Source organism: Camelina sativa, chromosome 5, assembly GCF_030686135.1.
Source record: "Camelina sativa cultivar CO46 ecotype springtype chromosome 5, ASM3068613v1".
Taxonomy (NCBI): domain Eukaryota; kingdom Viridiplantae; phylum Streptophyta; class Magnoliopsida; order Brassicales; family Brassicaceae; genus Camelina; species Camelina sativa.
In genome coordinates this window covers 3,263,987-3,324,934 of record NC_141884.1, presented here as the reverse complement: position 1 = coordinate 3,324,934, position 60,948 = coordinate 3,263,987, and the positions used below count along the sequence as shown (strand labels likewise).

Sequence of the window (60,948 nt, the reverse complement as noted above, 5' to 3'; positions counted from 1 at the left end):
CAAAACACAGGAAAAACTTTTTTTTTATATGTAGGGTCAGTAAACAAGTTTTTAAAGCCTCTAGACGTAACAAACCGACAATCGAATATGTGTGGATTCATGGGCCAGGAATAGATATAAGGCCCACTTAGGAAGGTGGGCCCATGGACTGAGAGTGAACATGGGCTCACTAAACAAGGTGGCAGTTGAGGCGTTACAGAGACAGAGACTACATCATGGTGTGTCAAAGAAACTTCCACGAATACATTGGAAAATTTAAGATTAGTTACTATCAAAAGATTTTATGACGTTAGAAAAAGGTTTTTACTTTCATAGCTGTCGGAGCAAGGAATTTTTGAGATAGCAAAAAGGCGTGAACATGTTCTCTCCACACAGGAGGAGGGCAGAGCCGAGGTTCTCTATGGTGAAGAAGGTTGGACACAAGGTTATCTCCCCAAGGAAGGAAGGTGGAGGAGGTTAGACGCAAGGTTATCTCCCCAATGGAGGAAGGCGGAACCAAGATTCTCTCTAGTATGGAGGAGGTTAGACTCAAGGTTCTCTCCATAAGGGATGAGGGAGGAGCCGAAGTTTTCTCCATGGTGGTCATACATTATTGTGATGATACATTATTGAATAGTATATTATGTAATATATTTTTTATCCAAAATGTTTTTTGAGCCAACAATTTTAGTAATTAAAAACTATGCAGAAGTGAAAGTAAAGTTGGCTTAATGTGTTTATATAGACATTTTCTAGGTGGTGACAAAGAATATATTTGTAACATAGAGTATATTTTTAGGTGTAAAAAAATACAATTTTAATAGTAACATACATAAAAGATTTGTAAATAGACACAAACCAGTGTATTATAACAAAGATAAAATTTACTTTAATTTATAAAACTTTAAACCCGCACATCGGGCGTGTCCTTATCTAGTATAATATGAATCAATGTTTGATCAATTTTCATAAAGTGAATAAACCAAATATCACGAAATTTTATATATATTTGCTAACTTCTTTTCTTACTAGTCAGTTTTTTATACTTTTGATATTTCTTCATTAACTGATTTAAATTTAATGATATATGATATAATTGCTAAAATGATTATTTTGTATGGACTTCAATTACAAAATTATACATCTATTTGATCCATTTTCATAAAGAGAATAAACAAAATACCTGGAGTTTTAGATATATTTGCTAACTTCTTTTCTTACTAGTCAGTTTTTAATATTTTTAATATTTCTTCATTAACTGATTTAAATTTAATGATATATTTGCTAAAATGATTATTTTGTACAAAATTATATATCTATATAATATAAATCAATGTTTGATCCATTTTCATAAAGAGAATAAACCAAATAGCTGGAAGTTTAGATATATTTGCTAACTTCTTTCCTTACTAGTCAGTTTTTAATATTTTTGATATTTCTTCATTAATTGAGTTGAATTTAATGATATATTTGCTAAAATTATTATTTTGTATGGACTTCAATTACAAAATTATATATCTATATAATATAAATCAATGTTTGATCAATTTTCATAAAGAGAATAAACCATCCTCATGATCAATGTAAATCTCACTAATTGACCACTATAATATAAGAACATCTAATTTTATGTAATACTAAAATTTGACATATCACCACCAAAATGAGCAGCAAATTTGTATTACCAGTTTAGACTAATCACCAAAACATATACTGCACTCCCTCCGTTCCCAATTGTACTTGAATTTCTTGGATGTGCACCAATTTTTCTAGTATTACATCTAGAACTGCGAGAGTTAAATGTTAGATTTTAATTTTGTTAAATATGATTAACTTAAGTAAACTATGTGAAAACAGTCCCACATTTATACATATTAGACCAACAAATGATACATATTCGATTTAAATATTCTGATTTTGCCCATTTATGTTCATATCTACTTGATTAGTTTTAGATTAGTTCCACCGTGGTAAGCAATAAGGGCTCATGTAGCGCTGGTCCGATTTGCCATCTTTTGAATTTTTTGTCTGATGAAACGGCATCTAGTGGAAAAGGTATTGAAATTGTCTATTTACCATCTATTTCCCTTTAGCCAATAGATTTTTGAATGTGCATTTTTTTTTCTTGACAACATAGGAACGATTGGGGCACATTTGGTGTACAGTTCATTAATCCAATCCAAGATACCAAATCATCCAACCATCTCTTTGTCATTTTTTCTAGTTAAGGCTCATCTCCTTAATTTCTTAGAGGGATCTAACCCAATCTTTAATAGGCTCCTGGACATGTTTATTTAAGAGTATACTTTGGTACATAAGTGATGATCAATTCAAGGTGAGAACCAGTTAGTTGGTTATATATCTCTCTCAAGTTATCTAGCTAATGCAATATGATCCTCAACTGACTATATTATAACGTGGTTCGGTTCGGTTTTCTACAAAATTAAATATTCTCACAATATACCGTAACAATTTCAGCAGACCGGAGTTTAAAAACGAATTCAGTTACATACGTAATCATTTAATAAAAAAAAAAAACAATAAATTCCATTAAATCATAAAAACCATACAAAATGCTTAGTCCGTTAATCCCCTTTTAGAAATTATACAGTACGAATCAAACACAAATTAAACTCTTTATAAACCCTCTAAGGAAACCAAAAACAAATAGAGCCATATGAATGAATGGGAAGTGGATTATGATCGAAGGAAAACATTTGCACAAAGTGAGAATTCGAGTACACACACTTGATCCTATTAAACTGCCCTTAATTAGGATGGGTGAAGAAGATGCTCAATTGATCGGAATGTAAGTCATAAAATTAAATTTTTAGTTGATGTTGACCTTTAGATCTCTCAATAATTTGACAAAGTGAAACTGATACATTGTTTCAAGTCATCTAGCTAGCTAGTTTTGCTTTTAGCGTCGGGTAAATAATGAATGTCTATAATCAAACAATGGTTTTAGATGAGAAGTTACTTTAACTTTGTTATATAATCCAGCTTCGTGATATTGATCCACCAAGAACTGTTGTCGCAATCTATCAGCAATCTTTACTACAGTTATAATGGAGGTCAGGTAGCTATTCTTTGCTACAGTGATAATGGCGAGGAAACGCTGTTTTACGGGAGACCCAGGTAAACTCTTTGATATTCCTTCAGGTTTCAGGATAAAATTTTAATCTGGCACTTTTTTACGCAATCTCTGCAAAGAGTAGTAATGAATTAGATCAGTTTCTACGGAAACCACTTGCTGTGCTGATTAGCGGATATGATGGTTTTTATTTATGGAAACAAGTGAAAGTACTTTTTTAAACAATTCATTAATTAGGCTTCTCTCGCCGTGTTGTTTGTTTGTACATATCCCTCATTTTAGCTTATGTTCTGTGCTTAGGTTTCGTTTCATCCATAGACCCTAATTCTTTTTTTTTCTTTTTTCTTGCAGCATTGATCATGTTTTAAACAGTTACGTTGCTGAACACGGATATGATTTTCTTGGCGTGGGAGCTCCATATCCTCCTCCCTTAGCCCAGGCTCTGCTTCCTCCTCCACAAGCTTCTGGCGCTCAGGCTTTTCGACCTCCTCCTCCACAACCCGCTCAACCTCTTCCTTCTCCACTAGATGCATTTTACGCGGCTCACTACAAAATATTAGATGTATTGTATCATATAAATTGCATCACACAAGTAAATGATTTATTTTTAAATTGTTTATTTACAAGTGAAGCAAATATATATGACATAACATCAATTAATTATAAGTGATGTTATAATTATCTAATTTAACATCATTTAGTTAAAACTGATTTAAAATAGTTAATAAAAATATTATGTATAAAGATATGATTTAAAAATATGAAGTTTAAGATATATAGTTTAAATAAGTTTTATTAAAAATATAATGTATGAAATTATAACTAAAAAATAATGTATATAAAAAGTATTAAAATAAGATTTATGAAAATATAATATAATATATAAAAATATGATGTTAATTTTATAAATATGATTTAGGAAAATTTTAAAATGTTTAAAATATGCTTTAAATATATGAGTTTAAAAATATGATTCATAATATGATTTATAAAAAATATAATTAATAAAAATATGACTGAAAAATATAGCATAAAAAAAAATATGTTGTCACTATATTTACATTTTACATCTAATAAATCTGTTATCAAACACAAGATTTTTAGAAACAAATAAAAAACTGTCATAGCATAAAAAAAAACCTGTCATAACATATGATATTCACATAGGTCATTTTAGCAATTTTTTAAAAATTTTATAAATCTGTTATCAAACGACAATTTTTTAGTTAAATTAAAAAATATGTCGTAACTTAAAACAAATCTGTTATCACTAGAGGTCAACCTAGTAATTATTTTTCTGTAGAAAAATCTGTTATGTTACGACAGACTTTTAATCAAGAAAATAGATCTGAAATAACTGTGGAAAATAAATATGCCAGACATTTTACAAATCTGTCATATATTGTGAAAATCTGTGATGTCTTTATAAATAAGTCTGTCGTGAAAAATAAATCTGCCATCAATTATAAATCTGTCATAACTGTAGTTAAAAAAATCTGTCGTCCAAAATAAGTCTGTCATAAAAAACCTGTCATACAAAAATAAATCGGTTGTGCAAAAATAAATCTGTCATACACAAATAAATCTGTTACAACTAGTCCAGCAGACTTTTGAAAATATTTAGATTTTCTTTAAAAAAATTCTGGAAGGGTAAATTTAACTTTATTTTTTTTCCTAATAAAGCAAAAAGGGTATTTTAGGCAAAAAAAATAATTTATCTAATCCTCACATTTTATGAGTTAGTTTAGTAATTAACCTCTTAATTTGGGTCAATCTAGTTGTTCTCCCTATTTTATATTCTATATTTTTTGTTTTGGTATTTTTTCTGGTATTGTTTTACTACTTATTTCATCAGAGGAGTAAAGAAGTCAACGACAGAAGAAGAAAAACGGCAACACATAATAAGACAAGGAGTAAAGAAATCGATATAGTTAAAGGTGTAATTAATTCGAAGTATAGTCATAGAGAGGTTTGTGAAAATGATGACTTTCGTGTTGTATAGATGGAACCATTATTCTTGATTTTTCTCTAGCTATTGTTTGAAATGGTGTCATCTTTTTGTCCATATCTAACAAATTGAGAGTTGTAAGATCAGAAACCATTCCATTTATATATTGTCGTCAAGATGATGTAAGAAAGCGTGGTTAATTAATTACACTTTTTAACAAAAAGAAAAAAAAAGTATAGTGGGTAACAATTATAAAGATGATTCCATTAGGAAAATGCATTGGAAAGGTTTTTTTTTAATTGGGTTTAAGACTATAGGACAATACGATTAAGAGCTCTGTTTCACCATATCTTCGTCAACGAGAAAAAAATGTGATTAATTGGATATACTATGCCATCAATTAATTTATCTTTTAATTTAACGCTTCAGATCTGTATAAATTCAGTTTTGATTAATTTTTTTTAAAAATGATAAGATAATTAATTTTAGTTAAATTTAAATTTATATCATTTTATTTTTAGACAATACCAATTTTTTTTTTATCAAAATCCACTATATATCAGTATATCATAACTTACGCAAAACATGACATGTTGTAAAACTATTTACTTATATTACAGAATATAATACTAACAAATTTATGCAATCATTTTTCCCCTAAAAAAAAAAAGGAAGAAAAGAAAAAGGAAACATATATATTTTTACTGAGAAGAGCTAATACTATTACAGTACTTTTGGTGTTTTACGATTTACTTACCTTTTATTATTGATAAGAATAATTCTTGGTGAGAAAATAACCAGAAGATATTTAATGTTTAATTTAGTTTTATATGTTTTAATACTATATTTATTGTTAGTGATAGTATTTAAAGCTCAAATTTGTTACTTAGATATTGTTTCCTGTCTTAATGGATTGTTGATATAATTTTTGATTCAATGATCCGAATATTGATTACATTTAGGATTTATAAGTAGAATGAATAATTGTTAATATTGTTTTAGAGAATTTTAGGATTTTTGTTTTAAAATATGATTATTATGGTTTTTTCAAAAACTTTAAAGGAAAACAGAATATCGTTGTAAAGATATTTTAGAAATTTTTGGTATTAGTTATTGGTTTTTTTACAATTTTTTAAAGATACTATTGTAAATAATTTTTTAATAAGTAAAACTAAAATGGTATAGCACAAAAATGTTAATATATATAATATATATATATATATATATATATTTTATTGAGAAAGAGCTAATACTTTATACTTTCGGTGTTTTAACAAATTTAATTACTTAGGTGAAACCTAATTTTACTTTTTACTTTGTTTCCATATAAACTATCGGATACATCCCTATCAACAATGAAACCCTAGCGGCTCTAAGAGCCCTATATTTATAGAGCCCAATATTTATATTAGCGTGTAGCTCTAAATTTCTTCAGCAGCAGAAATCGCTAACGTTCCTTGGTCATGGCCCCTCCGGCTCGGACGGACGATGTGCATACACTCAAGCGAGATATCAAGCAGATGGCAACGGCGGTGCAAGCTCTCGCCATCCAGAAAGAGGAGGATTACATCAATGTCCAGCCAGAAGAAGTGTGCAATAATGAATATAACCCGTTTGCAGAAGAGCCGTGGGAGCAAGGGTTCAAGTTTGAACTTCCGGAGTATCATGGCGGACAATCGGCGGAAGAGTTTCTCGATTGGATCTTTGCGGTCGAGGAGACTCTTGAGTTCAAAAACGTACCTTTGGAGCGACGTGTTCCCATGGTTGTGATGCGGTTCCGTGGAACAGCCGCAGCTTGGTGGTCGCAACTAAAGGCAGCGCGCGCACTGTCGGGTAAACCTAAAAACATGTCATGGGACAAGCTGAAGAAGAAGATGCGTAAGATGTTCTTACCATTCAACTACGATGAAATGATGTTCCAACGCTTGCACATGTTGCGACAAGGAGAGGATTCAGTAGAAAAATATTCCACCCAATTCTTTTCCCTTTTGGTGCGTGTTGATCTGCAAGATTCGGACCAGCAAATAGTGGCTCGTTTCGTTGGTGGCTTGCGGAAAAATATCCGAGACCATCTTTACTTGCTGAACCCTCTCACTATTGCTGAAGCTCGTCAACAGGCTCTCGCCGTGGAAGCTCGTCAAAAGGCCGGGTACGACAAATATGAGTTTGTATGGTGTTTAATTCCTGGCTGCGTGCCATTAGCTTTTTGTCTTTTGCTTTTTGCTATTCAATAATGTTCGAAAAGCATGAAGAAAAACAAGAAGAGACGGTAAGACGACGATCGAGAAGACTCCCATGCAGCCCTATCCTATATTAATTTGTTTTTTTGTCATTATCCGGCAGCTATAATTTTGAAATTTTATAAATCGGTTGGGACTAGTACGGAAGAAGTCATGAGATATTAAACTAATATTATATGTGCATTGGAGTATTTTGGTCTCCCCTTACGTACGTGGAACCCCATCTTATTATATATCATTAAGGTTTTTCAGGGAAAACATGTTTTATATAGTCCAACGGACGTGCTTACACAATTAATATATGAATAAGAATGAACGACAAACCCTGCATGCCTTAATTTACCCAAAACAAATCCTTGTCTAGGATCTTTCCTGATGATTTTTTTGCTGCCCTGATTATATATATATATATCCGGTCATACCTCTTCGAGAGAAGAAACTATGATCTCAATGTTGTAGGCTTATAGCTAGCTAGTAGTACTGGCTGCATGCACTATTTGTTCTGCAAATGGTTCTTTCTCTCTTCACACCACCGGAAAAAAACATGTGTGTAATAATTGTTGTAAAAACCTTTTTATCTTTTTTTTGTGTGTCCAAACATTGTTTTTGTTTGGTCGTTACTCCTTTAGTGTCCAAACCTTTTTATAAATCACCAATTTCTTCGGTAATTATGGTATTATTGCAGTTTCTGTAATGAGGCCAAAACTAATTAATTCATCGCCATCAACATAGTCGGTCATTAGCCCCAATTAATCAGCTACGTACAGAGATTGGTAAAGAAGGTGTCGCCAACAAATCTCAAAAACTTTTGGTTCAACTTCTATAATGGTTATTGAGAAAATTAGATTCGTTTATTTTATAAGACTCATAATTATAAGATGTGATATAGTTTGCTTTTGTGAAAATAGTGATATGAATTTCCTAACATTCTTAATGCCTTTTATTTTTCTTAATGATAGGGACCGATGCAGACTCTCTATTGGAAGGAGGGTATTTCTATCTTGTTTATGGGGAAAAAATGATAGCCTCTCGTAATATACAGAGATTTTTTTATCAACATTTATGAACATCGAGTAAAAAAGGTGTAGAAGGTGTCGCCGACAAATCTCAAAAACTTTTGGTTCAACTTCTATAATGGTTATTGAGAAAATTAGATTCGTTTATGTTATGAGACTCATAAATCATAATTATAAGATGTGATATAGTTTGTTTTTGTGAATATAGTGATATGAATTTCCTTACATTCTTAATGCCTTTTTTTTGTTCTTAATGAAATGGGACCGAGGCAGACTCGTACGTCTCTATTGGAAGGAGGCTATTTCTATTTTGTTTATGGGGAAAAAATGATAGCCTCTCGTAATATACGATATTTTTTCAACTTTTATGAACATCGAGTAAAGTCGTATTTGGACTTATATTATGTGTCACGAAAATATGAAAGACTCTCTACCTACGTACACGTGACTAATTGACTTATTTGAAGATCTATATGGTCAAGTTCGAATTTTTTTTTCTTTCAGGCATGTTTTATAGACCTTTTAATTAGGACAGACCACCGCACATACCGCACGCAGTGCTACACTGCTACCCCTCGTCCCACTTGTCAACATGGACGGACCCCTTTTGCTTTTCATTTCTATCAATTATTTTTTCAATTAAAAGTTTTTTGTATTTAGTTTTTTTTTTTGAGTTCTCTACTCATACAAATACAATACATTACTTTTCGATATCATCATTAACATTATGTTAAATAGTAATATGTATATGCTAATAAATTTCTATCGAAGTTTAATAAGTGTTATTTCACACATTTCAAGCAAATTAAGAAATTATTGAATTTTACATATTTATCCTAATAAGTGGTTAATAATTTAAATTCAATGAAATAAAATGTAGATTTAAGGATAAATTAAAAAATTTAGCATAAAAATACATTGAAAATGGAGAATAACGCTCTTTATAAAAAAAAAAAAAATAACTTATTTTTGTGAAACAGAGAGAGAGTAACAATTTTGGGCAGAGCCAACATTTCGTGCCATTGGTTCAGAATTTGGGAGAGTGGAGGCGGTGGATATCGACGGTGGGAGGGTGAAAGTGACTGTCAATGGTTTCAAGCCCTTATGCTTGGTCACGGTAATTGAGTTCTACAATGGACAGGAGACTATAGTCAATCTCCGATATGAGCGTCTTCATGGCTGCTGCAAGAAGTGCTCTAGCTTGTGCCATGATGAGGATAATTGTCCACTATGGGCTACCAATAAGATCACCCCGGCTTTGCATGTTCCGGTGGAAGATGATACAGCTCGACCGATGCAAAGTTACAAAGGAGCAGTTATGAATGACAGGAATAACAGAAAAGGCAAGGAAGTGGATACTCGGAGATCATCTCAGTCTGGTCAGCGTCCACCCAAAGGTAAACAGGATGCAGGGTCAAAGAACCGGACCTCAAGGGAAATGGGCGAGTCTTCCAAACCGCGCCGGTCCAACAATTCTGGGGGGTTTAAGGATTACCGCCAGAAGGTTAGAACCTCCACGACTGTGGCTCCTTCTGTGGATGTGGCTCCAGTTGGAGAGCTGGAACCGGGGCAGATTCCGGATCAGGTCGTGCATGTGGCTGTCCAGACTGCAACCTTTGGGGTTCCACCTCCGAAGCGGGTTCGGAGGCCTCTTTTTCAGGAACGCGATCTGCGAGAAGAGGTGATTTTGGTTGATGCGGACTCCTCAGTCCCGGGTGCTGGGTCGGCTTCACAATCCACTGGTTCTGGTGCTATGCAGGATAGCTCAACTCAAGTGATACAGGCAACACTCCAGTACTTGTGGATGAGTCAGGAAAGTTACCGGTTTCGACAACAGCAAAGGAACCTCTGGAGGAGAATTTTGATCAGCAGATGGAGGAGGTCGAAAAAGAGGTGGGGGAGACAACGGTTGATGATCCTCAGCAGCAGACTGATGGTGATATGGAGGTTTCGGTGGAGGACCCTACCTTGGATCCAACGGATATTGGATCTCTCGGAGGAGAAACAGCAAACTCAGGTGCTGGCCCCGTGGAAGCGATACTTGGTTCAGATGCACCCGCTGTCATGGTTCCGCGGGCGGAAAAGGCTAACAAGGGGAAACCTCCTTTGGCTCTCAAAGGAGCTGCTTCCAGGAAATTGAATGTGTACTTACGCACAACACCAAGGAAACGCCCTGTCCCTAAAGAGGCGGGAGAAGGATCAAACATGAGGAACCCAAATCAGGAGAAGGATCCAACTGGTGGAGTCAAGCCACCCAAACCAACAGCGGATAAATGAAGATTTTAAGTTGGAATTGTCAGGTATTGGGGAATAAAGCAACTTTTGGGTATCTCAGGGATTTGTGGGGAAAGCATAGACCTGATTTTTTATTTTTATCTGAAACTAGACAGCCTATATCTGTTCTGGAACCTTTTGTTGGTCATTTTGGTTTTTCAAATTTAAAAACAGTTTTTCAAATTTCTGTTTTCAAATTTAAAAACAGAAAATATGATGGGGTCAAGTTCGATTTTTTTTCTTTTTCTTTCAGGCCTTTTAATTAGGACAGACCACCGCACATACCGCACGCAGTGCTACACTGCTACCCCTCGTCCCACTTGTGAACATGGATCCCTTTTGCTTTCATTTCTATCAATTATTTTTTTCAGTTAAAAGTTTTTTTGTATTTAGTTTTTTCTTTTGAGTTTTCTACACATACAATACATTACTTTTCGATATCATCATTAACATTATGTTAAATAGTAATATGTATATGCTAATAAATTTTTATCAAAGTTTAATAAGTGTTATTTAACACATTTCAAGCAAATTAAGAAAATATTGAATTTTACATATTTATCCTAATAAGTGGCTAATAATTTAAATTCAATAAAATAAAATGTAGATTTAAGGATAAATTAAAAAATTTAGCATAAAAATACATTGAAAATGGAGAATAACGCTCTTTATATATAAAAAAAATTTAAATAACTTATTTTTGTGAAACAGAGAGGGAGTAACAATTTTGTTGGAATCGTAAAATGGAAACATATGTGTACTAATTGTTGTAAAACCTTTTTGTTAATTATGATTTACTTCCGGACAAGAAAACAAAAGTGTGTGTCAAAATTAAACCTTTTAGTTATGATTTTGATGTGATGTGGTGGAATAAAACGTGTCATTATCAGAGATTGAAACACACACAATTAAGTAAAACAAGAAACAAGTATGTAAATTGAATCATTTAGTTCATGCATGTTTGCTTGAACACTTCGCAATGATAGAATATGAAGGTTCAGAAATGAAGTTTGAAGGCTCTGTCTTTAGCTAGGACATCAAAAGTTCTGGGGGACACTCTGAGAACAGCTGGGAATATTGTCTACTTGCGTCAGAGAAATTTCAACCAAGCTTTTACCCTTGTCATCCGAATCCCAGACCGGCCATTCAAAACTTGTCTGTAGAGACTCTTTATCATGTCTGCATCAGAAACCCTCGGACATGCAGCTGCAGATTTCGATAACTGTTTCTGCACTGGAAAAGCTGATCAGTGTCATATAGAATCTTGGTACCCTGACTTTAGAGCAGGTCGCTCTCCATATCTTTGGTTGACCCTAAAGCTGGCCTGGCATACAACCTCGTTTGGCCAACCTGACCATTTCACAAGCACCCGCAAACGCTCCCATCGTAATGAATTACTTTACAACAGCGTAGATCTCCTCATGCTGAAAACCATTCCCATGTTTGAGAAACAAAATAAGTAGTGAGAGACTCAACCTTCTCTGATTCATCCTAAAGATCCGAGTACAATACTCAAAATCACCTGTATCAGATCAGAAACAGGCCTTATGGATTATTTTTCGAAGGAAGAGCAATGTCTATTGACTTAAAAGGGGAAGAAAGAAAGGTAGATGCATGTCACAGAGAAACAAAATGACGAACAAAGTAAGGAGGCTTAAGAGGTAAAGGGAAACAACAGATTTTAAAAAGAATGAAATTATAGTTACAGACACAAGGATGAACCATACACACAAGGACACATTGATGCTTCAGAGTTAAGTCTTCAGTTAACACGTTTTTGTAGGGAAGCCCAAAGCTTTTAATAGAAATTCATCAAAAGCATTGTAGCTGAAGTGAGGATTAAACCGCAAATAGAAGTTGAAGATAACAAATCATCAAGAGATAAAAGTGAGTCTCACAACAAATCTAAAATGCGTGAACACATGAAAAAGCTCAAAACCTCAGGAGACAGGGCATTTGTCGTTCCATGACGCTGTCGCAAAAAAGATGGGATCAATGTCAGATTAAGAAAGCAAAAGAATATCTAAGCCAAGGTGAGAGGACAAGAACATACTTTGGGTTCTTCATTTGTAGTTCCATCGATGAGCACCATTGGGCCGAAGATGATCTTGAATCCGAGCAGCAGATTTTCCATTTGCATAGGTTAGAAAATAGTTTGGATTGCCACGAGTTGCCTTTTTATAGTTTCCATAGTAAACATCTCGAGGAAGATGTTTAAAATTCTTCTTGAACATTGATACCTACATGTTACAAAAAACACTTTGGGATATGTTATAGATACTCATAGGAGCATACATCTCAAGATATATAGGAAGCTCTATATGATAATGTTGTGTACCTCAGTGAAAGGTTCTTTGATATCATCTCGCTCAACGCTGCTCTCCTGAAACAAGAACATTTGCGAGTTATCCAAACCCGAAGGAAAAACCACAATTCCAATGTCTTGAAAGACTTTTTTCTAACTCACGTAATTTGCAAAGAGAACTTCATCCACCTCTGCAGGAACATCTCGGAGCAAATTTCTCAAGGAATATTCACGGGTTCCAGAAGGATGTACAAGCTCATCAGTGTCAAGATGCAGTATCCACTCCATACCAGCAGCATCCTAAGCAAAAGGAGAGAGAATGTGAAAAAAGTTGGCTATTCTATCATTTTTTTCTAGTGACTGACTGACTGAATAAGTCAAACGTAACAAGTACCCTTGCCATAGTGATGCCCATTTCCATATTCAAGTTTTGTTTCACGAACAATTCGTAATTACACGGTTTGTAGAAAAACTTCGCCAACCAAGTCTCATTCCATATCCGGCTGTAAAACCAAAATGAGATGGAACTTCAAAAATAACACCTCTACAACAACCATTTCACTTTTAATATATCAAGATAGCACACCAATCAATTATACCACTATTTCTAGGCTTTGTCTAGAAAAACAGATCAGTTGGTTCCTTTATGTCCTTCATATCTTTACCTAGATAGCTCTAAATCCATAACTTAAGGACAAAACAAAACACAAGAATACTACCTCTTAGCTTGCTCTTCTTCTAGTTCTCTTGTCCTGTATATAAAATTTACACCCTGCAAACAAATAATGTCACTGTGAATTACAACATAAAAGACAAAATCAGGATTCACGAACAGAGATCAATTGTAACAAAAAAAAGAAAGCTCACAGGGATGGTCTCCAAAACTCGAGATGCATTTGGGGAAGCAGCAGTGCCTTCAACGAAGAGATAAAAAGTTGAAACTCCAATGACCCTGTGATAATATATCCATGGCAGTGTCTGCTCTAATCCAGCTGAAGTACTCGTCGTTATAAATATCCATGGCAGTGTCTGCTCTAAGACCAAAACGAACCTTTTTCTGGTGTGTGTATGTTACAGCAGCAAGAGGTATCTCAGCATACTGTGTATCAGCAGGGACTATTTGATAAGTGATTGCAGCCAAGATCTACAAAAAGCACACGCCAAATAATCAATTGAGATGCAGTAAAGCAGACAATCTTAAATGGGATGCATTGGTAGATTAAATAAAACAGATTCTGCCTATTGGAACAAAACAGCAAACTCCTAAGTGCATAAGATTTTCAAATTGTGAAAAGTTCATAGAAAATACATATCTTTAAGCTGCTTCTGATCAAGAACTAACGAGAGAAAATCACCAAAGGTTCTTAATTACCTCATCTGAGACTCCACCAAGCGTGGACTTCAAAACCAATGAACAATACTTTCTGCAATATAAGTGCGATTAAGAAAATGGGTTTTATTCTCAACAGAAGTCCAACTTGAAACAACTAAAGAAAGGTTATGAACTAATGATAAAGAGAAGATTTATACCCTTTAGAGACACATCTCTCAAGAAACGCAGATTGTTTCGCAGTGTTTGAAGCGTATCTCATGTCAGGTAGCTCTTTGCTATATAACCTCAACACTTGCTGAAAGAGTTTAAGTTACTAAAATTAATGTCTTTTTTCTCATAAGAAATTAACTGTAAGAGCAGCCTAGACAGGATTAAAAGAAAACCAAGAAACATGTTAGAATGATTACCAACACTCTTGGAAAACAATGTAGCAACATCAAAATATGCGCCTCTGTAATGACTTATATCAGCTCTTATTAGCAATGGCAATGACCACAGAGGGTACTTTAAAAACAAATATGACTAAAGCTAGATGCTCCTTATATCTGCTCTCTAGGATACTACTAGATTCATAGTAGATGGATAGATAAGTTTAAAAAAAAAAAAAAAAAAAAAAACTCACACTTGAACATTTGAGTTTTTTTAAACCAAACATGTTACGCCTCAGAACGCATCTCACAGGAACAAAACATGTTACGGGTTGTTGTACATCGTAAGAAGCTCTCTTACGAGCTGCCATGGATCGGAGGATTCGTTGGGCTCGTTTCGTTCCCCACGATCTGGATTTGAGTTCCAAATTAAACTCGTTCTCTCGTCTGAGAAAAATATTATAGCTTTTTATTTTTATTTTTATTTTTATCCCACTCTCTCGATCTCAGGGAAAAACAAAAGTGAACCAAAAAAAACAATTAAAATTAAGTCGGTTATTAGCCGGTTTAGTCTAAACGCGGAACGTAATTAATTTTTTTTTTTTTTTTTTTTACGAAATTAGAAATTCAGTTTACTTGCGTAATCAAGAAATTACATGTAAGTAACAAAAAAAAAAAAAAAAAAAAAAAAAAAAAAAAAAAAAAAAAAAATTCAGTTAATTGCGTAATCAGCTAATTAAGAAATTAAAACTAAACCGGTTATTAGACCGGTTTAGTCTAAACGCGGAAACTTAATTCGTTTTTTTTCCCCTTATAAACAAAAAAAAAAAAGAAAAAAGAAACATTCATCGTCTTCAACCTCTGAACATCCCTTTTTTTTTCGTTTCCCTCTGAACATTCATCGTCTTCGCTGACCTAATTGTGTGTTTCTCTCAGTCTCAGCTTTATCACAAGACTCACGCAAGCCTCAAATAAATAAACTCGCAAGTTTGTTTTCCTCAGGTACATCGGTTCATCTTCAACCTCGAAATTTTTTTTGGTTTCCCGTTTAGCTTCGCATGACCTAGGTTTTTCAGATTTCGCCTGTTCGGTTTTTTTTTTCACTAGATTTGATTAGTTCTCAGGGCTCCTGGTGAATTTTTTTTAGCGAAATCCCCAAATTGATTTTGGCGGGAAAATCGATTACTTACCTAATTGTTCATCCTAGTTTGTTTTTGTATGATGATCGTTGTTCTAGTGACTTCGCCTGTTCGGTTTTTTTTTTCCACTAGATTTGATTAGATTAGTTCTCAGGTGAATTTTTTTTAGCGAAACTTTATCCCCAAATTGATTTTGGCGCCAAAATCGCCTCAAATAAGCTCTGATGATGATGATGATGATGTTTTTTGAACAGGATGACTTCTTCTCCTCCTCCTCCTAATCCTCTTGTCCCTGAGGAGGAGAAAAAACTAATCTCGCAGCATGTTAGTTTTGGCTTGAACTTTAACAAATTTGCTCACATCAACTTCAACTCTACTCATCACTTTCAAACACTTTCTAAAAAACGCAACCCAGCCATAAAACTCAATACTCCTGTGGTGATTACTTCTATTGTTGCAGCAGTGGTTCTTGCTCTAGGTTTGCAATTCCTAAAAAAAAACTAAAAAAACATGTGCCGTCTTCTCTTTTTTCTCTTTTTTCTCTTTTTTTCTTTGACAAAAACTTGGAGATTGCGGGATATAAACACGGGCGCAGAGCTGCTTTTGCAAGAAGGTCACAGTCGCAGTGTCTATGGAATTGCATTTCAACAAGTTGGAACATTAGCAGCTTCTTATGGGCTTGATTCAGTGAACTTCTCTCCTAATGGTTATCACTTGGCATCTGGTGGTGAGGATAGTCAGTTCCCTACTTGGGATCTAAGAATGGGAAAGTCATTGAACATTATCCCTGCTCATGCTAACCTTGTGTCTCAAGTGAAGTATGAACCACGAGAAGGCTACTTCCTGGCCACTGCCTCATACGACATGAAAGTCAATGTAAATACTTCTCTAGTTCTGCTCTTAACTTTGGTTCTAGCTACTGCTTCTTCTGCTGATCGATTTTTTAGGGTTGTTGATTTTAAATTTATTTTTTCTTGGTTAAACAAAAAAAAAAACATAGGGTTCTTCTGTAATCATGTCGGATGCGTATTGTACGGATTGTAAGAAGGAGACGGAGTTGGTGTTCGATCACTCCATTGATGAGACCTCTGAGTGGCGTACCTTCGCTAATGAGTCTTCCAACAGCGATCCCAACCGTGTCGGTGGTCCAACCAACCCTCTTCTCGCCGATAGTGCTCTCACCACTGTCATCGCCAAGCCCAATGGTTCCTCCCGTGATTTCTTGTCTTCTTCTCTCGGGAGGTGGCAGAACCGTAACTCCAACTCCGATCGTGGTTTGATTCAAGCCTTTAAAACTATCGCCACCATGTCTGAAAGGTAGTCCCATTTTCTGATTTTCGTTTATCACCCCCCCTTCTGAGATATTGGATTTGGACTTTACAAAGCATTGAAAACGTTTAGATCACATGGTTTCTTAATGAGAGTACATGGTTTATGCAATGTTGTCTCCGCTTGGTGATTGGTCTTTGTATGTGCTTGCTTTGATTTATATCACGCAGCTTTCGTTATTTGGGGATCCACCTCTTGCATTATTGTTACACGTTTGAGAACCCACATTGTCAGTTACAGAACAAAAGGAGGTTCCTTTTTTAATGTTTCATTGATTCTGTTGTCTTTTTGGTTGTTGTTGTTGTTGGACATTACAGACTACTCGCACGGGAGGGAATCAATGCAGAGCAACTAGCTCGTGATCTTAAATCTTTTGAGCTCAAGGTGAATATTTCTCTTATTCTACATTTCATCTTTAGTTGTGATTCTGCTTCTAATGTGCTTGAATGAATACTTTGTGTTTCTTTTGCCTTGAGATAAGAATAAGTAGTTTTGTTTTTTTGCAAACGAATTCATCATCTCTTGCTGTCGTCTGCTTATTGGTATCGAAGACATTAGACTCCTTCCTTTGTATGCTTGCTTGCTTACACATCTCTCAGTTTGCCTTCAGCTTTTCAAATGTGATTAATTTGTTGGCTGCATTGAATTTGTGGTTTCATAGCTCTCTACTTGCTGATATTGCAGAGAAGGTTCTGCTCTAACCTCGGGATGTCCAACCATGCGGTTAAAGCTGCTCAGTTGGAAGCGTTATCGAAGAAGCTCAAGGCTAAAACCCTAAGGAACGAAGCTCCTTCTCAGTCTATTGCTGCCACTAGGTAATCCCCTTCACCTTCAGTTTTATATTTTCAATCAGTTGTGGAGTGCTAATTTGGGTGGGAGAATGAAACAATTGAAATGTTCCTTCATTACTCAACCTTTCAAATGGGAGTAGCTAGTGTCCACAAGCAAGTGTTGATTCTATTGTCTTTGATGTTGTTGGACATTGCAGACTACTCGCACGGGAGGGAATCAATGCAGAGCAACTAGCTCGTGATCTTAAATCTTTTGAGCTCAAGGTGAATATTTGTCTTATTCTATCTTTCATCTTAAGTTGTGATTCTGCTTCTAATGTGCTTGAATGAATACTTTGTGTTTCTTTTGCCTTGAGATAAGAAGAAGTAGTTTTCTTTTCACATGGTCCTCAAACAAATTTCTTTTTTTAAGTTGTTTTTTAGCAAACGAATTCATTATCTCTTGATGCTGTCCGCTTATTGGTATAGAAAGATTGATTACTTATTACAGAGGCGCATATTTTGTTGTTTCCTACTTAAAAGTTGTCAATTGTATATTTGTACTATGCAATCAATAATCTTTAAAAAGACAATGGATATGGATGATTGGCTTAGTGACAGGATATATTAGAGGGTTTGGATGCTAAATATTGCATGTGAATTTGACTTGGCAGGATGATTGGAGAAAAGAAAAACGTGACTTCCTTCAGAGCCTCAGCAGAATATCAATGCTACCTAAAACGAATTTCACTGATACAAGCAGAGAGGCTCATGCTGGTCAACTAGTGCCGGTGGCTTCAAGTCCTCGAGTGTCCTCAATACCAGGCAAAGAACTTGTGGCTCTGGCTAACATACCCATTCATGAGAAAAAGGCATACATCTATGGAGAGGTTGTGAAGAAACTTAACACTTCAAAAGAACGAGGCTTGCCATTTAGAGTAAGGATTTCCTATACCTTGACTTAAAACTTAGTACTAGTTCACTTTCCTTGAATTACTGTCGATACGTCTAGCTGAAAACTATTAATTTCCCCTAACTACTTTAAGAAGTCAAGCTAGAATTGTTATAACTTTTTGTTCGGTATGCACTCTACCTCTTATGCAGCAGCCATTTTAACTGGCTACCCTCATATTGACTGTTTGGGTGTGCTTTCTACTGATCCTAGTTTTGACTTTTTGTACAGCCTGCTATGTGTTTTAAGGACGCTTATGATACTCCTGGTGCTGAGGTAACTCGCGGAAAATCAGTCAACATGCAGAAGAAACTTTTACTCTACACCATCATTTCTGGCTCCCGTAGGCAAATTGAGCGCATACTGAGGGATCTGTCTACACTATTCAACACAATTGAAGATTTCTTATGGTTCAAATTATCATGCATAAGGGACGTCACTGGTGGATCTTCATCTGTGGTCCTGAATGATGGCCTTGCACCGTACAGTTTAGATGATCTTCAGGCCTATCTCAATAAATTTGAGCCTTCATACTACACGAAGAATGGTAAAGACCCCTTGGTATATCCATATGTTTTGCTTCTCAGCATTCAGTTGCTACCAGCTATCATGCACTTATCCAAAGAAGCAGGAGATGGAGGGTATAATATCGATGCTCTTCATATAGCTATTTGTCTAGTGGACCATTCCGTTTTACCAGAAGGCTCTGGGACTGGCCACAAACTAAGTGTGATGGATCCTAATGCTGAGGCATCTAGCATGATAAGGCAATATGGGTCAATGTTTTTGCATCATGGAGATTTCCAAATGGCGGTAGAGTATTATGCACAAGCTGCTGCTACTGTAGGTGGGGGACAATTAGCTTGGTCTGGAAGAAGTAATACGGATCAACAGAGGCAGAGAAACTTTATGCTGAAGCAGCTGCTGACTGAGATTCTGCTTCGAGAAGGTGGCCTTTACTTTATGCTTGGGGAAAGAGGTTCTGGTGAAGAAGGTCAGCTTGGAAGGTTTTTTACTGATTCTAGATTGCGACAGCAGTTCTTGGTTGAAGCTGCGCATCAATGTCAGGAAGCTGGATTATATGACAAAGTAAGTAACTTCTCATCTAACATTGTTTGGAGCCTAAGTCTTTTATAGAATTTTCACCATGGTTTTCATTTTCCCAGTCCATAGAAATACAGAAGAGAGTCGGTGCATTTTCGGCTGCCTTGGAATCTCACTCCATCGATGAGACCTCTGAGTGGCGTACCTTTGCTAATGAGTCTTCCAACAGCGATCCCAACCGTGTCGGTGGTCCAACCAACCCTCTTCTCGCCGATAGTGCTCTCACCACTGTCATCGCCAAGCCCAATGGTTCCTCCCGTGATTTCTTTTCTTCTTCTCTCGGGAGGTGGCAGAACCGTAACTCCAACTCCGATCGTGTTTTGATTCAAACCGTTAAAACTATCGCCACCATGTCTGAAAGGTAGTCCCATTTCTGATTTTTTCGTTTATTCCCCCCCTTTTGAGATCCCCTTCTGAGATATTGGATTTGGACTTTACAAAGCATTGAAAACGTTTAGATCACATGGTTTCTAATGAGAGTACATGGTTTATGCAAAGTTGTTTCCCGCTGGAGATTGGTTTTTGGATTTATATCACGCAGCTTTCGTTATTTGGGGATCCACCTCTTGCATTATTGTTACACGTTTGAGAAACCACATTGTCAGTTACAGAACAAAAGGAGGTTCCTTTTTTAATGGTTCATTGATTCTGTTGTCTTTTTTGGTTGTTGTTGTTGTTGGACATTACAGACTACTCGCACGGGAGGGAATCAATGCAGAGCAACTAGCTCGTGATCTTAAATCTTTTGAGCTCAAGGTGAATATTTGTCTTATTCTATCTTTCATTTTTAGTTGTGATTCTTCTTCTAATGTGCTTGAAGGATTACTTTGTGTTTTTTTTTGCCTTGAGATAAGAATAAGTAGTTTTGTTTTTTTGCAAACGAATTCATCATCTCTTGCTTTCTTGCTTACACATCTGTCAGCTCGCCGTCTGTTTTCAAATGTGATTAATTTCTTCTGCCACTATATGATGTTTTTTTCTAATTTTTTTTTTTTTTTTTTTTTTTGCCGTTTTTAAATACTCTTCAAAGACAACATTTGAGGATGTGTTTCCTGCTGAGGCGACGAGCGTTGAAGAATACCTGCAACAGGTACTTTTGTTTCTCGGATGTTTACTACATATATTATAATATAGATTGATTGTCTTGGTTGGCGATGCATGGCCATTATGATGTGTGTTGTTTATTGTTTTGTTTTAGGTTCATGAAATGGCTATGGTATCAGCTATACAGGAAGCCCAAAAGGATAATGTTCGAAGCTTTAATGACTACTGATAAGCCATACATAGTGTACACAAGGAAGAAGACACGTGCGACTGAAGCGTAGGAGAGGAAGGAGCACGTGACTAAGATTGTATATAAGACTTTACTCTGTTCGTTATTCAGTTTTATGCATTGTTTGGTGATTGTTAGCGACGTATGTGTTGCTCTGGAATCGAGTTATTGATCCGGTGATGTCCCGGAGGCTCATTCCGTTATAAACATTGTATCCTTCAGATAAGAAATAAAGATTACGTATTCATTCTTATCAACTACATGATGAAAGTGCTGGAGGTTTGTATTCTTGCTATCCATATTTCCACTTTAACTTTATTCGTTACTTCTTTTTCCTCCTAGTATTTGGTTTCTTCTCGTTATGCTTTTGCATAGAAAGATTGATAACTCATTACAGAGGCGTTTTGTTGATTCCTACTTAAAAGTTGTCAATTGTACTATGCAATCAATAATCTTTAAAGAGACTTTTCATGGATATGGATGATTTGCTTAGTGACAGGATATATTAGAGGTTTTGGATGCTATATATTGCATGTGAATTAACTTGGCAGGAGGATTGGAGAAAAGAAAAACGTGACTTCCTTCAGAGCCTCAGCAGAATATTAATGCTACCTAAAACGAATTTCGCTGATACAAGCAGAGAGGCTCATGCTGGTCAACTAGTGCCGGTGGCTTCAAGTCCTCGAGTGTCCTCAACTCCAGGCAAAGAACTTGTGGCTCTGGCTAACATACCCATTCATGAGAAAAAGGCATACATCTATGGAGAGGTTGTGAAGAAACTTAACACTTCAAGAGAACGAGGCTTGCCATTTAGAGTAAGGATTTCCTATACCTTGACTTAAAACTTAGTACTGATATTGTGGTTTCATAGCTCTCTATTTGCTGATATTGCAGAGAAGGTTCTGCTCTAACCTCGGGATGTCCAACCATGCGGTTAAAGCTGCTCAGGAAGCTGTGCAAAAATCTGAGGAGTTTGACATAAGGTACGTTTCAGTTATCTCTCCCCAGATACTCGTGACCAAGATGGACATAGCAGAACTGAAAGATCGTTATTTGGGATCTTGCAGGAGGAGTCCTATATCAATAGCGGCAGTGGTCATTTATATCATAACCCAGCTTTCTGATGACAAGAAGACTCTCAAAGGTTTGTAAACTTTGTAAATTTGTAAATTTACATTTTCTCATCTCTCTTGCAAATTTGTAAACACCTTCAAGAAAGTCAAAATTGAACATTTTGGATGGTTTCGAAGCTCGGAGATGATTGTGGAGGTATCGCTGAGGCTGCTTGAGATTCACCATCAAGATCATACTCCAACAGTCTCCTTTGAGATGATTTCTTAGTAATGCTTGAGTTTGAAGAGTTGTGAGCTGAAGTTACCACTGAGCTGAAAACACCTGCTTCTTTTAGCTCTTGGATTATAACATGTAAAAAGATTGGAAAAGATTTTTGTTGGATCAAAAGAACTCAAGAGGATCATGTAATGTTTTAGATTTGGTATTGTAAAACTAACTGACCATTGGTGTATAAATGCGAGTCAAAATCCCCTTCCTAATAAGTTTTAGGATCATATTCTCGTCAGTCCATACAACTCTTTCTCTGTACCATTGGAGCATTTCCTCTGAAGTTGATGTTGAAGCAATGATGAATGCCTGCAGATAGAAAAAAAAAAAGGAGAAATACAAAGATGTGATGAATAAGAACTATACAAGTAACTAAAAGAATAATAAATCCCAAGCTTACAGATCTGTCAAACTCTAGCATGAAACATCTCTTGACATCTTCTTTTGTTAGTCTTGTCCATTTGGATGAGCTTCCAAGATTCACCGCTTTGCATTGTTCAACATCGTTTCTTTTGCAAATTGTGGGAAGAGGATCCTTAGTTATATCCACTTTGGAGGAAGAACCATCGTTCGATTGCTTTGCAGAGCTGAGAGTCAAGTCTAGTTTTGCTATCTCAGAGTCATTATTCTGGTTTGCCCTAATCCTTTTGGATTGCAGAGAAGACAGTGAAGCTTCCCAAGATCTCTTCAACCCCGGTGTGGAACATTTGGTCTCACTATCAGCTGTGGTAGCTTGATCTGGAGAACTCACGTTGTTGTATTCCTTTCCAGTGCTGGAGTCTATTGGACTTCTGATACTGGAGAGACCTATATGGCACATTATAACAGAAAATTTTAACAAAACTCAAATGCTTCACAATATGGTATTACACAAAAGGAACCTGCGTGAGTTACTTCATCTATTTGTAGCCACATTTTCTTAGGCTATTTGATGAAAACAATTGAAACAAAATAAGGGTATTAATCATAGAAAGTAGTTTAAAAGCTTACAGTCAAGATATACGCTTTCACCAACGCTCTCTCCAAGTTTAACCGAATCTCCACCCACAGGACCTGTCTGCAATATAATTATTTCTTGCTGACTGTGGAGATCCCTCGCACTAATATTTCCATGAAGAGGGAATCTCAATGTTTGCAGGATTAAGTAAAAAAGATTCATTTTTACAAATGAGAAAGCATGAGAGTTGAACCGCCGGGAAAACACAAGGCTTTTCGAATAGTAGACTTAATGTGCAAACTCTTTGCTTTTCCTTTGTGGTCTACCTCTGCTAATTTTATATATCCTTGCATAATTCGTAAAGATTTACAAGAAACCGAATATCAGAAGATGGTATAGTTTGCATCCAACAAACTATAAGATAAACTCCAAGAATAATAAACATAGTTTACCCTAAGGTTTTGACGAGGTTCCTAGCAATCTTTGGTAAAAGTGTAAAACCAGTTGCAGAAAGAAGACAAAAAAGTGTACAATTCTATAAAACACTTAACGCTGGTATGAAAGATCTAGACATTTACTATTAAGCATAAAACCTTAGGTAAAGCATTGTACAATAAGAGATATTACAATTTCTCAAACTGTTTCCAATAGGAAATGCAGAAGTTTAAGTGTCAAAAGAGTGAAGACCAAAACGAACCTTTTTCTGGTGTGTGTATGTTACAGCAGCAAGAGGTATCTCAGCATACTGTGTATCAGCAGGGACTATTTGATAAGTGATTGCAGCCAAGATCTACAAAAAGCACCAATTGCATATATATTTAGACCAAAATACGAAAATATTTTAAATAAACATATATCTGAAAGTTTTAGATATATTTGCTAACTTCTTTCCTTACTAGTCAGTTTTTAATATTTTTAATATTTCTTCATTAAATGATTTGAATTTAATGATATATTTGCTAAAGTGATTATTTTGTATGGACTTCAATTACAAAATTATATATCTATCTAATTATATAAAGTTGGGTTTTGAAAGTTAGTCATTAACAAGATTTTGACATGTGTTATCAATCTTAGATTTTGACATGTGTAAAACGTTAATATTTAATAGGAGGAATTTGATTACAAAAAAAATATATATATTTTGTTTTAAAGAATATTAATAATGTGAAAAGATAATTATCAAAAATTACAGAATTTATAAAACAATACAAAGTTTTAAAAAATAATTATAAGGATATCATATATATATATATATATATATATATTTCATAAAATTCGAAATTATAATATTATTTACTTATTTTTAATTTTAAGTTATTAATTCTACAAAAAAATGGATTAAGGAAATCATACAGTTAATTATTAATTCTAAATTTTGTAAATATTTACTTCTATATAAAAATAGATAGTCTCATATTTAAATAATTTATTCAAAAACACTGTTTTCAACTTTGTTTAATTGGGAATTTCTTTTTTAATGGGAAGGTAAATTTTTCGTATTTTTTTAAACCAAAATTTTCTCCTGCTTTCTTTTTTTCAGTTGGGGTTATGTAAGACTAAAATGTCGACCCGAAAAAATTAATATATGCGTCTTCTTTTCCAAATTTTATTGTAGTATTTTTAGATTGTTTTATTTAATTAATATTTTCATCTTTGAATTATTTGGGATTCATATATTACGTGCTTATTATTTTCTCTTGTTTCTTTAATTATGTCAAATTAATTTTCTTCTAATTTCTCAACCATGATTGGTTGGTCATAAACCTTTTTTTTTTTTTTTTGCAAACATAACTGTTACCATTAGTCATTCAATCCCAAAGAGAGATAGCGAGTAGAAGCATCAACCTAATGGATGGATAAAATATGCTAATCAAACACAAGCTTACAACAAACATAGATAGATAGATGGTAAAAACATAAATCGTTGTTGATAGATCCATAGGAGCTCAAAGACTTTGACAACCTAGTTTGCGAAAATGTTTAAAAGAATTGATTTGGTCATTTTTTTTTTCACAAAAATTGATTTGGTCATATATGTCACCAGAATGCACTTATTTTTTCGGTCAAAGCTCCTGAGAGAATTTCATGATGGGTAACCTTCCTGGAAGTGATTGTCGGAACTGTGCGAGTGGGGACAAAACACAGGAAAAACTTTTTTTTTATATGTAGGGTCAGTAAACAAGTTTTTAAAGCCTCTAGACGTAACAAACCGACAATCGAATATGTGTGGATTCATGGGCCAGGAATAGATATAAGGCCCACTTAGGAAGGTGGGCCCATGGACTGAGAGTGAACATGGGCTCACTAAACAAGGTGGCAGTTGAGGCGTTACAGAGACAGAGACTACATCATGGTGTGTCAAAGAAACTTCCACGAATACATTGGAAAATTTAAGATTAGTTACTATCAAAAGATTTTATGACGTTAGAAAAAGGTTTTTACTTTCATAGCTGTCGGAGCAAGGAATTTTTGAGATAGCAAAAAGGCGTGAACATGTTCTCTCCACACAGGAGGAGGGCAGAGCCGAGGTTCTCTATGGTGAAGAAGGTTGGACACAAGGTTATCTCCCCAAGGAAGGAAGGTGGAGGAGGTTAGACGCAAGGTTATCTCCCCAATGGAGGAAGGCGGAACCAAGATTCTCTCTAGTATGGAGGAGGTTAGACTCAAGGTTCTCTCCATAAGGGATGAGGGAGGAGCCGAAGTTTTCTCCATGGTGGTCATACATTATTGTGATGATACATTATTGAATAGTATATTATGTAATATATTTTTTATCCAAAATGTTTTTTGAGCCAACAATTTTAGTAATTAAAAACTATGCAGAAGTGAAAGTAAAGTTGGCTTAATGTGTTTATATAGACATTTTCTAGGTGGTGACAAAGAATATATTTGTAACATAGAGTATATTTTTAGGTGTAAAAAAATACAATTTTAATAGTAACATACATAAAAGATTTGTAAATAGACACAAACCAGTGTATTATAACAAAGATAAAATTTACTTTAATTTATAAAACTTTAAACCCGCACATCGGGCGTGTCCTTATCTAGTATAATATGAATCAATGTTTGATCAATTTTCATAAAGTGAATAAACCAAATATCACGAAATTTTATATATATTTGCTAACTTCTTTTCTTACTAGTCAGTTTTTTATACTTTTGATATTTCTTCATTAACTGATTTAAATTTAATGATATATGATATAATTGCTAAAATGATTATTTTGTATGGACTTCAATTACAAAATTATACATCTATTTGATCCATTTTCATAAAGAGAATAAACAAAATACCTGGAGTTTTAGATATATTTGCTAACTTCTTTTCTTACTAGTCAGTTTTTAATATTTTTAATATTTCTTCATTAACTGATTTAAATTTAATGATATATTTGCTAAAATGATTATTTTGTACAAAATTATATATCTATATAATATAAATCAATGTTTGATCCATTTTCATAAAGAGAATAAACCAAATAGCTGGAAGTTTAGATATATTTGCTAACTTCTTTCCTTACTAGTCAGTTTTTAATATTTTTGATATTTCTTCATTAATTGAGTTGAATTTAATGATATATTTGCTAAAATTATTATTTTGTATGGACTTCAATTACAAAATTATATATCTATATAATATAAATCAATGTTTGATCAATTTTCATAAAGAGAATAAACCATCCTCATGATCAATGTAAATCTCACTAATTGACCACTATAATATAAGAACATCTAATTTTATGTAATACTAAAATTTGACATATCACCACCAAAATGAGCAGCAAATTTGTATTACCAGTTTAGACTAATCACCAAAACATATACTGCACTCCCTCCGTTCCCAATTGTACTTGAATTTCTTGGATGTGCACCAATTTTTCTAGTATTACATCTAGAACTGCGAGAGTTAAATGTTAGATTTTAATTTTGTTAAATATGATTAACTTAAGTAAACTATGTGAAAACAGTCCCACATTTATACATATTAGACCAACAAATGATACATATTCGATTTAAATATTCTGATTTTGCCCATTTATGTTCATATCTACTTGATTAGTTTTAGATTAGTTCCACCGTGGTAAGCAATAAGGGCTCATGTAGCGCTGGTCCGATTTGCCATCTTTTGAATTTTTTGTCTGATGAAACGGCATCTAGTGGAAAAGGTATTGAAATTGTCTATTTACCATCTATTTCCCTTTAGCCAATAGATTTTTGAATGTGCATTTTTTTTTCTTGACAACATAGGAACGATTGGGGCACATTTGGTGTACAGTTCATTAATCCAATCCAAGATACCAAATCATCCAACCATCTCTTTGTCATTTTTTCTAGTTAAGGCTCATCTCCTTAATTTCTTAGAGGGATCTAACCCAATCTTTAATAGGCTCCTGGACATGTTTATTTAAGAGTATACTTTGGTACATAAGTGATGATCAATTCAAGGTGAGAACCAGTTAGTTGGTTATATATCTCTCTCAAGTTATCTAGCTAATGCAATATGATCCTCAACTGACTATATTATAACGTGGTTCGGTTCGGTTTTCTACAAAATTAAATATTCTCACAATATACCGTAACAATTTCAGCAGACCGGAGTTTAAAAACGAATTCAGTTACATACGTAATCATTTAATAAAAAAAAAAAACAATAAATTCCATTAAATCATAAAAACCATACAAAATGCTTAGTCCGTTAATCCCCTTTTAGAAATTATACAGTACGAATCAAACACAAATTAAACTCTTTATAAACCCTCTAAGGAAACCAAAAACAAATAGAGCCATATGAATGAATGGGAAGTGGATTATGATCGAAGGAAAACATTTGCACAAAGTGAGAATTCGAGTACACACACTTGATCCTATTAAACTGCCCTTAATTAGGATGGGTGAAGAAGATGCTCAATTGATCGGAATGTAAGTCATAAAATTAAATTTTTAGTTGATGTTGACCTTTAGATCTCTCAATAATTTGACAAAGTGAAACTGATACATTGTTTCAAGTCATCTAGCTAGCTAGTTTTGCTTTTAGCGTCGGGTAAATAATGAATGTCTATAATCAAACAATGGTTTTAGATGAGAAGTTACTTTAACTTTGTTATATAATCCAGCTTCGTGATATTGATCCACCAAGAACTGTTGTCGCAATCTATCAGCAATCTTTACTACAGTTATAATGGAGGTCAGGTAGCTATTCTTTGCTACAGTGATAATGGCGAGGAAACGCTGTTTTACGGGAGACCCAGGTAAACTCTTTGATATTCCTTCAGGTTTCAGGATAAAATTTTAATCTGGCACTTTTTTACGCAATCTCTGCAAAGAGTAGTAATGAATTAGATCAGTTTCTACGGAAACCACTTGCTGTGCTGATTAGCGGATATGATGGTTTTTATTTATGGAAACAAGTGAAAGTACTTTTTTAAACAATTCATTAATTAGGCTTCTCTCGCCGTGTTGTTTGTTTGTACATATCCCTCATTTTAGCTTATGTTCTGTGCTTAGGTTTCGTTTCATCCATAGACCCTAATTCTTTTTTTTTCTTTTTTCTTGCAGCATTGATCATGTTTTAAACAGTTACGTTGCTGAACACGGATATGATTTTCTTGGCGTGGGAGCTCCATATCCTCCTCCCTTAGCCCAGGCTCTGCTTCCTCCTCCACAAGCTTCTGGCGCTCAGGCTTTTCGACCTCCTCCTCCACAACCCGCTCAACCTCTTCCTTCTCCACTAGATGCATTTTACGCGGCTCACTACAAAATATTAGATGTATTGTATCATATAAATTGCATCACACAAGTAAATGATTTATTTTTAAATTGTTTATTTACAAGTGAAGCAAATATATATGACATAACATCAATTAATTATAAGTGATGTTATAATTATCTAATTTAACATCATTTAGTTAAAACTGATTTAAAATAGTTAATAAAAATATTATGTATAAAGATATGATTTAAAAATATGAAGTTTAAGATATATAGTTTAAATAAGTTTTATTAAAAATATAATGTATGAAATTATAACTAAAAAATAATGTATATAAAAAGTATTAAAATAAGATTTATGAAAATATAATATAATATATAAAAATATGATGTTAATTTTATAAATATGATTTAGGAAAATTTTAAAATGTTTAAAATATGCTTTAAATATATGAGTTTAAAAATATGATTCATAATATGATTTATAAAAAATATAATTAATAAAAATATGACTGAAAAATATAGCATAAAAAAAAATATGTTGTCACTATATTTACATTTTACATCTAATAAATCTGTTATCAAACACAAGATTTTTAGAAACAAATAAAAAACTGTCATAGCATAAAAAAAAACCTGTCATAACATATGATATTCACATAGGACATTTTAGCAATTTTTTAAAAATTTTATAAATCTGTTATCAAACGACAATTTTTTAGTTAAATTAAAAAATATGTCGTAACTTAAAACAAATCTGTTATCACTAGAGGTCAACCTAGTAATTATTTTTCTGTAGAAAAATCTGTTATGTTACGACAGACTTTTAATCAAGAAAATAGATCTGAAATAACTGTGGAAAATAAATATGCCAGACATTTTACAAATCTGTCATATATTGTGAAAATCTGTGATGTCTTTATAAATAAGTCTGTCGTGAAAAATAAATCTGCCATCAATTATAAATCTGTCATAACTGTAGTTAAAAAAATCTGTCGTCCAAAATAAGTCTGTCATAAAAAACCTGTCATACAAAAATAAATCGGTTGTGCAAAAATAAATCTGTCATACACAAATAAATCTGTTACAACTAGTCCAGCAGACTTTTGAAAATATTTAGATTTTCTTTAAAAAAATTCTGGAAGGGTAAATTTAACTTTATTTTTTTTCCTAATAAAGCAAAAAGGGTATTTTAGGCAAAAAAAATAATTTATCTAATCCTCACATTTTATGAGTTAGTTTAGTAATTAACCTCTTAATTTGGGTCAATCTAGTTGTTCTCCCTATTTTATATTCTATATTTTTTGTTTTGGTATTTTTTCTGGTATTGTTTTACTACTTATTTCATCAGAGGAGTAAAGAAGTCAACGACAGAAGAAGAAAAACGGCAACACATAATAAGACAAGGAGTAAAGAAATCGATATAGTTAAAGGTGTAATTAATTCGAAGTATAGTCATAGAGAGGTTTGTGAAAATGATGACTTTCGTGTTGTATAGATGGAACCATTATTCTTGATTTTTCTCTAGCTATTGTTTGAAATGGTGTCATCTTTTTGTCCATATCTAACAAATTGAGAGTTGTAAGATCAGAAACCATTCCATTTATATATTGTCGTCAAGATGATGTAAGAAAGCGTGGTTAATTAATTACACTTTTTAACAAAAAGAAAAAAAAAGTATAGTGGGTAACAATTATAAAGATGATTCCATTAGGAAAATGCATTGGAAAGGTTTTTTTTTAATTGGGTTTAAGACTATAGGACAATACGATTAAGAGCTCTGTTTCACCATATCTTCGTCAACGAGAAAAAAATGTGATTAATTGGATATACTATGCCATCAATTAATTTATCTTTTAATTTAACGCTTCAGATCTGTATAAATTCAGTTTTGATTAATTTTTTTTAAAAATGATAAGATAATTAATTTTAGTTAAATTTAAATTTATATCATTTTATTTTTAGACAATACCAATTTTTTTTTTATCAAAATCCACTATATATCAGTATATCATAACTTACGCAAAACATGACATGTTGTAAAACTATTTACTTATATTACAGAATATAATACTAACAAATTTATGCAATCATTTTTCCCCTAAAAAAAAAAAGGAAGAAAAGAAAAAGGAAACATATATATTTTTACTGAGAAGAGCTAATACTATTACAGTACTTTTGGTGTTTTACGATTTACTTACCTTTTATTATTGATAAGAATAATTCTTGGTGAGAAAATAACCAGAAGATATTTAATGTTTAATTTAGTTTTATATGTTTTAATACTATATTTATTGTTAGTGATAGTATTTAAAGCTCAAATTTGTTACTTAGATATTGTTTCCTGTCTTAATGGATTGTTGATATAATTTTTGATTCAATGATCCGAATATTGATTACATTTAGGATTTATAAGTAGAATGAATAATTGTTAATATTGTTTTAGAGAATTTTAGGATTTTTGTTTTAAAATATGATTATTATGGTTTTTTCAAAAACTTTAAAGGAAAACAGAATATCGTTGTAAAGATATTTTAGAAATTTTTGGTATTAGTTATTGGTTTTTTTACAATTTTTTAAAGATACTATTGTAAATAATTTTTTAATAAGTAAAACTAAAATGGTATAGCACAAAAATGTTAATATATATAATATATATATATATATATATTTTATTGAGAAAGAGCTAATACTTTATACTTTCGGTGTTTTAACAAATTTAATTACTTAGGTGAAACCTAATTTTACTTTTTACTTTGTTTCCATATAAACTATCGGATACATCCCTATCAACAATGAAACCCTAGCGGCTCTAAGAGCCCTATATTTATAGAGCCCAATATTTATATTAGCGTGTAGCTCTAAATTTCTTCAGCAGCAGAAATCGCTAACGTTCCTTGGTCATGGCCCCTCCGGCTCGGACGGACGATGTGCATACACTCAAGCGAGATATCAAGCAGATGGCAACGGCGGTGCAAGCTCTCGCCATCCAGAAAGAGGAGGATTACATCAATGTCCAGCCAGAAGAAGTGTGCAATAATGAATATAACCCGTTTGCAGAAGAGCCGTGGGAGCAAGGGTTCAAGTTTGAACTTCCGGAGTATCATGGCGGACAATCGGCGGAAGAGTTTCTCGATTGGATCTTTGCGGTCGAGGAGACTCTTGAGTTCAAAAACGTACCTTTGGAGCGACGTGTTCCCATGGTTGTGATGCGGTTCCGTGGAACAGCCGCAGCTTGGTGGTCGCAACTAAAGGCAGCGCGCGCACTGTCGGGTAAACCTAAAAACATGTCATGGGACAAGCTGAAGAAGAAGATGCGTAAGATGTTCTTACCATTCAACTACGATGAAATGATGTTCCAACGCTTGCACATGTTGCGACAAGGAGAGGATTCAGTAGAAAAATATTCCACCCAATTCTTTTCCCTTTTGGTGCGTGTTGATCTGCAAGATTCGGACCAGCAAATAGTGGCTCGTTTCGTTGGTGGCTTGCGGAAAAATATCCGAGACCATCTTTACTTGCTGAACCCTCTCACTATTGCTGAAGCTCGTCAACAGGCTCTCGCCGTGGAAGCTCGTCAAAAGGCCGGGTACGACAAATATGAGTTTGTATGGTGTTTAATTCCTGGCTGCGTGCCATTAGCTTTTTGTCTTTTGCTTTTTGCTATTCAATAATGTTCGAAAAGCATGAAGAAAAACAAGAAGAGACGGTAAGACGACGATCGAGAAGACTCCCATGCAGCCCTATCCTATATTAATTTGTTTTTTTGTCATTATCCGGCAGCTATAATTTTGAAATTTTATAAATCGGTTGGGACTAGTACGGAAGAAGTCATGAGATATTAAACTAATATTATATGTGCATTGGAGTATTTTGGTCTCCCCTTACGTACGTGGAACCCCATCTTATTATATATCATTAAGGTTTTTCAGGGAAAACATGTTTTATATAGTCCAACGGACGTGCTTACACAATTAATATATGAATAAGAATGAACGACAAACCCTGCATGCCTTAATTTACCCAAAACAAATCCTTGTCTAGGATCTTTCCTGATGATTTTTTTGCTGCCCTGATTATATATATATATATCCGGTCATACCTCTTCGAGAGAAGAAACTATGATCTCAATGTTGTAGGCTTATAGCTAGCTAGTAGTACTGGCTGCATGCACTATTTGTTCTGCAAATGGTTCTTTCTCTCTTCACACCACCGGAAAAAAACATGTGTGTAATAATTGTTGTAAAAACCTTTTTATCTTTTTTTTGTGTGTCCAAACATTGTTTTTGTTTGGTCGTTACTCCTTTAGTGTCCAAACCTTTTTATAAATCACCAATTTCTTCGGTAATTATGGTATTATTGCAGTTTCTGTAATGAGGCCAAAACTAATTAATTCATCGCCATCAACATAGTCGGTCATTAGCCCCAATTAATCAGCTACGTACAGAGATTGGTAAAGAAGGTGTCGCCAACAAATCTCAAAAACTTTTGGTTCAACTTCTATAATGGTTATTGAGAAAATTAGATTCGTTTATTTTATAAGACTCATAATTATAAGATGTGATATAGTTTGCTTTTGTGAAAATAGTGATATGAATTTCCTAACATTCTTAATGCCTTTTATTTTTCTTAATGATAGGGACCGATGCAGACTCTCTATTGGAAGGAGGGTATTTCTATCTTGTTTATGGGGAAAAAATGATAGCCTCTCGTAATATACAGAGATTTTTTTATCAACATTTATGAACATCGAGTAAAAAAGGTGTAGAAGGTGTCGCCGACAAATCTCAAAAACTTTTGGTTCAACTTCTATAATGGTTATTGAGAAAATTAGATTCGTTTATGTTATGAGACTCATAAATCATAATTATAAGATGTGATATAGTTTGTTTTTGTGAATATAGTGATATGAATTTCCTTACATTCTTAATGCCTTTTTTTTGTTCTTAATGAAATGGGACCGAGGCAGACTCGTACGTCTCTATTGGAAGGAGGCTATTTCTATTTTGTTTATGGGGAAAAAATGATAGCCTCTCGTAATATACGATATTTTTTCAACTTTTATGAACATCGAGTAAAGTCGTATTTGGACTTATATTATGTGTCACGAAAATATGAAAGACTCTCTACCTACGTACACGTGACTAATTGACTTATTTGAAGATCTATATGGTCAAGTTCGAATTTTTTTTTCTTTCAGGCATGTTTTATAGACCTTTTAATTAGGACAGACCACCGCACATACCGCACGCAGTGCTACACTGCTACCCCTCGTCCCACTTGTCAACATGGACGGACCCCTTTTGCTTTTCATTTCTATCAATTATTTTTTCAATTAAAAGTTTTTTGTATTTAGTTTTTTTTTTTGAGTTCTCTACTCATACAAATACAATACATTACTTTTCGATATCATCATTAACATTATGTTAAATAGTAATATGTATATGCTAATAAATTTCTATCGAAGTTTAATAAGTGTTATTTCACACATTTCAAGCAAATTAAGAAATTATTGAATTTTACATATTTATCCTAATAAGTGGTTAATAATTTAAATTCAATGAAATAAAATGTAGATTTAAGGATAAATTAAAAAATTTAGCATAAAAATACATTGAAAATGGAGAATAACGCTCTTTATAAAAAAAAAAAAAAATAACTTATTTTTGTGAAACAGAGAGAGAGTAACAATTTTGGGCAGAGCCAACATTTCGTGCCATTGGTTCAGAATTTGGGAGAGTGGAGGCGGTGGATATCGACGGTGGGAGGGTGAAAGTGACTGTCAATGGTTTCAAGCCCTTATGCTTGGTCACGGTAATTGAGTTCTACAATGGACAGGAGACTATAGTCAATCTCCGATATGAGCGTCTTCATGGCTGCTGCAAGAAGTGCTCTAGCTTGTGCCATGATGAGGATAATTGTCCACTATGGGCTACCAATAAGATCACCCCGGCTTTGCATGTTCCGGTGGAAGATGATACAGCTCGACCGATGCAAAGTTACAAAGGAGCAGTTATGAATGACAGGAATAACAGAAAAGGCAAGGAAGTGGATACTCGGAGATCATCTCAGTCTGGTCAGCGTCCACCCAAAGGTAAACAGGATGCAGGGTCAAAGAACCGGACCTCAAGGGAAACGGGCGAGTCTTCCAAACCGCGCCGGTCCAACAATTCTGGGGGGTTTAAGGATTACCGCCAGAAGGTTAGAACCTCCACGACTGTGGCTCCTTCTGTGGATGTGGCTCCAGTTGGAGAGCTGGAACCGGGGCAGATTCCGGATCAGGTCGTGCATGTGGCTGTCCAGACTGCAACCTTTGGGGTTCCACCTCCGAAGCGGGTTCGGAGGCCTCTTTTTCAGGAACGCGATCTGCGAGAAGAGGTGATTTTGGTTGATGCGGACTCCTCAGTCCCGAGTGCTGGGTCGGCTTCACAATCCACTGGTTTTGGTGCTATGCAGGATAGCTCAACTCAAGTGATACAGGCAACACTCCAGTACTTGTGGATGAGTCAGGAAAGTTACCGGTTTCGACAACAGCAAAGGAACCTCTGGAGGAGAATTTTGATCAGCAGATGGAGGAGGTCGAAAAAGAGGTGGGGGAGACAACGGTTGATGATCCTCAGCAGCAGACTGATGGTGATATGGAGGTTTCGGTGGAGGACCCTACCTTGGATCCAACGGATATTGGATCTCTCGGAGGAGAAACAGCAAACTCAGGTGCTGGCCCCGTGGAAGCGATACTTGGTTCAGATGCACCCGCTGTCATGGTTCCGCGGGCGGAAAAGGCTAACAAGGGGAAACCTCCTTTGGCTCTCAAAGGAGCTGCTTCCAGGAAATTGAATGTGTACTTACGCACAACACCAAGGAAACGCCCTGTCCCTAAAGAGGCGGGAGAAGGATCAAACATGAGGAACCCAAATCAGGAGAAGGATCCAACTGGTGGAGTCAAGCCACCCAAACCAACAGCGGATAAATGAAGATTTTAAGTTGGAATTGTCAGGTATTGGGGAATAAAGCAACTTTTGGGTATCTCAGGGATTTGTGGGGAAAGCATAGACCTGATTTTTTATTTTTATCTGAAACTAGACAGCCTATATCTGTTCTGGAACATTTTGTTGGTCATTTTGGTTTTTCAAATTTAAAAACAGTTTTTCAAATTTCTGTTTTCAAATTTAAAAACAGAAAATATGATGGGGTCAAGTTCGATTTTTTTTCTTTTTCTTTCAGGCCTTTTAATTAGGACAGACCACCGCACATACCGCACGCAGTGCTACACTGCTACCCCTCGTCCCACTTGTGAACATGGATCCCTTTTGCTTTCATTTCTATCAATTATTTTTTTCAGTTAAAAGTTTTTTTGTATTTAGTTTTTTCTTTTGAGTTTTCTACACATACAATACATTACTTTTCGATATCATCATTAACATTATGTTAAATAGTAATATGTATATGCTAATAAATTTTTATCAAAGTTTAATAAGTGTTATTTAACACATTTCAAGCAAATTAAGAAAATATTGAATTTTACATATTTATCCTAATAAGTGGCTAATAATTTAAATTCAATAAAATAAAATGTAGATTTAAGGATAAATTAAAAAATTTAGCATAAAAATACATTGAAAATGGAGAATAACGCTCTTTATATATAAAAAAAATTTAAATAACTTATTTTTGTGAAACAGAGAGGGAGTAACAATTTTGTTGGAATCGTAAAATGGAAACATATGTGTACTAATTGTTGTAAAACCTTTTTGTTAATTATGATTTACTTCCGGACAAGAAAACAAAAGTGTGTGTCAAAATTAAACCTTTTAGTTATGATTTTGATGTGATGTGGTGGAATAAAACGTGTCATTATCAGAGATTGAAACACACACAATTAAGTAAAACAAGAAACAAGTATGTAAATTGAATCATTTAGTTCATGCATGTTTGCTTGAACACTTCGCAATGATAGAATATGAAGGTTCAGAAATGAAGTTTGAAGGCTCTGTCTTTAGCTAGGACATCAAAAGTTCTGGGGGACACTCTGAGAACAGCTGGGAATATTGTCTACTTGCGTCAGAGAAATTTCAACCAAGCTTTTACCCTTGTCATCCGAATCCCAGACCGGCCATTCAAAACTTGTCTGTAGAGACTCTTTATCATGTCTGCATCAGAAACCCTCGGACATGCAGCTGCAGATTTCGATAACTGTTTCTGCACTGGAAAAGCTGATCAGTGTCATATAGAATCTTGGTACCCTGACTTTAGAGCAGGTCGCTCTCCATATCTTTGGTTGACCCTAAAGCTGGCCTGGCATACAACCTCGTTTGGCCAACCTGACCATTTCACAAGCACCCGCAAACGCTCCCATCGTAATGAATTACTTTACAACAGCGTAGATCTCCTCATGCTGAAAACCATTCCCATGTTTGAGAAACAAAATAAGTAGTGAGAGACTCAACCTTCTCTGATTCATCCTAAAGATCCGAGTACAATACTCAAAATCACCTGTATCAGATCAGAAACAGGCCTTATGGATTATTTTTCGAAGGAAGAGCAATGTCTATTGACTTAAAAGGGGAAGAAAGAAAGGTAGATGCATGTCACAGAGAAACAAAATGACGAACAAAGTAAGGAGGCTTAAGAGGTAAAGGGAAACAACAGATTTTAAAAAGAATGAAATTATAGTTACAGACACAAGGATGAACCATACACACAAGGACACATTGATGCTTCAGAGTTAAGTCTTCAGTTAACACGTTTTTGTAGGGAAGCCCAAAGCTTTTAATAGAAATTCATCAAAAGCATTGTAGCTGAAGTGAGGATTAAACCGCAAATAGAAGTTGAAGATAACAAATCATCAAGAGATAAAAGTGAGTCTCACAACAAATCTAAAATGCGTGAACACATGAAAAAGCTCAAAACCTCAGGAGACAGGGCATTTGTCGTTCCATGACGCTGTCGCAAAAAAGATGGGATCAATGTCAGATTAAGAAAGCAAAAGAATATCTAAGCCAAGGTGAGAGGACAAGAACATACTTTGGGTTCTTCATTTGTAGTTCCATCGATGAGCACCATTGGGCCGAAGATGATCTTGAATCCGAGCAGCAGATTTTCCATTTGCATAGGTTAGAAAATAGTTTGGATTGCCACGAGTTGCCTTTTTATAGTTTCCATAGTAAACATCTCGAGGAAGATGTTTAAAATTCTTCTTGAACATTGATACCTACATGTTACAAAAAACACTTTGGGATATGTTATAGATACTCATAGGAGCATACATCTCAAGATATATAGGAAGCTCTATATGATAATGTTGTGTACCTCAGTGAAAGGTTCTTTGATATCATCTCGCTCAACGCTGCTCTCCTGAAACAAGAACATTTGCGAGTTATCCAAACCCGAAGGAAAAACCACAATTCCAATGTCTTGAAAGACTTTTTTCTAACTCACGTAATTTGCAAAGAGAACTTCATCCACCTCTGCAGGAACATCTCGGAGCAAATTTCTCAAGGAATATTCACGGGTTCCAGAAGGATGTACAAGCTCATCAGTGTCAAGATGCAGTATCCACTCCATACCAGCAGCATCCTAAGCAAAAGGAGAGAGAATGTGAAAAAAGTTGGCTATTCTATCATTTTTTTCTAGTGACTGACTGACTGAATAAGTCAAACGTAACAAGTACCCTTGCCATAGTGATGCCCATTTCCATATTCAAGTTTTGTTTCACGAACAATTCGTAATTACACGGTTTGTAGAAAAACTTCGCCAACCAAGTCTCATTCCATATCCGGCTGTAAAACCAAAATGAGATGGAACTTCAAAAATAACACCTCTACAACAACCATTTCACTTTTAATATATCAAGATAGCACACCAATCAATTATACCACTATTTCTAGGCTTTGTCTAGAAAAACAGATCAGTTGGTTCCTTTATGTCCTTCATATCTTTACCTAGATAGCTCTAAATCCATAACTTAAGGACAAAACAAAACACAAGAATACTACCTCTTAGCTTGCTCTTCTTCTAGTTCTCTTGTCCTGTATATAAAATTTACACCCTGCAAACAAATAATGTCACTGTGAATTACAACATAAAAGACAAAATCAGGATTCACGAACAGAGATCAATTGTAACAAAAAAAAGAAAGCTCACAGGGATGGTCTCCAAAACTCGAGATGCATTTGGGGAAGCAGCAGTGCCTTCAACGAAGAGATAAAAAGTTGAAACTCCAATGACCCTGTGATAATATATCCATGGCAGTGTCTGCTCTAATCCAGCTGAAGTACTCGTCGTTATAAATATCCATGGCAGTGTCTGCTCTAAGACCAAAACGAACCTTTTTCTGGTGTGTGTATGTTACAGCAGCAAGAGGTATCTCAGCATACTGTGTATCAGCAGGGACTATTTGATAAGTGATTGCAGCCAAGATCTACAAAAAGCACACGCCAAATAATCAATTGAGATGCAGTAAAGCAGACAATCTTAAATGGGATGCATTGGTAGATTAAATAAAACAGATTCTGCCTATTGGAACAAAACAGCAAACTCCTAAGTGCATAAGATTTTCAAATTGTGAAAAGTTCATAGAAAATACATATCTTTAAGCTGCTTCTGATCAAGAACTAACGAGAGAAAATCACCAAAGGTTCTTAATTACCTCATCTGAGACTCCACCAAGCGTGGACTTCAAAACCAATGAACAATACTTTCTGCAATATAAGTGCGATTAAGAAAATGGGTTTTATTCTCAACAGAAGTCCAACTTGAAACAACTAAAGAAAGGTTATGAACTAATGATAAAGAGAAGATTTATACCCTTTAGAGACACATCTCTCAAGAAACGCAGATTGTTTCGCAGTGTTTGAAGCGTATCTCATGTCAGGTAGCTCTTTGCTATATAACCTCAACACTTGCTGAAAGAGTTTAAGTTACTAAAATTAATGTCTTTTTTCTCATAAGAAATTAACTGTAAGAGCAGCCTAGACAGGATTAAAAGAAAACCAAGAAACATGTTAGAATGATTACCAACACTCTTGGAAAACAATGTAGCAACATCAAAATATGCGCCTCTGTAATGACTTATATCAGCTCTTATTAGCAATGGCAATGACCACAGAGGGTACTTTAAAAACAAATATGACTAAAGCTAGATGCTCCTTATATCTGCTCTCTAGGATACTACTAGATTCATAGTAGATGGATAGATAAGTTTAAAAAAAAAAAAAAAAAAAAAAACTCACACTTGAACATTTGAGTTTTTTTAAACCAAACATGTTACGCCTCAGAACGCATCTCACAGGAACAAAACATGTTACGGGTTGTTGTACATCGTAAGAAGCTCTCTTACGAGCTGCCATGGATCGGAGGATTCGTTGGGCTCGTTTCGTTCCCCACGATCTGGATTTGAGTTCCAAATTAAACTCGTTCTCTCGTCTGAGAAAAATATTATAGCTTTTTATTTTTATTTTTATTTTTATCCCACTCTCTCGATCTCAGGCAAAAACAAAAGTGAACCAAAAAAAACAATTAAAATTAAGTCGGTTATTAGCCGGTTTAGTCTAAACGCGGAACGTAATTAATTTTTTTTTTTTTTTTTTTTACGAAATTAGAAATTCAGTTTACTTGCGTAATCAAGAAATTACATGTAAGTAACAAAAAAAAAAAAAAAAAAAAAAAAAAAAAAAAAAAAAAAAAAAAAATTCAGTTAATTGCGTAATCAGCTAATTAAGAAATTAAAACTAAACCGGTTATTAGACCGGTTTAGTCTAAACGCGGAAACTTAATTCGTTTTTTTTCCCCTTATAAACAAAAAAAAAAAAGAAAAAAGAAACATTCATCGTCTTCAACCTCTGAACATCCCTTTTTTTTTCGTTTCCCTCTGAACATTCATCGTCTTCGCTGACCTAATTGTGTGTTTCTCTCAGTCTCAGCTTTATCACAAGACTCACGCAAGCCTCAAATAAATAAACTCGCAAGTTTGTTTTCCTCAGGTACATCGGTTCATCTTCAACCTCGAAATTTTTTTTGGTTTCCCGTTTAGCTTCGCATGACCTAGGTTTTTCAGATTTCGCCTGTTCGGTTTTTTTTTTCACTAGATTTGATTAGTTCTCAGGGCTCCTGGTGAATTTTTTTTAGCGAAATCCCCAAATTGATTTTGGCGGGAAAATCGATTACTTACCTAATTGTTCATCCTAGTTTGTTTTTGTATGATGATCGTTGTTCTAGTGACTTCGCCTGTTCGGTTTTTTTTTTCCACTAGATTTGATTAGATTAGTTCTCAGGTGAATTTTTTTTAGCGAAACTTTATCCCCAAATTGATTTTGGCGCCAAAATCGCCTCAAATAAGCTCTGATGATGATGATGATGATGTTTTTTGAACAGGATGACTTCTTCTCCTCCTCCTCCTAATCCTCTTGTCCCTGAGGAGGAGAAAAAACTAATCTCGCAGCATGTTAGTTTTGGCTTGAACTTTAACAAATTTGCTCACATCAACTTCAACTCTACTCATCACTTTCAAACACTTTCTAAAAAACGCAACCCAGCCATAAAACTCAATACTCCTGTGGTGATTACTTCTATTGTTGCAGCAGTGGTTCTTGCTCTAGGTTTGCAATTCCTAAAAAAAAACTAAAAAAACATGTGCCGTCTTCTCTTTTTTCTCTTTTTTCTCTTTTTTTCTTTGACAAAAACTTGGAGATTGCGGGATATAAACACGGGCGCAGAGCTGCTTTTGCAAGAAGGTCACAGTCGCAGTGTCTATGGAATTGCATTTCAACAAGTTGGAACATTAGCAGCTTCTTATGGGCTTGATTCAGTGAACTTCTCTCCTAATGGTTATCACTTGGCATCTGGTGGTGAGGATAGTCAGTTCCCTACTTGGGATCTAAGAATGGGAAAGTCATTGAACATTATCCCTGCTCATGCTAACCTTGTGTCTCAAGTGAAGTATGAACCACGAGAAGGCTACTTCCTGGCCACTGCCTCATACGACATGAAAGTCAATGTAAATACTTCTCTAGTTCTGCTCTTAACTTTGGTTCTAGCTACTGCTTCTTCTGCTGATCGATTTTTTAGGGTTGTTGATTTTAAATTTATTTTTTCTTGGTTAAACAAAAAAAAAAACATAGGGTTCTTCTGTAATCATGTCGGATGCGTATTGTACGGATTGTAAGAAGGAGACGGAGTTGGTGTTCGATCACTCCATTGATGAGACCTCTGAGTGGCGTACCTTCGCTAATGAGTCTTCCAACAGCGATCCCAACCGTGTCGGTGGTCCAACCAACCCTCTTCTCGCCGATAGTGCTCTCACCACTGTCATCGCCAAGCCCAATGGTTCCTCCCGTGATTTCTTGTCTTCTTCTCTCGGGAGGTGGCAGAACCGTAACTCCAACTCCGATCGTGGTTTGATTCAAGCCTTTAAAACTATCGCCACCATGTCTGAAAGGTAGTCCCATTTTCTGATTTTCGTTTATCACCCCCCCTTCTGAGATATTGGATTTGGACTTTACAAAGCATTGAAAACGTTTAGATCACATGGTTTCTTAATGAGAGTACATGGTTTATGCAATGTTGTCTCCGCTTGGTGATTGGTCTTTGTATGTGCTTGCTTTGATTTATATCACGCAGCTTTCGTTATTTGGGGATCCACCTCTTGCATTATTGTTACACGTTTGAGAACCCACATTGTCAGTTACAGAACAAAAGGAGGTTCCTTTTTTAATGTTTCATTGATTCTGTTGTCTTTTTGGTTGTTGTTGTTGTTGGACATTACAGACTACTCGCACGGGAGGGAATCAATGCAGAGCAACTAGCTCGTGATCTTAAATCTTTTGAGCTCAAGGTGAATATTTCTCTTATTCTACATTTCATCTTTAGTTGTGATTCTGCTTCTAATGTGCTTGAATGAATACTTTGTGTTTCTTTTGCCTTGAGATAAGAATAAGTAGTTTTGTTTTTTTGCAAACGAATTCATCATCTCTTGCTGTCGTCTGCTTATTGGTATCGAAGACATTAGACTCCTTCCTTTGTATGCTTGCTTGCTTACACATCTCTCAGTTTGCCTTCAGCTTTTCAAATGTGATTAATTTGTTGGCTGCATTGAATTTGTGGTTTCATAGCTCTCTACTTGCTGATATTGCAGAGAAGGTTCTGCTCTAACCTCGGGATGTCCAACCATGCGGTTAAAGCTGCTCAGTTGGAAGCGTTATCGAAGAAGCTCAAGGCTAAAACCCTAAGGAACGAAGCTCCTTCTCAGTCTATTGCTGCCACTAGGTAATCCCCTTCACCTTCAGTTTTATATTTTCAATCAGTTGTGGAGTGCTAATTTGGGTGGGAGAATGAAACAATTGAAATGTTCCTTCATTACTCAACCTTTCAAATGGGAGTAGCTAGTGTCCACAAGCAAGTGTTGATTCTATTGTCTTTGATGTTGTTGGACATTGCAGACTACTCGCACGGGAGGGAATCAATGCAGAGCAACTAGCTCGTGATCTTAAATCTTTTGAGCTCAAGGTGAATATTTGTCTTATTCTATCTTTCATCTTAAGTTGTGATTCTGCTTCTAATGTGCTTGAATGAATACTTTGTGTTTCTTTTGCCTTGAGATAAGAATAAGTAGTTTTCTTTTCACATGGTCCTCAAACAAATTTCTTTTTTTAAGTTGTTTTTTAGCAAACGAATTCATTATCTCTTGATGCTGTCCGCTTATTGGTATAGAAAGATTGATTACTTATTACAGAGGCGCATATTTTGTTGTTTCCTACTTAAAAGTTGTCAATTGTATATTTGTACTATGCAATCAATAATCTTTAAAAAGACAATGGATATGGATGATTGGCTTAGTGACAGGATATATTAGAGGGTTTGGATGCTAAATATTGCATGTGAATTTGACTTGGCAGGAGGATTGGAGAAAAGAAAAACGTGACTTCCTTCAGAGCCTCAGCAGAATATCAATGCTACCTAAAACGAATTTCACTGATACAAGCAGAGAGGCTCATGCTGGTCAACTAGTGCCGGTGGCTTCAAGTCCTCGAGTGTCCTCAATACCAGGCAAAGAACTTGTGGCTCTGGCTAACATACCCATTCATGAGAAAAAGGCATACATCTATGGAGAGGTTGTGAAGAAACTTAACACTTCAAAAGAACGAGGCTTGCCATTTAGAGTAAGGATTTCCTATACCTTGACTTAAAACTTAGTACTAGTTCACTTTCCTTGAATTACTGTCGATACGTCTAGCTGAAAACTATTAATTTCCCCTAACTACTTTAAGAAGTCAAGCTAGAATTGTTATAACTTTTTGTTCGGTATGCACTCTACCTCTTATGCAGCAGCCATTTTAACTGGCTACCCTCATATTGACTGTTTGGGTGTGCTTTCTACTGATCCTAGTTTTGACTTTTTGTACAGCCTGCTATGTGTTTTAAGGACGCTTATGATACTCCTGGTGCTGAGGTAACTCGCGGAAAATCAGTCAACATGCAGAAGAAACTTTTACTCTACACCATCATTTCTGGCTCCCGTAGGCAAATTGAGCGCATACTGAGGGATCTGTCTACACTATTCAACACAATTGAAGATTTCTTATGGTTCAAATTATCATGCATAAGGGACGTCACTGGTGGATCTTCATCTGTGGTCCTGAATGATGGCCTTGCACCGTACAGTTTAGATGATCTTCAGGCCTATCTCAATAAATTTGAGCCTTCATACTACACGAAGAATGGTAAAGACCCCTTGGTATATCCATATGTTTTGCTTCTCAGCATTCAGTTGCTACCAGCTATCATGCACTTATCCAAAGAAGCAGGAGATGGAGGGTATAATATCGATGCTCTTCATATAGCTATTTGTCTAGTGGACCATTCCGTTTTATCAGAAGGCTCTGGGACTGGCCACAAACTAAGTGTGATGGATCCTAATGCTGAGGCATCTAGCATGATAAGGCAATATGGGTCAATGTTTTTGCATCATGGAGATTTCCAAATGGCGGTAGAGTATTATGCACAAGCTGCTGCTACTGTAGGTGGGGGACAATTAGCTTGGTCTGGAAGAAGTAATACGGATCAACAGAGGCAGAGAAACTTTATGCTGAAGCAGCTGCTGACTGAGATTCTGCTTCGAGAAGGTGGCCTTTACTTTATGCTTGGGGAAAGAGGTTCTGGTGAAGAAGGTCAGCTTGGAAGGTTTTTTACTGATTCTAGATTGCGACAGCAGTTCTTGGTTGAAGCTGCGCATCAATGTCAGGAAGCTGGATTATATGACAAAGTAAGTAACTTCTCATCTAACATTGTTTGGAGCCTAAGTCTTTTATAGAATTTTCACCATGGTTTTCATTTTCCCAGTCCATAGAAATACAGAAGAGAGTCGGTGCATTTTCGGCTGCCTTGGAATCTCACTCCATCGATGAGACCTCTGAGTGGCGTACCTTTGCTAATGAGTCTTCCAACAGCGATCCCAACCGTGTCGGTGGTCCAACCAACCCTCTTCTCGCCGATAGTGCTCTCACCACTGTCATCGCCAAGCCCAATGGTTCCTCCCGTGATTTCTTTTCTTCTTCTCTCGGGAGGTGGCAGAACCGTAACTCCAACTCCGATCGTGTTTTGATTCAAACCGTTAAAACTATCGCCACCATGTCTGAAAGGTAGTCCCATTTCTGATTTTTTCGTTTATTCCCCCCCTTTTGAGATCCCCTTCTGAGATATTGGATTTGGACTTTACAAAGCATTGAAAACGTTTAGATCACATGGTTTCTAATGAGAGTACATGGTTTATGCAAAGTTGTTTCCCGCTGGAGATTGGTTTTTGGATTTATATCACGCAGCTTTCGTTATTTGGGGATCCACCTCTTGCATTATTGTTACACGTTTGAGAAACCACATTGTCAGTTACAGAACAAAAGGAGGTTCCTTTTTTAATGGTTCATTGATTCTGTTGTCTTTTTTGGTTGTTGTTGTTGTTGGACATTACAGACTACTCGCACGGGAGGGAATCAATGCAGAGCAACTAGCTCGTGATCTTAAATCTTTTGAGCTCAAGGTGAATATTTGTCTTATTCTATCTTTCATTTTTAGTTGTGATTCTTCTTCTAATGTGCTTGAAGGATTACTTTGTGTTTTTTTTTGCCTTGAGATAAGAATAAGTAGTTTTGTTTTTTTGCAAACGAATTCATCATCTCTTGCTTTCTTGCTTACACATCTGTCAGCTCGCCGTCTGTTTTCAAATGTGATTAATTTCTTCTGCCACTATATGATGTTTTTTTCTAATTTTTTTTTTTTTTTTTTTTTTTGCCGTTTTTAAATACTCTTCAAAGACAACATTTGAGGATGTGTTTCCTGCTGAGGCGACGAGCGTTGAAGAATACCTGCAACAGGTACTTTTGTTTCTCGGATGTTTACTACATATATTATAATATAGATTGATTGTCTTGGTTGGCGATGCATGGCCATTATGATGTGTGTTGTTTATTGTTTTGTTTTAGGTTCATGAAATGGCTATGGTATCAGCTATACAGGAAGCCCAAAAGGATAATGTTCGAAGCTTTAATGACTACTGATAAGCCATACATAGTGTACACAAGGAAGAAGACACGTGCGACTGAAGCGTAGGAGAGGAAGGAGCACGTGACTAAGATTGTATATAAGACTTTACTCTGTTCGTTATTCAGTTTTATGCATTGTTTGGTGATTGTTAGCGACGTATGTGTTGCTCTGGAATCGAGTTATTGATCCGGTGATGTCCCGGAGGCTCATTCCGTTATAAACATTGTATCCTTCAGATAAGAAATAAAGATTACGTATTCATTCTTATCAACTACATGATGAAAGTGCTGGAGGTTTGTATTCTTGCTATCCATATTTCCACTTTAACTTTATTCGTTACTTCTTTTTCCTCCTAGTATTTGGTTTCTTCTCGTTATGCTTTTGCATAGAAAGATTGATAACTCATTACAGAGGCGTTTTGTTGATTCCTACTTAAAAGTTGTCAATTGTACTATGCAATCAATAATCTTTAAAGAGACTTTTCATGGATATGGATGATTTGCTTAGTGACAGGATATATTAGAGGTTTTGGATGCTATATATTGCATGTGAATTAACTTGGCAGGAGGATTGGAGAAAAGAAAAACGTGACTTCCTTCAGAGCCTCAGCAGAATATTAATGCTACCTAAAACGAATTTCGCTGATACAAGCAGAGAGGCTCATGCTGGTCAACTAGTGCCGGTGGCTTCAAGTCCTCGAGTGTCCTCAACTCCAGGCAAAGAACTTGTGGCTCTGGCTAACATACCCATTCATGAGAAAAAGGCATACATCTATGGAGAGGTTGTGAAGAAACTTAACACTTCAAGAGAACGAGGCTTGCCATTTAGAGTAAGGATTTCCTATACCTTGACTTAAAACTTAGTACTGATATTGTGGTTTCATAGCTCTCTATTTGCTGATATTGCAGAGAAGGTTCTGCTCTAACCTCGGGATGTCCAACCATGCGGTTAAAGCTGCTCAGGAAGCTGTGCAAAAATCTGAGGAGTTTGACATAAGGTACGTTTCAGTTATCTCTCCCCAGATACTCGTGACCAAGATGGACATAGCAGAACTGAAAGATCGTTATTTGGGATCTTGCAGGAGGAGTCCTATATCAATAGCGGCAGTGGTCATTTATATCATAACCCAGCTTTCTGATGACAAGAAGACTCTCAAAGGTTTGTAAACTTTGTAAATTTGTAAATTTACATTTTCTCATCTCTCTTGCAAATTTGTAAACACCTTCAAGAAAGTCAAAATTGAACATTTTGGATGGTTTCGAAGCTCGGAGATGATTGTGGAGGTATCGCTGAGGCTGCTTGAGATTCACCATCAAGATCATACTCCAACAGTCTCCTTTGAGATGATTTCTTAGTAATGCTTGAGTTTGAAGAGTTGTGAGCTGAAGTTACCACTGAGCTGAAAACACCTGCTTCTTTTAGCTCTTGGATTATAACATGTAAAAAGATTGGAAAAGATTTTTGTTGGATCAAAAGAACTCAAGAGGATCATGTAATGTTTTAGATTTGGTATTGTAAAACTAACTGACCATTGGTGTATAAATGCGAGTCAAAATCCCCTTCCTAATAAGTTTTAGGATCATATTCTCGTCAGTCCATACAACTCTTTCTCTGTACCATTGGAGCATTTCCTCTGAAGTTGATGTTGAAGCAATGATGAATGCCTGCAGATAGAAAAAAAAAAAGGAGAAATACAAAGATGTGATGAATAAGAACTATACAAGTAACTAAAAGAATAATAAATCCCAAGCTTACAGATCTGTCAAACTCTAGCATGAAACATCTCTTGACATCTTCTTTTGTTAGTCTTGTCCATTTGGATGAGCTTCCAAGATTCACCGCTTTGCATTGTTCAACATCGTTTCTTTTGCAAATTGTGGGAAGAGGATCCTTAGTTATATCCACTTTGGAGGAAGAACCATCGTTCGATTGCTTTGCAGAGCTGAGAGTCAAGTCTAGTTTTGCTATCTCAGAGTCATTATTCTGGTTTGCCCTAATCCTTTTGGATTGCAGAGAAGACAGTGAAGCTTCCCAAGATCTCTTCAACCCCGGTGTGGAACATTTGGTCTCACTATCAGCTGTGGTAGCTTGATCTGGAGAACTCACGTTGTTGTATTCCTTTCCAGTGCTGGAGTCTATTGGACTTCTGATACTGGAGAGACCTATATGGCACATTATAACAGAAAATTTTAACAAAACTCAAATGCTTCACAATATGGTATTACACAAAAGGAACCTGCGTGAGTTACTTCATCTATTTGTAGCCACATTTTCTTAGGCTATTTGATGAAAACAATTGAAACAAAATAAGGGTATTAATCATAGAAAGTAGTTTAAAAGCTTACAGTCAAGATATACGCTTTCACCAACGCTCTCTCCAAGTTTAACCGAATCTCCACCCACAGGACCTGTCTGCAATATAATTATTTCTTGCTGACTGTGGAGATCCCTCGCACTAATATTTCCATGAAGAGGGAATCTCAATGTTTGCAGGATTAAGTAAAAAAGATTCATTTTTACAAATGAGAAAGCATGAGAGTTGAACCGCCGGGAAAACACAAGGCTTTTCGAATAGTAGACTTAATGTGCAAACTCTTTGCTTTTCCTTTGTGGTCTACCTCTGCTAATTTTATATATCCTTGCATAATTCGTAAAGATTTACAAGAAACCGAATATCAGAAGATGGTATAGTTTGCATCCAACAAACTATAAGATAAACTCCAAGAATAATAAACATAGTTTACCCTAAGGTTTTGACGAGGTTCCTAGCAATCTTTGGTAAAAGTGTAAAACCAGTTGCAGAAAGAAGACAAAAAAGTGTACAATTCTATAAAACACTTAACGCTGGTATGAAAGATCTAGACATTTACTATTAAGCATAAAACCTTAGGTAAAGCATTGTACAATAAGAGATATTACAATTTCTCAAACTGTTTCCAATAGGAAATGCAGAAGTTTAAGTGTCAAAAGAGTGAAGACCAAAACGAACCTTTTTCTGGTGTGTGTATGTTACAGCAGCAAGAGGTATCTCAGCATACTGTGTATCAGCAGGGACTATTTGATAAGTGATTGCAGCCAAGATCTACAAAAAGCACCAATTGCATATATATTTAGACCAAAATACGAAAATATTTTAAATAAACATATATCTGAAAGTTTTAGATATATCTGCTAACTTCTTTCCTTACTAGTCAGTTTTTAATATTTTTAATATTTCTTCATTAAATGATTTGAATTTAATGATATATTTGCTAAAGTGATTATTTTGTATGGACTTCAATTACAAAATTATATATCTATCTAATTATATAAAGTTGGGTTTTGAAAGTTAGTCATTAACAAGATTTTGACATGTGTCAAGTTATCAATCTTAGATTTTGACATGTGTAAAACGTTAATATTTAATAGGAGGAATTTGATTACAAAAAAAATATATATATTTTGTTTTAAAGAATATTAATAATGTGAAAAGATAATTATCAAAAATTACAGAATTTATAAAACAATACAAAGTTTTAAAAAATAATTATAAGGATATCATATATATATATATATATATATATATATATTTCATAAAATTCGAAATTATAATATTATTTACTTATTTTTAATTTTAAGTTATTAATTCTACAAAAAAATGGATTAAGGAAATCATACAGTTAATTATTAATTCTAAATTTTGTAAATATTTACTTCTATATAAAAATAGATAGTCTCATATTTAAATAATTTATTCAAAAACACTGTTTTCAACTTTGTTTAATTGGGAATTTCTTTTTTAATGGGAAGGTAAATTTTTCGTATTTTTTTAAACCAAAATTTTCTCCTGCTTTCTTTTTTTCAGTTGGGGTTATGTAAGACTAAAATGTCGACCCGAAAAAATTAATATATGCGTCTTCTTTTCCAAATTTTATTGTAGTATTTTTAGATTGTTTTATTTAATTAATATTTTCATCTTTGAATTATTTGGGATTCATATATTACGTGCTTATTATTTTCTCTTGTTTCTTTAATTATGTCAAATTAATTTTCTTCTAATTTCTCAACCATGATTGGTTGGTCATAAACCTTTTTTTTTTTTTTTTGCAAACATAACTGTTACCATTAGTCATTCAATCCCAAAGAGAGATAGCGAGTAGAAGCATCAACCTAATGGATGGATAAAATATGCTAATCAAACACAAGCTTACAACAAACATAGATAGATAGATGGTAAAAACATAAATCGTTGTTGATAGATCCATAGGAGCTCAAAGACTTTGACAACCTAGTTTGCGAAAATGTTTAAAAGAATTGATTTGGTCATTTTTTTTTTCACAAAAATTGATTTGGTCATATATGTCACCAGAATGCACTTATTTTTTCGGTCAAAGCTCCTGAGAGAATTTCATGATGGGTAACCTTCCTGGAAGTGATTGTCGGAACTGTGCGAGTGAGGACAAAACACAGGAAAAACTTTTTTTTTATATGTAGGGTCAGTAAACAAGTTTTTAAAGCCTCTAGACGTAACAAACCGACAATCGAATATGTGTGGATTCATGGGCCAGGAATAGATATAAGGCCCACTTAGGAAGGTGGGCCCATGGACTGAGAGTGGACATGGGCTCACTAAACAAGGTGGCAGTTGAGGCGTTACAGAGACAGAGACTACATCATGGTGTGTCAAAGAAACTTCCACGAATACATTGGAAAATTTAAGATTAGTTACTATCAAAAGATTTTATGACGTTAGAAAAAGGTTTTTACTTTCATAGTTGTCGGAGCAAGGCATTTTTGAGATAGCAAAAAGGCGTGAACATGTTCTCTCCACACAGGAGGAGGGCAGAGCCGAGGTTCTCTATGGTGAAGAAGGTTGGACACAAGGTTATCTCCCCAAGGAAGGAAGGTGGAGGAGGTTAGACGCAAGGTTATCTCCCTAATGGAGGAAGGCGGAACCAAGATTCTCTCTAGTATGGAGGAGGTTAGACTCAAGGTTCTCTCCATAAGGGATGAGGGAGGAGCCGAAGTTTTCTCCATGGTGGTCATACATTATTGTGATGATACATTATTGAATAGTATATTATGTAATATATTTTTTATCCAAAATGTTTTTTGAGCCAACAATTTTAGTAATTAAAAACTATGCAGAAGTGAAAGTAAAGTTGGCTTAATGTGTTTATATAGACATTTTCTAGGTGGTGACAAAGAATATATTTGTAACATAGAGTATATTTTTAGGTGTAAAAAAATACAATTTTAATAGTAACATACATAAAAGATTTGTAAATAGACACAAACCAGTGTATTATAACAAAGATAAAATTTACTTTAATTTATAAAACTTTAAACCCGCACATCGGGCGTGTCCTTATCTAGTATAATATGAATCAATGTTTGATCAATTTTCATAAAGTGAATAAACCAAATATCACGAAATTTTATATATATTTGCTAACTTCTTTTCTTACTAGTCAGTTTTTTATACTTTTGATATTTCTTCATTAACTGATTTAAATTTAATGATATATGATATAATTGCTAAAATGATTATTTTGTATGGACTTCAATTACAAAATTATACATCTATTTGATCCATTTTCATAAAGAGAATAAACAAAATACCTGGAGTTTTAGATATATTTGCTAACTTCTTTTCTTACTAGTCAGTTTTTAATATTTTTAATATTTCTTCATTAACTGATTTAAATTTAATGATATATTTGCTAAAATGATTATTTTGTACAAAATTATATATCTATATAATATAAATCAATGTTTGATCCATTTTCATAAAGAGAATAAACCAAATAGCTGGAAGTTTAGATATATTTGCTAACTTCTTTCCTTACTAGTCAGTTTTTAATATTTTTGATATTTCTTCATTAATTGAGTTGAATTTAATGATATATTTGCTAAAATTATTATTTTGTATGGACTTCAATTACAAAATTATATATCTATATAATATAAATCAATGTTTGATCAATTTTCATAAAGAGAATAAACCATCCTCATGATCAATGTAAATCTCACTAATTGACCACTATAATATAAGAACATCTAATTTTATGTAATACTAAAATTTGACATATCACCACCAAAATGAGCAGCAAATTTGTATTACCAGTTTAGACTAATCACCAAAACATATACTGCACTCCCTCCGTTCCCAATTGTACTTGAATTTCTTGGATGTGCACCAATTTTTCTAGTATTACATCTAGAACTGCGAGAGTTAAATGTTAGATTTTAATTTTGTTAAATATGATTAACTTAAGTAAACTATGTGAAAACAGTCCCACATTTATACATATTAGACCAACAAATGATACATATTCGATTTAAATATTCTGATTTTGCCCATTTATGTTCATATCTACTTGATTAGTTTTAGATTAGTTCCACCGTGGTAAGCAATAAGGGCTCATGTAGCGCTGGTCCGATTTGCCATCTTTTGAATTTTTTGTCTGATGAAACGGCATCTAGTGGAAAAGGTATTGAAATTGTCTATTTACCATCTATTTCCCTTTAGCCAATAGATTTTTGAATGTGCATTTTTTTTTCTTGACAACATAGGAACGATTGGGGCACATTTGGTGTACAGTTCATTAATCCAATCCAAGATACCAAATCATCCAACCATCTCTTTGTCATTTTTTCTAGTTAAGGCTCATCTCCTTAATTTCTTAGAGGGATCTAACCCAATCTTTAATAGGCTCCTGGACATGTTTATTTAAGAGTATACTTTGGTACATAAGTGATGATCAATTCAAGGTGAGAACCAGTTAGTTGGTTATATATCTCTCTCAAGTTATCTAGCTAATGCAATATGATCCTCAACTGACTATATTATAACGTGGTTCGGTTCGGTTTTCTACAAAATTAAATATTCTCACAATATACCGTAACAATTTCAGCAGACCGGAGTTTAAAAACGAATTCAGTTACATACGTAATCATTTAATAAAAAAAAAAAACAATAAATTCCATTAAATCATAAAAACCATACAAAATGCTTAGTCCGTTAATCCCCTTTTAGAAATTATACAGTACGAATCAAACACAAATTAAACTCTTTATAAACCCTCTAAGGAAACCAAAAACAAATAGAGCCATATGAATGAATGGGAAGTGGATTATGATCGAAGGAAAACATTTGCACAAAGTGAGAATTCGAGTACACACACTTGATCCTATTAAACTGCCCTTAATTAGGATGGGTGAAGAAGATGCTCAATTGATCGGAATGTAAGTCATAAAATTAAATTTTTAGTTGATGTTGACCTTTAGATCTCTCAATAATTTGACAAAGTGAAACTGATACATTGTTTCAAGTCATCTAGCTAGCTAGTTTTGCTTTTAGCGTCGGGTAAATAATGAATGTCTATAATCAAACAATGGTTTTAGATGAGAAGTTACTTTAACTTTGTTATATAATCCAGCTTCGTGATATTGATCCACCAAGAACTGTTGTCGCAATCTATCAGCAATCTTTACTACAGTTATAATGGAGGTCAGGTAGCTATTCTTTGCTACAGTGATAATGGCGAGGAAACGCTGTTTTACGGGAGACCCAGGTAAACTCTTTGATATTCCTTCAGGTTTCAGGATAAAATTTTAATCTGGCACTTTTTTACGCAATCTCTGCAAAGAGTAGTAATGAATTAGATCAGTTTCTACGGAAACCACTTGCTGTGCTGATTAGCGGATATGATGGTTTTTATTTATGGAAACAAGTGAAAGTACTTTTTTAAACAATTCATTAATTAGGCTTCTCTCGCCGTGTTGTTTGTTTGTACATATCCCTCATTTTAGCTTATGTTCTGTGCTTAGGTTTCGTTTCATCCATAGACCCTAATTCTTTTTTTTTCTTTTTTCTTGCAGCATTGATCATGTTTTAAACAGTTACGTTGCTGAACACGGATATGATTTTCTTGGCGTGGGAGCTCCATATCCTCCTCCCTTAGCCCAGGCTCTGCTTCCTCCTCCACAAGCTTCTGGCGCTCAGGCTTTTCGACCTCCTCCTCCACAACCCGCTCAACCTCTTCCTTCTCCACTAGATGCATTTTACGCGGCTCACTACAAAATATTAGATGTATTGTATCATATAAATTGCATCACACAAGTAAATGATTTATTTTTAAATTGTTTATTTACAAGTGAAGCAAATATATATGACATAACATCAATTAATTATAAGTGATGTTATAATTATCTAATTTAACATCATTTAGTTAAAACTGATTTAAAATAGTTAATAAAAATATTATGTATAAAGATATGATTTAAAAATATGAAGTTTAAGATATATAGTTTAAATAAGTTTTATTAAAAATATAATGTATGAAATTATAACTAAAAAATAATGTATATAAAAAGTATTAAAATAAGATTTATGAAAATATAATATAATATATAAAAATATGATGTTAATTTTATAAATATGATTTAGGAAAATTTTAAAATGTTTAAAATATGCTTTAAATATATGAGTTTAAAAATATGATTCATAATATGATTTATAAAAAATATAATTAATAAAAATATGACTGAAAAATATAGCATAAAAAAAAATATGTTGTCACTATATTTACATTTTACATCTAATAAATCTGTTATCAAACACAAGATTTTTAGAAACAAATAAAAAACTGTCATAGCATAAAAAAAAACCTGTCATAACATATGATATTCACATAGGTCATTTTAGCAATTTTTTAAAAATTTTATAAATCTGTTATCAAACGACAATTTTTTAGTTAAATTAAAAAATATGTCGTAACTTAAAACAAATCTGTTATCAGTAGAGGTCAACCTAGTAATTATTTTTCTGTAGAAAAATCTGTTATGTTACGACAGACTTTTAATCAAGAAAATAGATCTGAAATAACTGTGGAAAATAAATATGCCAGACATTTTACAAATCTGTCATATATTGTGAAAATCTGTGATGTCTTTATAAATAAGTCTGTCGTGAAAAATAAATCTGCCATCAATTATAAATCTGTCATAACTGTAGTTAAAAAAATCTGTCGTCCAAAATAAGTCTGTCATAAAAAACCTGTCATACAAAAATAAATCGGTTGTGCAAAAATAAATCTGTCATACACAAATAAATCTGTTACAACTAGTCCAGCAGACTTTTGAAAATATTTAGATTTTCTTTAAAAAAATTCTGGAAGGGTAAATTTAACTTTATTTTTTTTCCTAATAAAGCAAAAAGGGTATTTTAGGCAAAAAAAATAATTTATCTAATCCTCACATTTTATGAGTTAGTTTAGTAATTAACCTCTTAATTTGGGTCAATCTAGTTGTTCTCCCTATTTTATATTCTATATTTTTTGTTTTGGTATTTTTTCTGGTATTGTTTTACTACTTATTTCATCAGAGGAGTAAAGAAGTCAACGACAGAAGAAGAAAAACGGCAACACATAATAAGACAAGGAGTAAAGAAATCGATATAGTTAAAGGTGTAATTAATTCGAAGTATAGTCATAGAGAGGTTTGTGAAAATGATGACTTTCGTGTTGTATAGATGGAACCATTATTCTTGATTTTTCTCTAGCTATTGTTTGAAATGGTGTCATCTTTTTGTCCATATCTAACAAATTGAGAGTTGTAAGATCAGAAACCATTCCATTTATATATTGTCGTCAAGATGATGTAAGAAAGCGTGGTTAATTAATTACACTTTTTAACAAAAAGAAAAAAAAAGTATAGTGGGTAACAATTATAAAGATGATTCCATTAGGAAAATGCATTGGAAAGGTTTTTTTTTAATTGGGTTTAAGACTATAGGACAATACGATTAAGAGCTCTGTTTCACCATATCTTCGTCAACGAGAAAAAAATGTGATTAATTGGATATACTATGCCATCAATTAATTTATCTTTTAATTTAACGCTTCAGATCTGTATAAATTCAGTTTTGATTAATTTTTTTTAAAAATGATAAGATAATTAATTTTAGTTAAATTTAAATTTATATCATTTTATTTTTAGACAATACCAATTTTTTTTTTATCAAAATCCACTATATATCAGTATATCATAACTTACGCAAAACATGACATGTTGTAAAACTATTTACTTATATTACAGAATATAATACTAACAAATTTATGCAATCATTTTTCCCCTAAAAAAAAAAAGGAAGAAAAGAAAAAGGAAACATATATATTTTTACTGAGAAGAGCTAATACTATTACAGTACTTTTGGTGTTTTACGATTTACTTACCTTTTATTATTGATAAGAATAATTCTTGGTGAGAAAATAACCAGAAGATATTTAATGTTTAATTTAGTTTTATATGTTTTAATACTATATTTATTGTTAGTGATAGTATTTAAAGCTCAAATTTGTTACTTAGATATTGTTTCCTGTCTTAATGGATTGTTGATATAATTTTTGATTCAATGATCCGAATATTGATTACATTTAGGATTTATAAGTAGAATGAATAATTGTTAATATTGTTTTAGAGAATTTTAGGATTTTTGTTTTAAAATATGATTATTATGGTTTTTTCAAAAACTTTAAAGGAAAACAGAATATCGTTGTAAAGATATTTTAGAAATTTTTGGTATTAGTTATTGGTTTTTTTACAATTTTTTAAAGATACTATTGTAAATAATTTTTTAATAAGTAAAACTAAAATGGTATAGCACAAAAATGTTAATATATATAATATATATATATATATATATTTTATTGAGAAAGAGCTAATACTTTATACTTTCGGTGTTTTAACAAATTTAATTACTTAGGTGAAACCTAATTTTACTTTTTACTTTGTTTCCATATAAACTATCGGATACATCCCTATCAACAATGAAACCCTAGCGGCTCTAAGAGCCCTATATTTATAGAGCCCAATATTTATATTAGCGTGTAGCTCTAAATTTCTTCAGCAGCAGAAATCGCTAACGTTCCTTGGTCATGGCCCCTCCGGCTCGGACGGACGATGTGCATACACTCAAGCGAGATATCAAGCAGATGGCAACGGCGGTGCAAGCTCTCGCCATCCAGAAAGAGGAGGATTACATCAATGTCCAGCCAGAAGAAGTGTGCAATAATGAATATAACCCGTTTGCAGAAGAGCCGTGGGAGCAAGGGTTCAAGTTTGAACTTCCGGAGTATCATGGCGGACAATCGGCGGAAGAGTTTCTCGATTGGATCTTTGCGGTCGAGGAGACTCTTGAGTTCAAAAACGTACCTTTGGAGCGACGTGTTCCCATGGTTGTGATGCGGTTCCGTGGAACAGCCGCAGCTTGGTGGTCGCAACTAAAGGCAGCGCGCGCACTGTCGGGTAAACCTAAAAACATGTCATGGGACAAGCTGAAGAAGAAGATGCGTAAGATGTTCTTACCATTCAACTACGATGAAATGATGTTCCAACGCTTGCACATGTTGCGACAAGGAGAGGATTCAGTAGAAAAATATTCCACCCAATTCTTTTCCCTTTTGGTGCGTGTTGATCTGCAAGATTCGGACCAGCAAATAGTGGCTCGTTTCGTTGGTGGCTTGCGGAAAAATATCCGAGACCATCTTTACTTGCTGAACCCTCTCACTATTGCTGAAGCTCGTCAACAGGCTCTCGCCGTGGAAGCTCGTCAAAAGGCCGGGTACGACAAATATGAGTTTGTATGGTGTTTAATTCCTGGCTGCGTGCCATTAGCTTTTTGTCTTTTGCTTTTTGCTATTCAATAATGTTCGAAAAGCATGAAGAAAAACAAGAAGAGACGGTAAGACGACGATCGAGAAGACTCCCATGCAGCCCTATCCTATATTAATTTGTTTTTTTGTCATTATCCGGCAGCTATAATTTTGAAATTTTATAAATCGGTTGGGACTAGTACGGAAGAAGTCATGAGATATTAAACTAATATTATATGTGCATTGGAGTATTTTGGTCTCCCCTTACGTACGTGGAACCCCATCTTATTATATATCATTAAGGTTTTTCAGGGAAAACATGTTTTATATAGTCCAACGGACGTGCTTACACAATTAATATATGAATAAGAATGAACGACAAACCCTGCATGCCTTAATTTACCCAAAACAAATCCTTGTCTAGGATCTTTCCTGATGATTTTTTTGCTGCCCTGATTATATATATATATATCCGGTCATACCTCTTCGAGAGAAGAAACTATGATCTCAATGTTGTAGGCTTATAGCTAGCTAGTAGTACTGGCTGCATGCACTATTTGTTCTGCAAATGGTTCTTTCTCTCTTCACACCACCGGAAAAAAACATGTGTGTAATAATTGTTGTAAAAACCTTTTTATCTTTTTTTTGTGTGTCCAAACATTGTTTTTGTTTGGTCGTTACTCCTTTAGTGTCCAAACCTTTTTATAAATCACCAATTTCTTCGGTAATTATGGTATTATTGCAGTTTCTGTAATGAGGCCAAAACTAATTAATTCATCGCCATCAACATAGTCGGTCATTAGCCCCAATTAATCAGCTACGTACAGAGATTGGTAAAGAAGGTGTCGCCAACAAATCTCAAAAACTTTTGGTTCAACTTCTATAATGGTTATTGAGAAAATTAGATTCGTTTATTTTATAAGACTCATAATTATAAGATGTGATATAGTTTGCTTTTGTGAAAATAGTGATATGAATTTCCTAACATTCTTAATGCCTTTTATTTTTCTTAATGATAGGGACCGATGCAGACTCTCTATTGGAAGGAGGGTATTTCTATCTTGTTTATGGGGAAAAAATGATAGCCTCTCGTAATATACAGAGATTTTTTTATCAACATTTATGAACATCGAGTAAAAAAGGTGTAGAAGGTGTCGCCGACAAATCTCAAAAACTTTTGGTTCAACTTCTATAATGGTTATTGAGAAAATTAGATTCGTTTATGTTATGAGACTCATAAATCATAATTATAAGATGTGATATAGTTTGTTTTTGTGAATATAGTGATATGAATTTCCTTACATTCTTAATGCCTTTTTTTTGTTCTTAATGAAATGGGACCGAGGCAGACTCGTACGTCTCTATTGGAAGGAGGCTATTTCTATTTTGTTTATGGGGAAAAAATGATAGCCTCTCGTAATATACGATATTTTTTCAACTTTTATGAACATCGAGTAAAGTCGTATTTGGACTTATATTATGTGTCACGAAAATATGAAAGACTCTCTACCTACGTACACGTGACTAATTGACTTATTTGAAGATCTATATGGTCAAGTTCGAATTTTTTTTTCTTTCAGGCATGTTTTATAGACCTTTTAATTAGGACAGACCACCGCACATACCGCACGCAGTGCTACACTGCTACCCCTCGTCCCACTTGTCAACATGGACGGACCCCTTTTGCTTTTCATTTCTATCAATTATTTTTTCAATTAAAAGTTTTTTGTATTTAGTTTTTTTTTTTGAGTTCTCTACTCATACAAATACAATACATTACTTTTCGATATCATCATTAACATTATGTTAAATAGTAATATGTATATGCTAATAAATTTCTATCGAAGTTTAATAAGTGTTATTTCACACATTTCAAGCAAATTAAGAAATTATTGAATTTTACATATTTATCCTAATAAGTGGTTAATAATTTAAATTCAATGAAATAAAATGTAGATTTAAGGATAAATTAAAAAATTTAGCATAAAAATACATTGAAAATGGAGAATAACGCTCTTTATAAAAAAAAAAAAAAATAACTTATTTTTGTGAAACAGAGAGAGAGTAACAATTTTGGGCAGAGCCAACATTTCGTGCCATTGGTTCAGAATTTGGGAGAGTGGAGGCGGTGGATATCGACGGTGGGAGGGTGAAAGTGACTGTCAATGGTTTCAAGCCCTTATGCTTGGTCACGGTAATTGAGTTCTACAATGGACAGGAGACTATAGTCAATCTCCGATATGAGCGTCTTCATGGCTGCTGCAAGAAGTGCTCTAGCTTGTGCCATGATGAGGATAATTGTCCACTATGGGCTACCAATAAGATCACCCCGGCTTTGCATGTTCCGGTGGAAGATGATACAGCTCGACCGATGCAAAGTTACAAAGGAGCAGTTATGAATGACAGGAATAACAGAAAAGGCAAGGAAGTGGATACTCGGAGATCATCTCAGTCTGGTCAGCGTCCACCCAAAGGTAAACAGGATGCAGGGTCAAAGAACCGGACCTCAAGGGAAACGGGCGAGTCTTCCAAACCGCGCCGGTCCAACAATTCTGGGGGGTTTAAGGATTACCGCCAGAAGGTTAGAACCTCCACGACTGTGGCTCCTTCTGTGGATGTGGCTCCAGTTGGAGAGCTGGAACCGGGGCAGATTCCGGATCAGG

At 34.5% G+C, this 60,948-nt stretch overlaps 4 protein-coding genes across 26 annotated transcripts; 2 read left to right on the top strand and 2 right to left on the bottom strand.

The window, feature by feature from the left end:
• Nucleotides 1–11,459: 11,459 nt before the first annotated feature.
• Nucleotides 11,460–15,059, bottom strand: LOC147943233 (glycosyltransferase-like At2g41451). 12 transcript variants are annotated; one of them, XM_087513056.1, is made up of 11 exons: nucleotides 14,812–15,006; nucleotides 14,597–14,640; nucleotides 14,387–14,484; nucleotides 14,229–14,280; nucleotides 13,724–14,000; nucleotides 13,576–13,628; nucleotides 13,251–13,359; nucleotides 13,019–13,156; nucleotides 12,890–12,934; nucleotides 12,605–12,791; nucleotides 12,214–12,523 (listed from the first exon to the last, which is right to left on the bottom strand). In XM_087513056.1, exons 7-10 carry the CDS (start codon nucleotides 13,275–13,277, stop codon nucleotides 12,615–12,617), a joined length of 387 nt encoding a protein of 128 aa, XP_087369182.1. In that variant the 5' UTR covers nucleotides 13,278–13,359; nucleotides 13,576–13,628; nucleotides 13,724–14,000; nucleotides 14,229–14,280; nucleotides 14,387–14,484; nucleotides 14,597–14,640; nucleotides 14,812–15,006; the 3' UTR covers nucleotides 12,214–12,523; nucleotides 12,605–12,614. The 12 variants fall into 11 exon arrangements, 5 of the variants coding, with proteins under 5 accessions (XP_087369180.1, XP_087369182.1, XP_087369179.1 ...); XR_015598267.1 differs by lacking the exon at nucleotides 14,597–14,640 and adding an exon at nucleotides 11,460–12,073 and having other exon boundaries at nucleotides 12,450–12,523; nucleotides 14,812–15,059; XR_015598262.1 differs by lacking the exon at nucleotides 14,597–14,640 and adding an exon at nucleotides 11,460–12,073 and having other exon boundaries at nucleotides 12,450–12,523; nucleotides 14,812–15,053.
• A 336-nt stretch (nucleotides 15,060–15,395) lies between these two features.
• Nucleotides 15,396–21,375, top strand: LOC147943232 (nuclear pore complex protein NUP93A-like). Its single transcript, XM_087513025.1, has 12 exons — nucleotides 15,396–15,559; nucleotides 15,951–16,572; nucleotides 16,697–17,013; nucleotides 17,343–17,409; nucleotides 17,710–17,840; nucleotides 18,014–18,080; nucleotides 18,470–18,733; nucleotides 18,979–19,836; nucleotides 19,914–20,212; nucleotides 20,541–20,607; nucleotides 20,882–20,941; nucleotides 21,050–21,375. Exons 2-12 carry the CDS (start codon nucleotides 16,207–16,209, stop codon nucleotides 21,122–21,124), a joined length of 2,571 nt encoding a protein of 856 aa, XP_087369151.1. The 5' UTR covers nucleotides 15,396–15,559; nucleotides 15,951–16,206; the 3' UTR covers nucleotides 21,125–21,375.
• A 15,621-nt stretch (nucleotides 21,376–36,996) lies between these two features.
• Nucleotides 36,997–40,600, bottom strand: LOC147943231 (glycosyltransferase-like At2g41451). Of its 12 annotated transcripts, none has more exons than XM_087513050.1 (11): nucleotides 40,349–40,543; nucleotides 40,134–40,177; nucleotides 39,924–40,021; nucleotides 39,766–39,817; nucleotides 39,261–39,537; nucleotides 39,113–39,165; nucleotides 38,788–38,896; nucleotides 38,556–38,693; nucleotides 38,427–38,471; nucleotides 38,142–38,328; nucleotides 37,751–38,060 (listed from the first exon to the last, which is right to left on the bottom strand). In XM_087513050.1, the coding sequence occupies exons 7-10, from the start codon at nucleotides 38,812–38,814 to the stop codon at nucleotides 38,152–38,154; spliced, it is 387 nt and encodes a 128-aa protein (XP_087369176.1). In that variant the 5' UTR covers nucleotides 38,815–38,896; nucleotides 39,113–39,165; nucleotides 39,261–39,537; nucleotides 39,766–39,817; nucleotides 39,924–40,021; nucleotides 40,134–40,177; nucleotides 40,349–40,543; the 3' UTR covers nucleotides 37,751–38,060; nucleotides 38,142–38,151. The 12 variants fall into 11 exon arrangements, 5 of the variants coding, with proteins under 5 accessions (XP_087369177.1, XP_087369176.1, XP_087369173.1 ...); XR_015598255.1 differs by lacking the exon at nucleotides 40,134–40,177 and adding an exon at nucleotides 36,997–37,610 and having other exon boundaries at nucleotides 37,987–38,060; nucleotides 40,349–40,600; XR_015598256.1 differs by lacking the exon at nucleotides 40,134–40,177 and adding an exon at nucleotides 36,997–37,610 and having other exon boundaries at nucleotides 38,028–38,060; nucleotides 40,349–40,600.
• A 309-nt stretch (nucleotides 40,601–40,909) lies between these two features.
• Nucleotides 40,910–46,916, top strand: LOC147943230 (nuclear pore complex protein NUP93A-like). Its single transcript, XM_087513022.1, has 12 exons — nucleotides 40,910–41,098; nucleotides 41,490–42,111; nucleotides 42,236–42,552; nucleotides 42,882–42,948; nucleotides 43,249–43,379; nucleotides 43,553–43,619; nucleotides 44,009–44,272; nucleotides 44,518–45,375; nucleotides 45,453–45,751; nucleotides 46,080–46,146; nucleotides 46,421–46,480; nucleotides 46,589–46,916. Exons 2-12 carry the CDS (start codon nucleotides 41,746–41,748, stop codon nucleotides 46,661–46,663), a joined length of 2,571 nt encoding a protein of 856 aa, XP_087369148.1. The 5' UTR covers nucleotides 40,910–41,098; nucleotides 41,490–41,745; the 3' UTR covers nucleotides 46,664–46,916.
• Nucleotides 46,917–60,948: the final 14,032 nt, after the last annotated feature.

What these genes read in the sequence shown, in the direction of transcription:
- LOC147943233 (XM_087513054.1), bottom strand. Translation starts at nt 13,277, where the DNA reads ATGGAAATGGGCATCACTATGGCAAGG. An exon ending in TGGGCATCACTATGGCAAGG is followed by an intron (nt 13,157 to 13,250) that starts GTACTTGTTACG and finishes CCTTTTGCTTAG; the next exon opens with GATGCTGCTGGTATGGAGTG. An exon ending in TCAAAGAACCTTTCACTGAG is followed by an intron (nt 12,792 to 12,889) that starts GTACACAACATT and finishes TGTAACATGTAG; the next exon opens with GTATCAATGTTCAAGAAGAA.
- LOC147943231 (XM_087513051.1), bottom strand. Translation starts at nt 38,814, where the DNA reads ATGGAAATGGGCATCACTATGGCAAGG. An exon ending in AAGTTCTCTTTGCAAATTAC is followed by an intron (nt 38,472 to 38,555) that starts GTGAGTTAGAAA and finishes TTCTTGTTTCAG; the next exon opens with GAGAGCAGCGTTGAGCGAGA. An exon ending in TCAAAGAACCTTTCACTGAG is followed by an intron (nt 38,329 to 38,426) that starts GTACACAACATT and finishes TGTAACATGTAG; the next exon opens with GTATCAATGTTCAAGAAGAA.
- LOC147943230 (XM_087513022.1), top strand. Translation starts at nt 41,746, where the DNA reads ATGTGCCGTCTTCTCTTTTTTCTCTTTTTTCTCTTTTTTTCTTTGACA. An exon ending in ATCGCCACCATGTCTGAAAG is followed by an intron (nt 42,553 to 42,881) that starts GTAGTCCCATTT and finishes TGGACATTACAG; the next exon opens with ACTACTCGCACGGGAGGGAA. An exon ending in CAGTCTATTGCTGCCACTAG is followed by an intron (nt 43,380 to 43,552) that starts GTAATCCCCTTC and finishes TGGACATTGCAG; the next exon opens with ACTACTCGCACGGGAGGGAA.
- LOC147943232 (XM_087513025.1), top strand. Translation starts at nt 16,207, where the DNA reads ATGTGCCGTCTTCTCTTTTTTCTCTTTTTTCTCTTTTTTTCTTTGACA. An exon ending in CAGTCTATTGCTGCCACTAG is followed by an intron (nt 17,841 to 18,013) that starts GTAATCCCCTTC and finishes TGGACATTGCAG; the next exon opens with ACTACTCGCACGGGAGGGAA. An exon ending in TTAAATCTTTTGAGCTCAAG is followed by an intron (nt 18,081 to 18,469) that starts GTGAATATTTGT and finishes TTGACTTGGCAG; the next exon opens with GATGATTGGAGAAAAGAAAA.